The 72,089-nt window shown below is 40.1% G+C and overlaps 1 protein-coding gene and 2 pseudogenes across 7 annotated transcripts; all 3 read left to right on the top strand.

Annotated features, from left to right (window-relative positions):
• Positions 1 to 14,537: 14,537 nt before the first annotated feature.
• On the top strand, positions 14,538 to 50,746 carry LOC148012136 (uncharacterized). Of its 7 annotated transcripts, XM_087668790.1 has the most exons (6): positions 14,934 to 15,356; positions 41,763 to 41,847; positions 43,487 to 43,555; positions 43,630 to 43,722; positions 43,797 to 43,869; positions 44,341 to 48,404. In XM_087668790.1, the coding sequence occupies exons 1-5, from the start codon at positions 15,071 to 15,073 to the stop codon at positions 43,843 to 43,845; spliced, it is 582 nt and encodes a 193-aa protein (XP_087524916.1). In that variant the 5' UTR covers positions 14,934 to 15,070; the 3' UTR covers positions 43,846 to 43,869; positions 44,341 to 48,404. The 7 variants fall into 7 exon arrangements, 5 of the variants coding, with proteins under 5 accessions (XP_087524914.1, XP_087524913.1, XP_087524911.1 ...); XR_015689020.1 differs by lacking the exons at positions 41,763 to 41,847; positions 43,797 to 43,869 and adding an exon at positions 43,870 to 43,939 and having other exon boundaries at positions 14,538 to 15,356; positions 43,463 to 43,555; positions 43,630 to 43,749; XM_087668788.1 differs by lacking the exons at positions 41,763 to 41,847; positions 44,341 to 48,404 and adding an exon at positions 48,844 to 50,746 and having other exon boundaries at positions 14,544 to 15,356; positions 43,463 to 43,555.
• LOC148012138 (uncharacterized) lies at positions 24,141 to 34,810 on the top strand (annotated as a pseudogene).
• On the top strand, positions 39,460 to 40,133 carry LOC148012137 (uncharacterized; annotated as a pseudogene).
• Positions 50,747 to 72,089: the final 21,343 nt, after the last annotated feature.

Here is a 72,089-nt window from a genome sequence, read left to right as displayed (position 1 = left end):
ATGATGCCTTGTATTCAAAATCTATCAGAAGCCTCACAACTTTGAAGGTGCAAAGTGGCCCCTCTTAGCTATCCATAAAATTTGGAGCTCCCATTAGAACTAGGTGTGATAGTATGGTGAAATTGCCCTTGTAAGAGATTCATTGGAAGGGGCTCATAGTTTAGACGAGGTCGAATGACTTCTTATTTTGGTGACTATCTTGGTGTTCCTTGCTTGAACAAAAGAGTTTACTATATGTTTATATGCTCGTGGAAGTGGCATTGGGAGGTTTAATATTAAGATCATAGTTCTATAGCCTATGAAAGTAGAAATCTTTATGACACGAGATACAACTTCATGTATACAAGCTAAGCTTGCTATCTAACTTGCTGATAACATCATTAGTATAACATCCCCAAAAAAAAATCTTAGTGATTGTTATTGAAATACTTTCTTCTTTACCAAAATTTATCCTCAAAGTAAGTAGTTAACTACTCGACACAAGTCTATATAGCTAGAAAAGACGATGGAGTGCCCAATTAATTATCAAGAGTATAAGCATGTTCTACTTGAAACTTTTATACCAAGTACAACATTAGATCCATCATAAAAGCACTTCTTGAACACACCTACTCCTCTATAAACTAGGAGTATTCTTAAACCTTCATCCACCTCCTTGAAAATATACCACCCTATTAGTGACATTGAACAAAGAGGGAGCTTCACTAATGTAGCCACTAGGAATTCAATTTACACTAACCAATGCATTGTCAAATTCTATAGCCCTTTGAAAATGTCAAGTCAACACAATGACTACATGATGGTTTGGCTATTGTAAATAAAGATCCTTATAAGATATTAATAATCCCGCCTCCCCCTCTCCCAAATTCCTTGTTGCCCCCCATAATTACCTTGTGACATTTTCTAGGCCTAATAAACTTAGACAAATGCAAAGATTAACACCTTGAACAATGGCATTGACCATAAATACAATCACTAATCACATGATTGCCACCATCCCCCCACATCAAGTTCATAGCCAAAAGTGGCATCCTCCCCCAATAAATACAATCACTAATCACATGATTGCCACCATCCCCCCACATCAAATTCATAGCCAAAAGTAGCATCCTCCCCCACTTCACACAGCTCCCTCTCACCTACAAGCCATTAAATCTGCGTAAGGCGGACTTGAGAAACCCTAGGCGACAAACCCTGTAACATTCCATGGGAGTGCCGATGTGGCATCGCTTGGATTTGTCTCTCAATGGACCGCTTAAAATGTGCATGGACAACCAATAGGCGGGCACATTATAGTTGGTATCAAAGCAAAACTTTGTAATGATATAAGATTGATTAACGTATGGTTCATAGATATATCCTAAACATAATAACCTAAGTGGTATGACTTGATTGTCAAGTACCTTCTGCATCCACGAATACTGACATGCAAGAGAAGAAATTCCTTCTCAAGCAAATTAAGGCACCTGATTTTGGTGGAAAAGGAATAGATGTCACAGTGAAGGCGGAGATATGGATCGCAGTGAAGGCGGAGATATGGATTGAGTTGATGAATGATTATTTTTATGCTACAGGAGTTGCTTCTATCAATCAAGCAATGATAACCAAACTTAAGTTAGTTGGCTAGGCTCGGATATGGTGGAAGCAATGGTGCAAAGATCAAGGTATTTTTGAAGCTACTGTCACTTAGGCTCGGCTGAAAGATGCTGTACACAGATGATACCTTCCGCCAACCTACCAAACTTTGAGGATGAATGAATTCTTCAAGCTAAAGTAGTTGGAATTAACCTTGGAAGCCTACTACTCAAAGTTTGTAACCGTACTAAAATATGCACCACCTATGGATATTGCACAACAAGTATCTAAGTTTTGCATGCTGAACACTCCTCTAAACCATTGTCTTGAAGCAATGCGTCCAACAGACTTGCAAGATGCATTACTTCAAGCAAAGCCAATCATCCAAGAACTTAAATCGAGCAATTGTGACAAAGAGGATTCTTGCGATCAGGACAAGAGATGCCAAATGTGCGGAGAGATAGGGCACATCTGTAGGAGATGTCCCAGCCATCGATGCTTCCATTGCAATGAGCTAGGGCACGTTCAAGCAGACTACCCTCACTTAAGTCCAGAAGTTATTGAGCCTCCAAGAAAACAGAGCTACGCAAGTACAGTTTTTGGATATATAGAGGAATCTGATGAAGACAAAGACCTAAAACCTGCTACACCTCTTTAGGATGATTAGAGATCCTATAAATTTTATCAACATGTAATACAACTTGTATTGGAATAAACCTTACTTCTATAACTATAGTTAACCCAAAGAGTTGCATCGTTTTTGAGTTTAGAACTTACAAGTGATCAAAGATACTTTAACGAGGAAGGATAGTTATAACTTGTAATGAAATTCTCTTAAGATGTTTCTTCTCGACTAATATAGATTAGGTCTTGCCAGAATGTTGAAGCTTGGGAGTATTCTTTGGTATTACAAGCGAAGCCGATTGTCCAAGGATCACAGTCCAGATCTAAAAAGAGGACAATTTGGAAACAGAGTTTCCAAGATAAAGGACCACTTCAATCAGCTAAAAGGATCCTAGGGCAATTTGGTCTAAAGAAGAAAATCCAACCAAAGATAATCAGGAATCTTGTGACCCCAAGTGATAAAGCTCCACATTGTTGAGTTAGGCCATTTTAAACCCTAAACACCGATGCTCCTAGTGCCACAACATTGGACATATCCACAACAATTGTCCTAACAAGATTCAAAGAGGACTTGAACTTACAAGGAATGAAGTTGTACAAGCTTTAGTGATCTAGAATCTACCAGGAAATTATCAGATACTTAGGAACAACCTAGAAGATATTCATGAGATGTAACCACAATAAACTTTTCTCTTGTAATCTAGCCTCAGATATATCAAATACAATAAGTTGTTGTTCAAAAGACCGCATGCTTACGAGTGGTTATAGTGTCACAACGAATGCCTGATGGATCCTACCCTATAGGTTTCAGAATGAAATCCCCAACTCTTTCGAGATGAGGACATCTCAAGTTCTCTAAGGGGGAGAGGATGTAATATCCCTTCCCCCGCATAGAAACCCCCTTAGTAATTAAATTAATTGAATTTTGTCTTCCCTCCCCTCCCTGTCTTTGTCAAGAAGGTGGCGGGGGGAAGAAGAAGTGGATGATGATGTAGAAGAAGAAGTGGATAATGACATAGAAGAAGAAGGAGATGATGACGATAGGTGAAGTGGAGGAAGATGATAACGTTGAGGATGAGGGGGAGGCCATGTGGCCTACCACCCCCCCACCTTGGGATCAATGACTAGACCCTGTGGCCCAAATGGGTTCCCCACCTCCATGCAAAATGAACAGGTGGTGGAGACACCGCCACCACTCCACTTCCTCCCCACCACTCTCCCATTATACCCCCCCCCCCCCCCCCCCCAATTCACAATGTAGAAGGGCCTCGATGCTGAATGGCACTGCACAGAGAGAGAGAGAGAGAGAGAGAGAGAGAGAGAGAGAGAGAGAGAGAGAGAGAGAGAGCCTTCTAGAAGGTTCCTCCTTTTCCCTATTAAGATAAAGTTGTGGATAAGGATAAAAGCTTGGATAAGATAAGGACAAGTTAGTATATGGACAAAAGGATCTCATAGATATCCACTTTTTAAATATCTCACATATTTAGAGATATAGCTCACCTACCTTGTTTAACGTACCATGTATATATACAACTACTAGCAATGAAATGTTCAACTGCAGTTCACTCCTTTCCCTATATTGTCTCTATCTCTTTCTCTTATTGTGCACATTATCCTCTTATCTACAAGTTCCTAGTTTTCACTACATGGTACTAGAGCACCATGTCCTATCTTTCTAGATCATCATACTCTCCTCAAATTCACAAACTACTTGTTCTCCTTTACTCTTCTTCTTCCAATGGCTCTCGTCAATGCCACTACCTCCTACAACCGACACATCAAGATTGAAAAACTCAATGGCAGCAACTATCAAGTGTGGAAGCTAAGGATGGAACTTTACCTATCTTAAGCAAATCTATGGAATATTATCAATGGCAAGGAAGACTACCTTGAACAAGAAGGAACAGACAAGGAAGATTGGATGCAAAGAGATGCAGCTACGAGAATGGAAATACTTGTCCATTGTGGAGACCGACAAGTACAACTAGTAAGAACGATACCCATTGCAAAAGGTATTTGGGAATTCTTCAACAATGCATATGAACACACATATATTGTTTATTAAAATGACCATGTTTAGAAAACTATATACTGCCACTATGCATGAAGATCAGTCTGTCACTAAGTTCTTAGAATAGTGGAAATCTTTGCTAGATGAAACCATAATATTTGGTTTAGTCATCTCAGAAGAATTACAAGCCATGTTTCTACTCTCTTCCTTGCCTCTATCTTGGAGAACCTTTATTACTACTCAAACCTCCCTTCTTCAAATCAAGAATCCAAGGCTCTACCTGTAACTGCTTACAATCCAAAACATCTTCACAAAAGAGATCAACACTTTCAACAAAAGCCCGAGTTTTCTTCTCGATCTAACTTCAAAGGGATTCTTGGTAATCCTCAATATAAGCCCAACTCTTACCAATCTTTTCAATCCCTATCCTTAACAAGAAACCCTCATTATCATCTCATATGTCATGCTTGCAAATGACAAGGTCATATTGAAAAGGATTGTCGTCAAAAAAATAGATTCAACAAATATCAATCAAAAGGTCAGGCTCACTTTGTTAACATCGGCAATTATGACATAGAAGAGGAACTATAAACTATCATCAGCCTAGCCACAAGTGTTTTGGCACCTTCCTCAAACTCCAAAGAAGAATATACATGGTTTCTAGGTTCCAGAGCTACTCATCATATGACTTTTCACAAGGAATGGTTAGTTGACTTCAAAGAGATCTCCACTCCAATCAGTGTTGCCATGGGGGACAACAGCATTCAACAAGCTTAAGGCTATGGGACAATTCAAGTGGAGCTTCCCTCCAATCACATAATCAAGGTACGTAAAGTCTAGTATGCTCCCAATCTCAAGAAAAATCTATTAAGTATTAGTGAGCTCACTTCTCAATCCTCTCTCACTGCTCACTTCTACAAAGACCACTGCATCTTACAACTACACTCACCTTCTCTCAAACTTACCTGCCCCAAACTAGGTCGACTTTATACACTTGGGTATTCACTTCTACAACCTCCTTCAAATGCTTCAGCTAACTCCACTTCACTCACAAGTATACAACAAAACACACTCCTATGGCACTCTAGGCTTGGTCATGCCTCTCAAAAATGTTCTCCAACAACTTATTCACAAGAAACTTGTCCGCGGTGTTCCACCTTCCCTATCTCAACTTCCATTTTGTCAAGCTTGTGCTCTCAGTAAAGCTACAAATCTTCCTTATCCAAAATCTTATTCCATTACAAATAAGCTTCTTTAATTAGTACACTCCGACATTTGTGGTCCAATAAATCTTGAATGTATCACTGGAGCAAAATATTTTATGGTGCTTATTGATGATTATTCAAGATACACTGTTGTATATTTTCTCACGAGGAAGTCACAAATCTTCTCCAAGTTCCAAGAATATAAGGAAGCAATTGAAAATAAGCACGAGTTATGACTCAAAGCTCTTCATACTGACAATGAAGGAGAATATACTTCAAATGAGTTCGAAGATTATTGCAAGGCTTTTGGCATTCAACATGAGCTTACCATACCACATCATCCACATCAAAATGGAGTTGCTGAACACAAAAATCGTACACTACTCAATGTCACAAGAGTCGTGCTATCACTAGCTTGTCTCGGAAAAGAATATTGGGAAGAAGCAATTACTACAGCAACATATCTTCAAAATAGGTTGTACTCAAACTCTCTACACAATAATACTCCTTACGAATTGTGGTTTGATCACTCCCTGACTTATCACATCTTAAAGCCTTTGGATGCATTGCATTTCTTATCAATCAAGATCACAAATCCAAGTTTTCTCCCAGAGCCACACAACTAGTTTTTACAGGATATGGTGAGCCACATGGTCACAAGGCCTATCGATTCTATCATCCAACTAACAAGGTCTTTATTTATGGCCGAAGTGCCATCTTTCATGAAGTTAATCTTCTTCCATCCAACACAACACAATGTCCATCTCTCACACTTTATCCTGTCTATGGCTCTTCGACATTAGACATGCCTAATACAAGGCCCACCATATCTTTGATAGAATCCACTCGTTCTAGTTCTATCCACACAGCCTCTTCACCATTATCATCATACTTATCTCATTTTAAAGGTCCAAAGTTGGTTGGTTCATGTGAACAACCCTCACCTCCAAAATCTTCAAACCTTAATATATCATATCCAACCTTAACCAATGTTTCAGAAGCTATTAATCAACATATTCCAAAAAAACTCACGCCACCTTACGTCCACACACCAGTCCAAACGGCACCGAATAATCATGCCAATTAGCAACATTTTGTGCCTCCAAATGCCACGTAGGACCAAGTGTCACTAAATGACACACACCAAAATCCTTCTTCGATCACTTTCAGGCCGCCACTTGCTCCACTTCACGAGAAGCAAATATAGGTGACTTCAATGACTCTAAAATGACAGCAATCGCACACAATGATAGCTCTATCCAGAACACCAACCTGCCACCATTTACAATGAACAAATTCACACTTTAACTCCACCAAATACTCTCTTATCTCCACAGCTTCAAAGCTCCCAATATGGTACAGAAAATCTGTATAATCAGCAACTCTCCTATCTCCCACAAGCTCCATTTCATCAAGAGAATGTAAATCCTCTCCATGCATCTACTCCACAAATAGTGCCATCCTCTTCCGCTAAAGGGCACAAACCTCAAAGATCTCCTTGCATAGCAGCAATGTCTTCAACATCAAGCAATACTTCCCCTATGACTCTTATTGTTACGACTCTACGGCTTCTATCTCCAGCTTCTCCATCAATGCCCATTACTCTATTCAGTACTTCCGGCTCCGACACTAAAGAGGTACAATCACAATCAACTCCTTGCTTCAAAAACTTACATGACCTTCATCTTCAAGTGAGCATTGCCCTTGGCCAAGCTCAAGATTTGCCTCCAATCACTATTCCCGAACCCCCAATCTGCCCTTCTGTTACTCGAGCACTTCAAAGTCCTGAAGCCTCTCAATGGCGAGCTGCAATGCTCGATAAATACAAGTCTCTTCTTCAAAATAACACATGGGATTTGGTACTACTTCCTCCTAGAGAATCTACAATAAGCTGCAAATGGGTGCTTCACAAAAAGCTCAAACCAGATGGCTCCATCGACAAGTACAAAGCTCGACTTGTAGCTCATCGTTTCAAAGAAATTGAAGGCCTCCATTACGGAAGTACATTCTCTCCTATACTTTCTTTATCCTCCTTATGATTATTACTCTCCATGGCAGCTCATTTTAAATTGATTATTCACCATATCGATGTCAAAACTGTTTTCTTGCATGGTCACTTAGAAGAAAAAATCTATATGTCTCAACCACCAAACTTTGTTGATCCAAATTTTCCTACACATGTTTGTCTACTGTATAAAGCTCTGTATGGCCTGAAACAGGCACCAAGGTAGTGGTACACTCATATTCATTCTCACTTACTACACCATGGCTTTCGGAGACTAGAAATAGATCACAACATTTATACTCTTCTTCAGGGCAACACTGTCATTATCTTACGTCTCTATGTTGATGACATTCCTATTCTTGTCAACTCCCCTCACGCAATGTCCAAAGCCAAATCTATCATATCTTCACAATTTGCTATAATAGACTATGGTCCTATGCATTATTGTCTTGGCATTGAAATTGAACAGTCACCCACATCCATCAAAATGCATCAACATACCTACATTATGTCTATTCTCTCTCGTTATTCCATCCTAAAATGTAATCCCATGGTCATTCCACTTGCCCAAAATCTCCAATTGAATCCATCCTCATCCCATTCTATTTCAACTGACCAGGCTCGTGAAATGGAGACTACAAGTTCCTGGTTTTCACTACATGGTACTAGAACACCATGTCCTATCTTTCTAGCTCATCATACTCTCCTCAAATTCACAAACTACTTGTTCTCCTTTACTTTTCTTCTTCCAATGGCTCTCGTCAATGCCACTACCTCCTACATTCGACACATCAAGATTGAAAAACTCGATGGCAGCAACTATCAAGTGTGGAAGCTAAGGATGGAACTTTACCTATCTTAAGGAAATCTATGGAATATTATTAATGTGGCAAGGAAGACTACCTTGAACACGAAGGAACAGACAAGGAAGATTGGATGCAAAGAGATGCAGCTGCGAGAATGGAAATACTTATCCATTGTGGAGATCGACAAGTACAACTAGTAAGAACAATACCCATTGCAAAAGGTATTTGGGAATTCTTCAAGAATGCATATGAACACACAAATATTGTTTATCAAATGACCATGTTTAGAAAACAATATACTGCCACTATGCATGAAGATCAGTCTGCCACTAAGTTCTTAGAATAGTGGAAATCTTTGCTAGATGAAACCATAATATCGATGTCAAAACTGTTTTCTTGCATGGTCACTTAGAAGAAAAAATCTATATGTCTCAACCACCAAACTTTGTTGATCCAAATTTTCCTACACATGTTTGTCTACTGTATAAAGCTCTGTATGCCCTAAAACAGGCACCAAGGTAGTGGTACACTCATATTCATTCTCAACTTACTACACCATGGCTTTCGGAGGCTAGAAATAGATCACAACATTTATACTCTTCTTCAGGGCAACACTGTCATTATCTTACGTCTCTATGTTGATGACATTTCTATTCTTGTCAAATCCCCTCACGCAATGTCCAAAGCCAAATCTATCATATCTTCACAATTTGCTATAATAGACTATGGTCCTATGCATTATTGTCTTGGCATTGAAATTGAACAGTCACCCACATCCATCAAAATGCATCAACATACCTACATTATGTCTATTCTCTCTCGTTATTCCATCCTAAAATGTAATCCCATGGTCACTCCACTTGCCCAAAATCTCCAATTGAATCCATCCTCATCCCATTCTATTTCAATTGACCAGGCTCGTGAAATGGAGACTATTCCTTATATGGAAGCAGTTGGATATCTTCGATATCTAATTACTTGTACCCGTCCAAATTTATCTTATGCAAGGCACATCCTCTCCAAAGCCATGCATCAACCTACTTATAAACATTGGAACAACTCAAAAGGGTCTCACGATATCTTAAGGCAACATCAAATGTGGGAATTTGTTTTACAAAAGATAGCAATGATTTTCTTTTACGAGCCTATTCCGATGTAGATTGGGGTGGTGACCTTGTTACCCGAAGATCTCTCATTGGTTTTATCATTACTCTAGCAGGAGGTCCTAGCACTAAACAACAACACTCCGTAGCACTCTGTACTACTGAAGCCAAATATGTGGCATGCAGCATGGCTGTCAGGAAATAATTTACCTGAAGAAACTCTTGGAAGACATCAATTTTGGGTATCAACCTCAACAAAATCCAATCTTCATTGGCAATAAAGCATCAATATCTGTAATTCAAGGCCCAAAATTAAGTATCAAACTCCGCCATATTGATATGAGATATCATTTTGTATGTGAATTAGTTGAAAATTTCCATATCATCCTTCAATATGTACCATCATGTGATAATGTTGTTGATTTCCTCACCAAATTAGTTTCTCGCTTGAAGCACAAAATTGCCATGCAAATCCTTTGCATGATTTGATAGGGAGGGGAAAACATTATAGTCAAATTGATGAATTGAATGTAATCTTTTGTTTCTCTACAAATACATATGGAATCCTTTTGAGGGGGGATGTTAAGATAAAGTTGTGGATAAGGATAAAAGCTTGGATAAGATAAGGACAAGTTAGTATATGGATAAAAGGATCTCATAGATATCCACTTTGTAAATATCTCACATATTTAGAGATATAGCTCACCTACCTCGTTTTATGTACCATGTATATATACAACTACTAGAGCAATGAAATGTTCAACTGCAGTTCACTCCTTTCCCTATATTTTCTCTATCTCTTTCTCTTATTGTGCACATTATACTCTTATCTACAAGTTCCTGGTTTTCACTACATGGTACTAGAGCACCAGGTCCTATCTTTCTAGCTCATCATACTCTCCTCAAATTCACAAACTACTTGTTCTCCTTTACTCTTCTTCTTCCAATGGATCTCGTCAATGCCACTACCTCCTACAACCGACACATCAAGATTGAAAAACTCAATGACAGCAACTATCAAGTGTGGAAGCTAAGGATGGAACTTTACCTATCTTAAGCAAATCTATGGAATATTATCAATGGCAAGGAAGACTACCTTGAACAAGAAGGAACAGACAAGGAAGATTGGATGCAAAGAGATGCAGCTGCGAGAATGGAAATACTTGTCCATTCTCTCTCGTTATTCCATCCTAAAATGTAATCCCATGGTCACTCCACTTGCCCAAAATCTCCAATTGAATCCATCCTCATCCCATTCTATTTCAACTGACCAAGCTCGTGAAATGGAGACTATTCCTTATATGGAAGCAGTTGGATATCTTCGATATCTAATTACTTGTACCCGTCCAAATTTATCTTATGCAAGGCACATCCTCTCCAAAGCCATGCATCAACCTACTTATGAACATTGGAACAACTCAAAAGGGTCTCACGATATCTTAAGGCAACATCAAATGTGGGAATTTGTTTTACAAAAGATAGCAATGATTTTCTCCTAGCACCAAACAGCAACACTCCGTAGCACTCTGTACTACTGAAGCCAAATATGTGGCATGTAGCATGGCTGCTCAGGAAATAATTTACCTAAAGAAACTCTTGGGAGACATCAATTTTGGGTATCAACCTCAACAAAATCCAATCTTCATCGGCAATAAAGCATCAATATCTGTAATTCAAGGTTTAAAATTAAGTATTAAACTCCGCCATATTGATATGAGTTATCATTTTGTATGTGAATTAGTTGAAAATTTCCATATCATCCTTCAATATGTACCATCATGTGATAATGCTGTTGATTTCCTCACCAAATTAGTTCCTCGCTTGAAGCACAAAATTGCCATGCAAATCCTTTGCATGATTTGATAGGGAGGGGAAAACATTATAGTCAAATTGATGAATTGAATGTTATCTTTTATTTCTCTACAAATACACATGGAATCCTTTTGAGGGGGGATGTTAAGATAAAGTTGTGGATAAGGATAAAAGCTTGGATAAGATAAGGACAAGTTAGTATATGGACAAAAGGATCTCATAGATATCCACTTTGTAAATATCTCAGATATTTAGAGATATAGCTCACCTACCTCGTTTAATGTACCATGTATATATACAACTACTAGCAATGAAATGTTCAACTGCAGTTCACTCCTTTCCCTATATTGTCTCTATCTCTTTCTCTTATTATGCACATTATCCTCTTATCTACAAGTTCCTAGTTTTCACTACATTCCCCTCCTTAGAGGGTGGCCACATGCGTCTACCCTTCCCCTCTTATTCGTGAGCTTAACCCCCCTTCGCAATAGAAGAGAGTCACTCGAGCTTGCTATCTCTCCGACAAGAGAGAGAGAGATTTATAAGTTGAAAGCATGGCCCCCAAACGGAGGGAGACGCACACCAATGGTAATCCTACATCCCACAGTGGAGCCACCAGTCATGGCATTACCGTTAATGCGAATACAATGTTGGGTACGAATAATTCATCTCCGAATACCCAGGTACTAATTGCCATCTTCTTTATTCATTGAGACATAGGCTATATCACTTCGTCATGCGCATGAATTCATGTAAGGAGTAGCTTGAATTTATTTTCTTCTATTGTTATGATTTGGCATTTGATTGTTCCTTTTAACACAACTTAGTTGCATATGGCTTATTTGCCGATAGAGCAATTATAAGGAAGAATTAGTCAAGGGTTATGAATGGTATAGTCGTTAAAGGATTGTGCATACAAGTGCTGGGTTAAAGCATAGTCAAGGGTTACAAATAGCATAATTGCTAAAAGAATATGGCATCAAGAATCATGAATAGAAAGTCATAGTTTAAAGTTTAGATACTTCAAAAGTACTTAGCCTAAGAGCCCAAAAATTAAGAAAAACTAGATTTTAGTTGAATGCAAGGCTTGTTGGAGTCTAGTTACTTGAGATCATCTCACACTTATCTTATCAAGTATTTACACATTATGACTATAACATGTTTGATATATGAGAATAATTTCATGTTTGCTTCATGGCTTTGACTAGGAGCTAGTGCAAGAAAATTAATCATAAGGATTAAAACTAAGATGTCTTGAGATCCATCTAATAACTACGACTTTCACTAATCCAATTTAGGGTTGGGTTATCGATCAATGTAAGTGATCTATTGAACTTATGTCTTGTACAATGTTTGAAGCCTTAGCATATTCCCTAGCCAAAGGAAGGGAGTGTTAAGAAATTTTTTGCATAGTATCGCTCTTTGATCCCAAGGGGGAGAGCAAATATGCGATGAAAAGGTTATCATGACTATTCTTGAGATGTTTGGAAAAGAATACCATTGTTTTTGTTGGTTGATCGAACAACACCTTAAATGCTTTTACATTTAACTGATTGTTGGATTGTGGTTTGGATGATTATTCCAAGTGCTTGTGATTGATGGCAAATTCATGGCGGGGGTGTGTGATGACAAATTGCCATGGGGATAAAGGAATGTTTTCTTGGAAGATGATATTAGGCTGACTGCCTTGTTTGTGCTTGATTCCTAAATGATTTAATTAAGGAAATGATATTTTGCATGGGTGGATCACCTCCAAGATTGCAGCGCGGATTAACCCAAGAAGGGCATCGCTCGATTCATGGGCCAAAGGTCGAGTGGTGAAAAGGCCAACCAACAAAATGGTGTTTCACTCCTAGGCAGCTTGTGGGTCTGGACACCTCTTGCCAAGTCTGGAATGGTGTTGAGGACCTCTGTGGCCCCAATGTTTGTGGTGTTGGAAGATCCCATTCTAGATAAAGGATGGAAATTGTGGTGCCATGTGATTTGAACCAGGTACTTCTGCAGGGCAGAAGGGATATATAATTTCTCCTGTATAGGCAGGAGACAAAGATTAACTTGAAGATAAGTTAAGGAGCTTGTTTGAACTTGTTTGTCAAAAGGACTGCTTGTTCTGTTTTCATGTCAGTGCTATAAGCTACGCGAATGAACCTTGTTCCCTAAAAGACTTAATTAAGGAAGTTGACTCTAAATGTCACACATAAATGTGATATGACCTAATTAGATAACTAAAGAATGCCTATTGAGGGAAGCAGGTGGCCGGAACCCTTGACGGGTCTATCCTACGATAGGGTGGTCCCAGAGAACTGGGAGGTTTCTCACAAGGTTTTACCGATGATGCTTAGTAATTGTTAGGTCAGAACCATGATTCATGTTGTTTTAGGGGACTGGAATGGGACTGTGCCCTACGGGTAGAGAGGTTGAGTGGCGCATCCCTCTCGTTTCCCATTCTCTTTGAACAAAGTGCGGCATGGATCTGCTTCGGCTTGGGCATCTCTGCGTAAGTAGGATGTCCAGGACTTGACGCTAGAATGCTATCAGGAGACCTTGATCACCAAAAACCCAAATTTCAGGTCAATCCTAGTGGGTTTCGCCGCGAACATTCCGTTGTTGCGAGGTGGACTAGAGAAACCCTAGGCGACAAACCCGTAACATTCCATGGGAGTGCTGTGTGGCATCGCTTAGATTTGTCTCTCGATGGACTGCTAAAAACGTGCCTGAACAACCGATAGGCGGGCATGTTACATATTTGTCGTGACCATTATCATGTCCCGCAGTTATGACTCCCTCATGGGGTTGGTTAAACTTTAGTACTTCTAGTGAGATTTTATTGATGTGCAATTAACCATATGTTGCCTCATGATGCTAGATGTCACTTAAACAAATTGTAAGTGATATTTTGGAGGGGGATCCCATAGCGTGTTTTAGAACTACTATGAGAAAATTGAGAAGGTTGTGCTATGTCAGTTGTTAACTTCTCATGCAAATTTGTCGGATGGTTGGTGGCAAGATTATTGCAAAATAGTTAGCCACAGTAGGTTAATCGAGTCACAAGTTTATGTTATTCATTAACACAAGATACTTGCTTCCAAAAAATTCGTGAAACTTTCGTGATTTTTTCTAGCTTGCTAAGGTTTTTCAAAGGCTTGCCACCCCCTATAATTCTATGGCTCGTTTTGGGAACATCATGTGGGAAGGCCCAAGATGTCCTTAGGTCTAGGTTTTTCCCTTTTTGAAAACCTCTCGTGGGAAGGTACCCTTGGTGGCACAAACAACCATAGTGTTACCTTACGATGTGAAAGGTCACTCAAGTATTTTTAGGTCACGAGTCATGACGAGTCTGACTTTGGAGATACGATAGCTCGTGGGAGTTGGGGGGGGCCGTCCTGGAGGGCACACACGCACTTAGACACGAGAAGGGAGACAGCACATGGTTGCAGCAAGGTGTGCATGTGAACAAGGCATATGGGGCGGTCAAATCGCACAGAAAGATATACGTTGTGTCGATGTTGTCTCTGCTAATACCGATGGACTGCGCTCTCTGACGAGGGAGGAGACCCGAGAGTACTCGGTAATAGGCCGGTGAACCATTCTGTTCTAGGCTGTGTGTGTGTCTCCCCGTGTCTCTGTATAGGCTGTGTGTGTCTGTCTCCCTGTGTCTCTGTGCGAGTGTGTCTCTGTACAGGCTACGTGTGTCTGTGTGTCTTCGTTTAGGCTGTGTCTGTCCGTCTGTGCGTGCGTGCGTGTGCGTTTGTGCGTTTTTCTGAATCTGGCCCCTTGCTGCACCCCCATGGCGTCTCCCGCGCCTTCGGAGTTGAACGTTGGCAGGGTCCAGGAGCTCCGCGACGCCCTCGCCAGCAAAGGATTGGTGCTCAAGGACTCCATTCTTACCCGCTTCGCCAAGCTTAAGTCGCCATTGATCGTCGCCGGCAATGTTTCGCCCCCTTCTGACTCCCCCCAAGCAAACGCACAGCAGCCCTTGCTTGGTTCAGAAGCCAATCAATCTGCCGAAGTTGCCACCGCCGCAACCCAAGTGTCTGGCACGGCTAAGAACGATGCCAAGCTGCAGGATACATCTTCCTCCACTGAGGAGGGCAGAGTCTTGGCCATCAATCCTGTCACCCTGCACAAAGAAGATGAAAATGAGAGGAAAAGGCGCAGAGCAGAGCGGTTTGGGACTGTTTGTGAGGATGAAAAAAAGAAGCTCAGGGCCGCCAGGTATTCAGACCCTGGGAAGCTCTCGTGCCATGTTCTAGCTTTGTTTTCCTTTTGTTTGAGCTTTTAAAATTTGTACCGGCCACATTGTTCCTTGTTTGAATCCGTCTGCTTACCTTGTTTGTTAATAGCCATGCTGTTTCTGTAAGCCCATTTTGCATTTGCAACCATCTACATATGACCGACAGCAGACCTTGGTCTACAACTGAGCTGAAGCTGAGACAGTTTTCCCTCTGATTGTCTAGCCACATGGTAGGATGATTGGTGTAGGGTGCATCACCACCCTGGAGCTTCATTCTAGAGTACCACTTGTTATATGCCTGTAAAGTGTTCTTATATTTAGCCGAATCGAATAAACTGTATCAATGCCTGTAACATTAGGGGTCATCTCATCCACTTGCTTCTGAAGCTGATATTTGGGATGTCCCTTGTGGCAAGGTTGGATGCCTGCTTCACTAACTGTGATGATGAAGAGAGCAAATGATGTTGTTTCATGAAACAATCATTTAGGTGAGTGAACTGTCAATTTATCTGAAAGGTGCTGGATATCCAATAGTGCTTTTGGAAGCATCTTCAGATCATACTTTTCTGATGTGGAAGATGGACTCCCTCGACTGTAGGCAGTGGTCAGTGTAACGAGAGAGACTAGCTCTAGTGACCTGCCATCTGGCTGCTATCTGATCATCGATTAGGACCTGCAACATTCAACAATTGCCTGTGTCTGAGGATAGCAAATCCCCATCACTGGTAATGTGATCCTGAGGTGATAATTTGCTGATTTCGGGTTTTTCTCTGCTGATTGTTGTTTTCAGCAGTGAAGAAAACGTGTGCACCTCATGATGACCACAAGCTCCCATCCTTTGAGAAGATGGCGATGTCTCAGTGATGGAACCATGAAACTGGCCTGTAGAATTAACAGTAGACAATAAACATTACTTTAGTGTCCACATGTGAACAAATCAGCAAATTAATATAATAAGACATAGATTGGCAAATTAAATCAGCAAATTAATACTTTTCTGATGTGGAAGATGGACTCCCTCGACTGTAGGCAGTGGTCAGTGTAACGAGAGAGACTAGCTCTAGTGACCTGCCATCTGGCTGCTATCTGATCATCGATTAGGACCTGTAACATTCAACAATTGCCTGTGTCTGAGGATAACAAATCCCCATCACTGGTAATGTGATCCTGAGGTGATAATTTGCTGATTTCGGGTTTTTCTCTGCTGATTGTTGTTTTCAGCAGTGAACAAAACGTGTGCACCTCATGATGACCACAAGCTCCCATCCTTTGAGAAGACAGTAAATTAATAACACAGTCGAGGGAGTCCATCTTCCACATGTGTACACAAGTCATAATGTCCAGCAATGGTTTTTGGATTACAAGGTGGATTATTGGTGACTAGTCCTTTGCAAGACTCTGAGCAATCCTCACTACTCTATTGGCCCCAAAGTTTGTTGCCTTTTGATATTTTCTTATGTGTTTTAAGCATAATCACCAGAAATATTTCATCTTGTTTCATGTTTTGGGGTTTCATTTTGTGTTTCATTTCGTTAGCTACCGTTTGGTTTCGAGGTTTCCTCCACCTAGATTCGAGAGTCAAAAGCTAAACGACTAAAACCAAAACATCCATTTGACCTACTAATTTAGAAATTAGCATTCATGATCACAAATCAAGATATACAGGCTACTATATGTATATAATACATAATGCAAGTGAAAGGAGAAATTTATGTTCATGAGTGAGAACCTTGTGGGGAGGCATTTACGCTTCTGGTAAAAGGCCCAAGGTAGAGGGGAAGGTGGAGCAGTGTGTGGAAGAGGTGGAGAATGAAGAGGAAGAGATGTGGTGGAGATGATGGGGTGTGTAAGGAGAACGTAGAAAAAATGTGTATTGTAATAGGAAAGCAGTTTACATGTTCTTTTAGCAAAAGAAACTCTTTGAAAAACTTTTTCATTTTGCAAAATTACAAACTATGAAAAGGTGGATGAGGTGATTGGACACATAATTAGTGTGGAAAAAATGCTAATTGTAAAACGATGATTTTTTTGGTTACTATGGTTTTAAGAGCAGTACATAGGTCATAATATCCAACAATGGCCAAATTGGTGGTTTTTTGTATGAAGCCTAACAATTCACTAGAGTTGGAAGCCTTTAAGATATACATGGATGTGATCTATGAATAATTGTTGAAGTGGTCTTATGATGTACAATCGGGTTGAGTAATTGAATTTCGGGGATATGTATCAAAACTCACATGGTTACTTGCTACAATATACATGAAATTGATTACAAGGGTGTATTGATACATCTCTTGACAATATACTTTAGTAGGTCTTTGTGTTGAGGGAAATGTGTAGCGATGGCTCAATATTAGCTTGTGTGTATATCACCTTGCGGTATAAAATAGGTGGATGTTGTGTGGAGAGAATTGAAGAAACATGACAATTAGTGTGTAAGAAATAATTGGAGAAATGAAAGAAATAACATCAAAGAGAGAGATGAAGAAATACAAAAATATTATTTCACTACATACCATGTATAATGGGTAATAGGTTTCTTAAATGAGCTTAGATAGTCTTAATCTTTACGTGACAGCTCAAAATGTATACATCTACTTCAAGATTCTTAGATTTATGTGTAATTGTTCCTTTTAACCTTTAAGATTATTAAAACATTCAAATAGATTGGATACTTTTTGGATTGATGTATGTAGGCACAATAACTAGCCAAATCGTATTTTAACTAGGGTGGAAACAATTTTGTGGTTTACTAAGAATCTTTTAATTAGTGGCACAATATGATGAGACTTAGGGTTAATATTGCAAATGTGGTTGTGTTTTTCACGCTAAGAAATATGTATATGAAGGCGCCATTAGTTTTTTATATCACAATTTTGATGTTCATTAAAACATGTTTAAGACAACATGTATTGTTTAGATTACCAATTATTGTTGTGTAGGCATTTAGTTTCCTCAAAGAAGGATGTCAATACCAAATATGTATTATATGGTATTACCTCCTTGTCAATGGGAAACTATGACGATGCTTAGTATTGTGTTGATGCTTAATCCAAGTGAAGCAAACAATGTTGTGTATCTCTATATTAATTTCTATTACATTTAGAGTAAGTAGGTCCATTTGCCAAATATAACTTGATTCTCTTTCATAAATAGTAAACTATTATTAGTTATATAAAAAGTATAAGTTTCATATGTTAAATTTATACATTGATTTTATGGTCTAGCTAGTATTAATCTTGTGCAAAATGCGAGAATGTTATATTGGGGTAAAGGGGCTAATAAAGCGATGTCTCCTAGAATGAAAACACATGCCATCCGAGTTGAGTAACAATTTTGTAAAGAAGATGCGGTGTTTTTAGCTACTTAACATTATGATATAAAATTTTAAAATTAGAGTGAGCTTAATATGAAACAATTGAGTCATATGAATTTTTTAAATTTTGGATTTTGTAAAACCTTAAAGCTATGCATCTTTGAGTGTTACTCTATAAGCACTATATCTAGATCATCTTGACTTATGTAGACATCCCATGAGATGGGATTATATATCTTGTATCCCTGTGAATGAGAGCTATAGCAAAAAAACTTATGTTTCTTAGAAGTTGCTTGAACTTATTCCTCTATTTCTTTGGAATGTGAACATAGGCATCACATTCAAACATCTTAAAATAGGAAACATTTTTCTTTAGGTTAAAATATGCCTCAAAAGGAGTTATACATGTAATGGTATATGTAGATGATCGATTTAGAACATGAATTGTAGTTGCCATTGCCTTAGCCCAAGGACTTTAAGGTGTTTACTGATGCTCCATCATAGCTAGAGCCATCTCGATCATAGTCATATTGTTTCGCTCTAAAATCCCATTTTCTTGAGGAGTATTCATGTTGGCATTCATGTTTGGAATGTGAACATAGAGATCACATCCAAACTATTGGGAATAAAGGCTCATCGTGTCTTTTACAGTGTTTGGGTGTGAATGCACCCTTACACTTTTGTACTTTATATATTATCTAAACCTAAAAAGTGGAACACTGGTCATTGTACCAAATACTAATTGTGTCGTGCTCACACTCTTGCTGCTCACTCTTTTCATACTTCTCTCTACAATCAATTTGCAGTCTCGATCCTAGCTCACTCAATCTCGATCCTAGCAGTACCATCAAATTGGTATTAGAACAGGTGACTCGCGTGAGAAGATAGGCGAGTAGCTAACACTTTGACAAGTGGCATACAGAGCCTCTACAAGCAGACCCTTAGGACAGTGGATGCCTAGAAATGCGGCCTTGTGGTGAGCAAGTTGCCAAGGTGCTTGCCATATCTACAGGTAGGCTCCACGTTGTCACAGCTTCCCCTTGCCTGCAGCACTCAGGGTGACAAGTCGCAGGCTAGGCAACAGGTTTGACGGGTGGATCGATAAGTTGCAGGCTTGTCGGCAGGCAACAATATAGTCCGGGTGACAGTTTGCAGGCTAGGCAGTAGATTCGACGGGCCTTGGTCATCGCCACGACAAGTTCGTCCTTTTTTCTTCTCTCAATTCTCCTTAATTTCTACCATTTTTGTTTTCCCTTTGTTGGGCATTCACATGCACTAGCACAATGTGCAAATTTGCCCAAGAAAATTGGGGCTTTTCTGGGTCCTTAAACATAGGACAAGATAATTCGACTCAGAAATTGCGCATTTGGTGCCCATTTGCTCGAGAAATTTTGGGGCTTTTTACATTTTGGTGGAATATTTTCAATTTCATTGAAATTTGTGGAGTTTGAACCCAAGAAAATTGGGGCTTTTGCAAAATCCCTCCAATTTGTGCAACAAATGTTTGGTATATGCACTGGGTACATGTATTGATGCAATTTGGATGGATTACCCTCTAAAAATTTGCGGCTTGTAGAAATTGCAGTGAAATTTTGGGGATTTCACATGTAATTGGTGCCTTGGTCTCTAAATGTGTCAGTAATTGCTTGAGGGGTGCAGCAACAAATACCTTTTATAGATTTGAAATTTCTGCAATCTTGGGATTTTCATTGCTGGTTGGTACTTGTAGTGTATCTGGTTACTTGTGTGACATTTGGGCTTACGTTTGGTGACTGCTTAGTTAATTTGGTACTGCAAATTATGGCTCCCTCACCCACGGTGTTGGCGTCGTGTCGTAGTGCGTTGATAGCTCCACCCACCCACCGTGACAAAGTCCCTTGCTAAGCCCCGAAGATCTTGTAAATGCTTTCTACCTATGAATATGATGTGATGCCCTCAAGATGGGCCCTTGGGTAAATCTTGTGCCGTGTTATGTTTCGTGTTGCGTTCCGTAACGTGCTGGGGTGTCCCGTGACGCGTTGAGGGGTCGAGATGGCAAAGTTGGGGGATGGGTCTAGAGCTGCTCCGGGGCCTAGACGGGCTCCCGAGGGGGTCCCACGCGGGTCTTTGGGGGCCGGACCTTCATAGCAGCAATCTTGGGCACATCAAGAAGCTTAAGGGTGCACATAATTTTGAAATATGGGAAAAACAGTGCTACAATTTCTTGGTGCAGAAGAAACATGTGAAGTCCATTAAAACAAAGGGAATAAAACTAGTAGACATGGAACAAGACGAGTGGGATGACTTGGATGAGCTTGCCGGCTCTACCATTGAGCTCTCAGTGTCAAACAACTTGCTCTTTAACATTGAGAAGGTGAATTCAGTATATGCAATGTGGCAAAGGCTTGAAGAATTGTATGCTCAGAAAAGTGCAGCCATCAATGTTTATTGGCTGAAAAAATTAATAGACTTTCGCATGAAAGGAGGTAAAGCCATGTCTGTACATTTGAACGAGTTCAACTCAATTTTTAGTTAGCTGATTGCTTTGGATTTTCATATTGATGATGAGTTCAAGGCTACTTTCTTGCTATGCACTTTACTTGAAAGTTGGGATACTTTCAGGACAACTTTGAGTAACTCGAACACTCAGTTGTTATATTCTGATGTGGAGAGTTTTTTGCTGGAAGAACTCAATTGACAAATAACTGAGCAAACATATCTTCTAATGCATTGCACACTAGAGGTAGATTTCAGCAAAAGGGTAGTTCTAAAAATAAAGCATGCAGCAAGTCTCGTGGCAAAAATGTGGAGTGCCATTATTGTGGCAAAGAAGGGCACTACAAACGTGACCGTTTTGAATTGAAGAAAGAGAAAGGCAAAAACAAAAACATTGAAGATAACAAGGCTGAGAAAAAGGACAGCCAGCTTGTAAAAAAGAGCAATGTGAAAATAGAAGAGATTAATGTAGTCACTCATGAGAATGACAGTGATGGTGATGTACTTCTTACTTCTTCTTTGAGTGCACATACATTGATTGCAGATTTTGTGGATGATATGCACACTTGGATACTTGATTCAGGTGCGTCTTTTCATGTCACACCACATCATGAGTGGTTTTTTGACTACAATGGTGGTGTACATGGTGTTGTCCACTTGGGGGATAACTATGTATGTAAAATTGCAGACATTGATAGTGTGAAATTGGAATTTCAGTATGGCTTCGTGTTTGTTTTGCATAAAGTGAGATATGTACCTCAGCTTAAGAAGAGCTTGATAAGCATAGGGTAGCTAGATGATGAAGGCTATCACATTACCTTTGGGGATAGCAAATGGAAAATTTGTAAGGGCTCTCACATTGTTGCCAAGGGGTCTAAAAGTAATACTTTGTATCCTTTGCATGAATCTAGTGTGCGTGACCATGTAGTCGCCATAACCGAGCAGCCAAGTGTTTCTTTGTTGACACATGAGTCAAACTGGAATGAAAGTGCTTTCTTGCTTGGGTTATTTGCCATCTTTGAGGTATGCTGATTTTGAACAGTATGATCACTGTATTTATGGTAAACATACTCAAATGTCATATAAAAAATCTCTCTCTAAAGTCTTTACTCTTAGAGTTGGTTCATTGGGATGTATATCTAATGCTAGGATTATCTCTAGGAGGAAAGAAGTATTTCATTACCTTTGTTGATGATGCCACACGCAAAGTATGGGTTTATCCAATCCGTTGCAAAGACAAGGCCTTGGATAAATTTAAAAAATTCTTGGCACTTGCTGAAAATCAAACCAGCAAGACATTAAAGTGCTTTCACTTTAACAATGCTGGGGAATATGTGTCCAAAGGCTTTTAGGACTTTTGTAACAGTAAAGGGATTAAAAGGGAAATCATCGCTCATCATAATACACCCCAAAATGGTGTTGTAGAGTGTATGAATAGGAAAAAGCCCCAAATTTTCAGGCATAAATTTGCACAGATCTGGTCTATGTGTTTGTGCATGTGAACCTCCGTCAGTGAACAAGGGGTCTGCTTGTTGGAATGAATTTGAAATTGTCATAAATATCAGAAAATTGAGAAATCAGCCCAGCCGTTGACTTGTGATGTGTTGGTTGTTGCCCGTCACCTTGCTAATTGTGAGTTCGTCACTTGCAGGCTTGTTCATCGCTTGCGCTTGCTGCAAAACGTTGTTGCAACTGTCGCCTGCTTCGTCTGACAGTTGACTCCTGCAAAAAAACTACCGCAATTGCTAGCTTTGGGCCTGGTGGTCATGACTGCCACACTTGCCTGTTGCCTATGCTTGCTGGTCATGATTGCTAGTTAGATTGACAATGATTGCTTGTTCCAGTCCTTGAGCACACAGACGTGTTTTCCAATGCTTTGATACTAGTTTGAAGAGTGCGAGATAAAGCATCAAGAAATGTGCGTGTCAATTGAGGTGTATAGCTGTTGAGTGCAGTAAGAGTGAAGAGTTGAGGGATGAGTGTACCAGTGTGCTACACACAAAGAATAAAAGAATATATTTGTGCTTAGGGTATGGTACACTTACATCCAAAAGGATGTGTTCACATGTGTAAAGTAATATATACACGGGAGTAGCGTAAGGGCCTTTACACCCAACAATAATAAGTACGTTGAGAGCATGGACGTGGCTTAACAGAAGGTCAAGCAAGCACTTCAAAGGTCTCAAGAGAAGCAAAAGATAATAGCTGATCACTAGAGATGTGCTTAGGGTGTGTAGAGGGTAATTAGATATTGCTGTATTTTGAAAAGGTAAGGCTCAAAAAGATGAAGGCAAAGAGTCGAATGTGTTAACCTATGAGCCTTTCAAGGTAATGGAAAAGTTAAGTGATGTGGCATATAGGTTGACATTGCCTCCATATTGGAAGATACATAATGCTTTTCATGTTAGCCTATTAAGACCTTCTCATGTGGATGTGCCACATAGCAACAAAGAAACGTGCTTCTTTGCTTTTGAAACTTACAAAACGTTTTGTAGAGTACAAAATGTTTCTTTGCATAAAAAACGTGGGGAGGAGGGACCCCAAAAGAAAACGTAAGTTAGTCTGCAAAAAAACAAAGGTTAATGTTAGTCTATGATTGGTGAAAAAAAAAGCAAAAAAAATCAAAAGAAACGTATCTTTTGTGACTCATCGTGTGCGTAGCCTCTCACACCTCTCATCTTGCTTGTTTGTCGCGCTCCATTTGCCTTGTTGACTGTCCACTTCTGCCTCATCGACCGCCGACATTCCCACACCAAGTCCTCTGCATGTTCGCTTTTGCGCCTGCCCACTTTTGTTCCATCAACAGTCCTACACCAAGTCTTGCGCCTGGTGTCTGGCTTGTGCCGTCACGTTTTTGCAACTCCCGCCTCTTGCTATCCAATTCACATGTGCCTACTCATCTGCCATCTTCCCTCTCTTCTTTCTCCTCGCCTCTTCTCTCTCCTCTTCCATCCTCTTCTTCTCGTGAACCACAATGGGACATCCAAAATTTGTAGGATGGGCAGAGGTGGAGGTTATCACAGATGAAAGCAAAGATCGGGCATCCAGTGGAACAAAGGTATGGAGGTGCAAGCATTGCAGCAATGTTTACAAAGCAAGTGCTCCACAGTTGAAGGCCCATCTCTTGAATATTCGTGGGTAAGGGATTGCTGCTTGTAATGGTGACATCCTACACAATATGATTGTTGCGGTGGGCGGAGATCTACAGGCATTCCTTTGAGCAAAGAGATCTCGGTTGAAAATTGAAAGAGGAGGAAAATGTTCACATGAGGCAGCCCCTTTTTACTACATATTCATCTCCGAATGTTGGGTCATCTAGAGCTACAACAACTCAACTACAACCTATCACATTTCCCTCTCCAAATGCCAATCTAAGTGCAAATGTATCTCAGCTCTCTAATTCTCCAAGCATGCTTACCAAACAGAAGGGGAAGAAAGGGATATTGCAAAAAAGTTGGCTGAAATTGACGCATGAAAAGGCTAGAAGGGCTGTTAGGCAATACTTTTTTGAATGCAATGTGCCATTTGAACACGCATGAAAGCTTGCCTCCATCAATATGTTGAGTGCAGTGGCAAAGGTAGGTGAGATATCATGACGATATGTATTTTTGAAAACCTCACTTAACATGTGGATTAATTTTTAATCATATGGTTTAGTAAATGTTGCACATGTGAGATGGAATTGGGGTTAAAGTAAATTTACGAGCCCGGGGCTCGAGGAAATCACGGGATGTCAAAGGCAAAAGTTGCTATAAGTTATGTCGCACAGGTACTTGGTGGTATCTGGTGCCAATTGTTGGCCTAGGTCATTCATTTTCCATAAGTGTCAGTTGGTGACACTTATAATCGTTAGGTACGAAAGATACGATACGGTATGACACGGTAGAATACGGTACTAAATGATACCTTAAAATTTTTTAAGATACGGTACGATTAGTTTTTGGCCCAAGTCATTCATTTGGCTATAAGTGTTAGTTGGTGACACTCATAGTTGTTAGGTACGAAAGGTACAATACGGTACGATATGATAAAATACGGTACTAAATGGTACCTTAAGATTTTTAAAGGTACAGTACGATATTAGTACGGAAAAAAACTCGATTATTTTGGACTAAAGATAATAGAATATATATTTCGAGTCTAAATAGCAATGCTATTAGAGTATATAATATGAGTACTTGAGGGTAACATGTCAAAACCTAATATTACATTCGAACTGCTATCTACAACCTATAACTACATAGATGGGAGTGGATACATCATACATGCATGTTCATACAAGTAAGAGAACTGTGGGCTTGAGAGAAAGTTGAGAGAAATTGTTTGAATCTCAAATAACCTAATCTCATAGGGAAATCATATTAATATAAGGAGCATTTAGCTCGTCCCAAAGTGCAGTTCAAATGGGAAAGATGTATCCAATTAAGTTGGTACCTTATGGTACTAATGTTGGGAATAAAGGCCCTTGTGCCTTTTAATGTGCTTGGGTGTGAACACACCCTTAGCACTTGTACTTACACATAGCCTTTTAATGTGCTTGGGTGTGAACACACCCTTAGCACTTGTACTTACACATATATATCTATCTAAAAGCCTAAAGTGGTACACTCATCATTGTACACACAAATCATGCGCTCCCTCTACTCTGCTCTCTTTCACTCTCTATCTCGTTGCTGCTAACGAACATTGACTATCTCGATCTTCATGCCTCTTGGTCACTACAAATTGGTATGAGAGCGGGCACAGAGTGCACGCTTCTCGATGTAAAATGCAGCTCGCGTACAGCTGCTGGGTGTTTGTCCGTCGGCAGAGAGGAGAGTGGAAACAATCACTTTTAACTGGCCAGCAAGCGACAGGTCCAGCCAGAATCACGACAGGATCATAGCAGGTCCAGCAGACAACAGGTCCAGCGTGGACCAGTGGGCAGGGACGGGCAGCTGCAGGTGTGGCAGGGCCAGCTGATGAGACAGTGGGCACTGATGAACGACCAGGCAGCGACTACGCAACTGTCAACATGCGACGGGACAACAGGCGACGAGGCGGCGACCTGTACGGCGAGCCAACGGACCCATCATTCAAAACCTTTTTTTTCTCCTCAAAATCCTTTTTTGGAAATTCCCCGACCAAGGGTTCACGCGTGGAGGCACACCTTCAAATATTCGTGCAATCTGAGCTTGGAAATTTGGGGCTTCTTTAGACCGAGTGCTGTTCATGCAAAATTGAGGTATCTGCATCAGAAATTGCAGACATTGTGCGCATTTCTATTGGGGATTTCGCCAAAATTATTGAAATTTTGCTCTTCTGAGTGAAATTTCTCAACATTGGACCCATAAAATTTGGGGCTTTTACTGTATTGGTGAAATTCTGTTAAGCTGAGTCAAATTGACTGACATTGGTGCACATTTGGACCCGAGAAATTTGGGGCTTTTGCAAAATTTTGTAAAATTTTGCTAATTTTGCCCATTTTATGCATTTTGGAACATGTATTAATGCAATTGGGACAGATTGGTCAGTAAAAATTTGGGGGTTTTGTTGAAATTACTCTATTTTGGCAAAATTGGCCTGTTCTATACATATTAGAGACAATGTAGATGTGTGGTTGATGCTTTGAGCACAAAAATTTTGGGGCTTTTGACCGTGCGTGTCAAATTTTATGCCCGTGGATATATGTACAACAGAAATTGCAGCTAAATTTTGGGATTTCTCATGTAATGTGATGCATTTGCCCTTGGAACAGCTGTAATCAGTTGTGGAATGCTGTAGCACATGGTTGGTGTTTCTGAAAATTTACTTACAGATCTGAAATTTCTGCTTCTACGTGGTCATTTATTGCTGGTTGGTGCTTCTTTGTACCTTGGTCACTTGTGTGATAGTTTGGGCTTGCATTTGCTGAAATTTTTGGTCACATTTGGGCTGAAAATCATGGCTGGCAGCAGTGACAGCAGCAATCTCATGCACATAAAGAAGCTTGAAGGAGCACATAACTTTGCAATTTGGCAAAAACAATGCTACAATATCCTGTTGCAAAAGAAGCAAGCAAAGCCGATTAAGACAAAAGGGGCAAAACCCGGAGATATGGAATAGGACGATTGGGATGAGTTAAATGAGCTTGCATGCTCAACCATTGAGCTATCGATTTTTGATGCCTTGTTATTTAACATTGAAGGCTTGGATTTTGCATATGCTATTTGGACTCGATTGGAAGAATTGTATGTAAGAAGAGTGCTGCAAGCAAAGTGTATTGGCTGAAAAAGCTTATGGATTTGTGTATGAAAGAGGGTATAACAATTTCTACTCACTTGAGTGAGTTTAACTCCATTTTCAGCCAGCTGGTTGCCTTGAAGTTCTTGATTGATGAAGAATTTACGGCTACCTTTTTCCTTTGCACTCTTCCAGAGAGTTGGGATACATTCAGGACTGTTATGAGTAGTTCTAATGCGACTCTTTTGTATGCTGATGTAGAGAGTGCTCTACTCATGGAAGAAATGAATCGACAAAACAATGTATCTAGTAAGTGTTCCAGTGCTTTGCATACTGGGGACAGATCACAACAGAAAAGCAAATTTGATAGCAAGGGACGCAGTAAATCGCGTGGTAAGGATATTGAATGCCATCATTGTGGCAAGAAGTGTAACTTTAAACGTGACTGCTACAAATGAAAGAAAGAGAAAGGAAAGGGCAAGAAGATAGGTGATAGCAAGGAAGAAAAGAAAGAGGATCAACTTAAGAAGAGTAGTGTCAAAATTGAAGAGGTGAATGTAGTCACTCATGACAGTGAGAGTGGGAATGACGTACTCTTGGTCTCTTCACACTTTGGTGCACATTGATTCAGGTGCTTCCTTTCATGTCACCCCTCATCGTGAGTGATTCTGTGCCTATACAGGGGATTGATATGGTGTTGTCTATTTTGGGGACAATTATGCATATGACATTGCAGGTATTGGCAGTGTACAGTTGCAGCTTCAGCATGGTTCTGTCTTCACACTTCAGCATGTACGGCATGTACCTCAGCTCAAGAAGAGCTTGATTAGCACAGGGAAGCTAGATGATGATGGATTTCATACCACCTTTGGTGATGGGAAATGGAAGATTTGTAAGGGATCTAGAGTGATTGCTAGAGGTTGTAAAAGTGATACCTTGTATCCTCTCCATGTATCTAGTGTGAGTGTTCATGTTGTTGCCATTACCAAGCAGCCAAGTGTTTCTTTGTGGCATGGCCGATTGGGACACATGAGTCAAATTGGAATGAAAGTACTCTCTCGTTTGGGTTACTTGCCTTGTCTTCGTTATGCTGATTTTGAGCATTGTGATCATTGCGTTTATGGTAAACATGCATAGACGTCTCATAAAAGGTCTCCTTCGCTGAAATCTTCTTCTCTAGAGTCAGTACATTCAGATGTAAGGTAGATGCCAGGATTATCTTTAGGGGGAAAGAAATATTTTGTCACCTTTGGTTGATGATGCTATACGAAAGGTATGGGTTTATCCTATATGTAGCAAGGATGAAGTGCTTGACAAATTTAAAAAATTCTTTGTATTGGTTGAAAATCAGACTGATAAGACACTTAAGTGTCTTGGCTCTGACAATGGTGGAGAATATGTGTCCAAGGCCTTTCGGGCATTTTGTGACAGTAAAGGGATTAAGAGGGAGCTCATTGCCCCTCATAATCCACCCCTTAATGGAGTTGCAGAGCGTATGAATCAAACCATATAGGATAAGGTTCGTACGATGCTGTCTCATGTTGCATTACCCCATGATTTTTGGGCAGAGGTTGTTATGATAGTCGTACACTTAATTAATCGGTCACCAAACAGGTGTTTGGAGGGGGGAGTTTCCCAAGAAGCGTGGTCGGGCAAGCCACCTTCATACGCTCACCTGAAAGTGTTTGGTTGCGAGGCTTTTGTGCACATTCGTAAATAAAAATGCAGCAAACTTGAGCCAAAGTCCTATAAATGCATTTTTCTAGGATATGGTGATAAGGGTGAAATGGGATATAGATTATGGGATCTCGAGAAAAGGAAAGTAGTACGCAGCAATGATGTTATCTTCCGGGAAGATCGCATGCATAAACAGTCCGAAAAGATTGAGGAAGTCCATAGGGTTGTATTCCGGGAAGAAATACATTTTGGATAGCAAAATGTGCCCGTTGTACAACAGAAAATACCTGCTGTAAATGAATCTGTAAATGCAAAAAATAATGCTGAAAATGATCAGCCAACTATTGCCCATGATAATGAGCCACTACATGTGTAGGAACGGTTAGGACAACAAGCTATTAATGCTGATTTGTAGGCTGAAATGCCAGGAAAGCAAGCTGAAAATGCTCAACAGCTAGCAAACAATGATCATTGGGTTAAGAGATCTTCCAGGGCTACTAGACAACCTGATAGATTCATTCCTAGTGCAAACAATGTGGCTGATTATGTCATGTTGACAGATTATAGTGAACTGTCTTGCTTCAAGGAAGCAATGGATAGACAGAATAGCAAAAAATGGTATAAAGCCATGCTGTCAGAAATGGAATCTCTTGAGAAAAATGACACTTGGAACTTGGTGCAGTTGCCTAAAGGGCAAAAGACACTTTCATGCAAATGGGCTTACAAGATGGTCACTTCTGGTTTCTCACCAAAATACAAAGCAAGATTGGTTGCGAATGGGTATAACCAGGAACATGGAATGGATTTTGATGAAATCTTCTCTCCCGTAGTCAAAATGACTACATTGAGAATCATTTTGGGCTTGGTTGCAACTGAAGATATGGAGCTCGTATAGATGGATGTAAAGACTGCATTCTTACATGGTGATCTGCATGAAGACATATATGCAGTAACTTGAAGGGTTTGTGGTAAAAGGGAAAGAGAAGATGGTATGTAAACTCAAAAGGAGTTTGTATGGGTTGAAACAAGTACCAAGAGAATAGTATTATAATTTTAATACATTTATGCAGTCTCAAGGTTTCCATAGAAGTCAAGTGGATCACTGCTTGTATACTAAGAAGGCAGTAGATGGCAGCTTGATTATCTTGGTTCTGTATGTTGATGACATGCTGATTGCTGGCAGGGATACTCATGCCTTGAACTCACTGAAGCAAAGTCTTTATGGCAGCTTTGACATGAAGGGTCTAGGTGATGCAAATCACATTCTTGGCATGCGAATACTCAGAGATAGGTCAAAAGGAGCGCTCTATCTATCTCAACAGGAGTATATCTCCAAGGTTTTGCAACATTTCAATATGGAGGGGGGGGGGGAACAATTGGCGTTCCATTGCCTCCATATGTGAAACTCAGTGCAGAGGACAATCCTACATCTAATGATGAGAAGGTTGAAATGGCTAAGATACCATATGCTTCAGCTGTTGGCAGTTTGATGTATGCTATGGTCGCTACACATCTTGACATTGCCTTTGTAGTGGGAGTGGTTAGTAGATACATGACAAACCCTGGCAAAAAGCATTGGATAGGAGTGAAAAGTATTATGAGATACCTCAATGGCACAAAGGAGTTGTGCATCTACAGAGGACAATCCTACATCTGATGATGAGAAGGTTGAAATGGCTAAGATACCATATGCTTCAGCTGTTGGCAGTTTGATGTATGCTATGGTCGCTACACATCTTGACATTGCCTTTGTAGTGGGAGTGGTTAGTAGATACATGGCAAACCTTGGCAAAAAGCATTGGATAGGAGTGAAAAGTATTATGAGATACCTCAATGGCACAAAGGAGTTGTGCATCTGCTTTGGAAAGCAGAAGGCATTTGTCGTTGGCTTTATGGATGTAAACTATGCTGGTCATGCGGATTGCAGAAAGTTCACTTTTGGATATGTGTTTACTTTCATATGAGGAGCAGTCTCTTGGATCTCTAGGCTACATAAGTGTGTTGCATTGTCTACTAAAGAGGCAAAGTATGTGGCTGCCATTGAGGCATGCAAGGAGGCTTTATGGCTCCCACGTTTGGTGGGGGAGCTTGGCATTACAGAGTTATTTGTTCTCCATGGTGATAGTTAGAGTGCTATCATGCTAGCATGGAATCCCATCTTTGATGCGAAGATGAAGCACATATATGTGAAGTACCACTTCATTAGAGATATACTTGATAGCGAGAGCATTGAGCTTATTAAAGTACATACAGATGATAAACTTGCAAACCTTCTCACAAAGGGTCTTCCAGCAGAGCGGTTTGCTCATTGCCGACATATGATGGGAGTTAGATAGCTATATGTTTTTAAGCTTTGTATATACCTAGACTTAGCCGATTCTTTTCTCCTCTTAAGGCACATTGCCTTTAGGTGAGAGGTTGTTGGGAATAAAGGCCCTTGTGCCTTTTAATGTGCTCGAGTGTGAACACACCCTTAGCATTTGTACTTACACATATATATCTATCTAAAAACCTAAAGTGGTACACTCGTCATTGTACCCATAAATTGTGTACACTCTCTACTCTGCTCTCTTTCACTCTCTGTCTGATTGCTGATAACGAACACTGATTGTCTCGATCTTCGTGCCTCTTGGTCACTACAACTAATACGTAAGGTACAGTATCTAAAGTATGGTATAGTATGAAACCTTTCGTACATGGTACTGGTGCAACTATGGTGACTCTAGAGAAGTGGCGTTTAATGATATCTAATAACAATTTGATGGTCAAAGATGACGCAAAGACACTAGGGAGTGGAAGATGCCTAGCCAATTAAATTATTGGTTAGTGAGATTATTTTTCAGGGCATCGAAATAATTAGTAGATTAATTTTTAGTATTTAAAGATTGAAAATTAATATTTAATTATGGATAATGCTAGAAAAACCATTTGGAAAGGTTGCCCTAGTTTGATTTGCAGCCATTGGAGGACCTTTTGAGGTAGCCAGGGGTTAGAGAAGACCAATCAACAGCTGGTGATAGCATCTATAGGTTGTTGAGACATGGCAACAATGGTAAATGACTGATTTTCTTCAGTTCTTTGCATCTACAAGCTATTGTGGCAGGGAAGCAATTGCATTTGATTGATTTTCAGTCATTCTTTGTGACAAAACTCTGAATTTTCTCTCTATAGCTTTCTCTCTCATCTCCGAGCCATTTCATAGGCTTGCTTCAAAGATCTCAGTATTTGGACCCTTGGAGGTTGAGAAATTGCAAATTTCTCTGATGTAAACCCTAATTTACAGCAAAAATTGGGGTTTAGCAGTAGCCTCAGGAAGTGTGCTAGAAATTGGAAGCTCTAGGACTTGGATTTTTCAGGGCTGAAGGTGAATTTCAGCTAAGTTCAGGTGGAGGACTAGCCCGCCATTGAATTTGGGGCATTTCCATCGTCTATGAATTGAGTGAAGGCCTCATTCTTTGTGACAAAACTCTAAATTTTCTCTCTCTATAGTTTTCTCTCTCATCTCCTAGTCATTTCACAGACTAGCTTCGAAGATCTCAGCATTTGGACCCTTGGAGGTTGAGAAATTGCAAATTTCTCTGATGTAAACCCTAATTTACAGCAAAAATTGGGGTTTAGCAGCAGCCTCAGGAAGTGTGCCAAAAATTGGAAGCTCCAGGACTTGGACTTTTCAGGGCTGAAGGTGAATTTCAGCTAAGTTTAGGTGGAGGACTAGCCAGCCATTGAATTTGGGGCATTTCCATCGTCTATGAAGTGAGTGAAGGCCAATTAAGTGCTCGAATCAAGGGGTGAAGACTTGCTGGTCACGTTGGATAGCAAGGGGAGTTTGGATTTCGAAGGGGATTGGGAGAATCCTATTGTAAATCAACTTTTTCTTCAATAAAGCTAAAGAAATACCGAAAGGGGCGACAATTTGGGGCCAATCGGGTGTGCATTGTCCAAGATCGGTAGGTAAATTTGTATTTTCAGATTTGCATTAATTGTTTGCTGTTGTAATTAAGTTGTAATCAGGGATTTACCACCGATCCATGGAAGGAAGGTTGGTTACCTGAGACCTTCAAGTCCCCCATCTTATGATACGCTTCGCACAAAGGAGTTGAAGGCCGAAGTGTTAGACATTGAGAGGGAGTTGGAGCGTTTCAAGATTGCATAGGTGAAGTATAGATGTACCATACTATGTGATGGATGGTCTGATACCAAACGACGCCTTCTTATTAATATCTTGGTTTCTTGTTGTCTTGGCACTAGTTTCTTGACGAGCATAGATGGCTCAACGGAGGCTGACATCGCACAATGTATCTATGAGCAATTGAGAGCTGTGATTATGGAGGTTGGCCCTGTAAATGTGGTATCAATGATAACATATAATGCAACCAATTGCAAACTAGCAGGGTTTTATGTAGAGAGGGACTTTCCATACATTTGTTGGGTACCATGTGCATCACACTCTCTTGATCTTCTTACTGAGGACATGGGGAAGCTTGAATGGGTGGGAAATGTGAAAGAAGATTGAATTTTTTGTGAATTTTGTATGCCGCAAGCAATGTGCCCTTGGTATTTTTAGGGCTAATTGTGATATAGAGTTGGCAAAGCCTTGTAGTAGAAGATTTGTCTATCTTTTCATTGTTCTACAGAAGCTGGTCAAATGTCGGATTGGATTCAAATGCATGATTGTTGATTCTAGGTGGCTTGCATGGCCTAAAAGGGAGATTCCCAAGGGAGTCTTGTTTGAGGATCTCATCCATGAGGCCAACTTTTGGCACAATGCAGAGCCAATTGTGTTAGAGATCATAGCCTGCACAGTCAGTCGGACTGTGCAGTCGGACTGCCACGTGGCAGTCCGACTATCTGCAGCCCAGTCGGCTGCATTTAATGCAGCCGACTTGTTTCCAGGCTGCGCCCTATTTCTGGCGCCCTAGTTCGTGGCAGATTTCGACTATTTAATAGTCGACACTTTCAGCAGTCTATACACTTCTTCTCTGACGCAGATTACAGACCGGTGACGCGCAATCTGTCTCTGTTCACAGATTTCAGACAGCAGACAGTGCAGACTGCAGCAGACTTCGAGGTGGACAGCAGGTCGCATCGTCGAGGTGGAGACACGCAGTCCAGCGCACTGCGCCCGTGTATATCTTTGTATTCAGCATTCTTTATACAGTAGATGTTCATCGTCCACTGTCTCTTTCTCTCCCTTCTCTCTCTCCGTTCTCTCTCTCTCTCAGTCCTACGCTTCCGCACCGCTGCACTCTGACATGGTATCAGAGCAGTGTTTGAGGGCTGACTGAGCGCAGAATCTACTTGAAGAGGAGTTTCCATCGCGACACAAATTTGCGTTTTTTGCGTTTAAGGGCAGACAGGAGGGCTGCGCCTTGGAACAAGGCTGAAACGAGTGTGGGCGCACAGGAAAGGAGTACAGGTGGTGGATTTGCTGCTGTTTACTGCTGTTTGACGCGGAGGAAGTTTGAGTTTTCAGCCTACAAGTGCAGGTTTTCCTTTTTCATCGCCTCCGGCGGGTGAAGAAGCTTCAGGACGCGGAAGAGCCTTAGCAGGCTGAGTTTATCCAGTCAGAGGGGGCTGCTTTTGCGTTTGTGAAGGCATTGCAGGTGAAGATGTCTACAGAGATGGACTTGGAGTTCCAGGCGATTATGGACCGGAAGGTGCCTGTCGTACCAGCTCTTCCTACGGATCAGAATCTCGATGGCGACAACTACCGCATTTGGCGCGTCATGATGTTGGCCATTCTTGAGTCCTATGATTTGGCGGAGTTGGTACAGGAGGAGATTGACCGGCCCTCGGTAAGAGATGAGTCCAAACTCTCTTCCGATGCTCGTGCGGAGTTGGCCAAGGCCCAGTCTCATTGGGACAAACTGAATGCGAGGATTCGATCCTTTCTCTTTCTATCATGCACTACAGCTGTGATCGCTCACATTGAGCACTTGACGGTGGCTCGTGAGATATGGCTGGAGCTTGATCAAATGTACAATCGGATGACCCTAATGAAGAGGGTTTCTTTGGAGGTACAGATGCGGACTTTGTCCGTAAATAAGTCTTCTTCGCTACGGGAGCACATTAACAAGCTGCCACGATTCGGTACATTTTACTCTGCCCTCATTGCTTCTGGGCGAGAGTCTACTCTTCGGTGGGAAGAGTTGGTTCCTATGGTCTTGGACCAAGAGGAACAGTTAAAGGGACAGAATGCTTCCAAGTCGGAGGCGCTGACAGGTCAAGCCTCTCAGAAGAAGGGGAAGGACCAAAAGAAGAAGAAGGGGGATAACAAGTCCAAGAAGGAGAAGAACAAAGACTCCACATGCCATATTTGTGGAAAGACTGGCCATTGGAAGAAGGATTGCTCTGACAAAGACACGAAGGACACCAAGAAGAAGGAAACCAAGGATTCTGGAGCAGTGGCTGCACCCTCATCAGCTGCATTTCTTCATCTAGCTGTCATTGAGGACGCTTCACCGAATGCTTCTGATGCTGCGATGACGGCCCCCCAGGCTCGAGAGTGGATTGTTGTAGTGGTGCCTCACGGCACATGACTCCTTCATCAGATGGTGTTGCCCAGTTGCGACCCTCGCGTGGGCAGATTTTCATTGGCGACAGCTCTTCAGTTTCTGTTGCAGGTCGGGGTAAGATGCAGCTTATTCCGGATGGACGAGGTGGTACCCATACCTTAGAGGTTTTGCATGTACTAGGACTAGGGTACCATCTCCTTTCAGTTCATAAGATTTGCTCCCTTGGTCTTCTGGTGGAGTTTGACAGTACTACAGTGCGAGTCCTTGATCGTGAATCGAGGAAGGTTCTATCATCTGGATATGAGAACGGCATTTACAAATTGAAGTCTTCCACCGCCCTCTCTACTCTTCTTCTTACCTCACAGTCACAGTCAGAATTATGGCATGCTAGGTTTGGTCACCTGAACTATGACTATCTTCGGAAGGCGTCACGTGGACAGCTTATTCGAGGGTTGCCGGATATAGTGGTGAGCCAGCAGCCATGTGTCTCCTACATACGGGGGAAGCAGCATAGGGATGCCATTCCCCACACAGCTTCGCGGCGGTCTACTTCCCCGATGGAGCTCGTATCTACGGATCTATGTGGCTCTATGAGGAATGAGTCCCTGCGTGGGAGCTCGTACTTCATGCTGATCGTGGATGACTACAGCAGGATGACATGGGCCTACTTTTTGGCACTAAAGTCAGAAGCTTTCTCGCACTTCAAGGATTGGCTTCTCTTTGAGGAGAACCGATCAGGCCGGAAGTTGAAGACCTTGCGATCCGACAAGGGAGGTGAATTTGTGTCTAATGAGTTTGCTCGGTTTTGTGCAGATAGAGGAATTCACCAGGAGTTTGCCAATACCAATACTCCTCAAGAAAATGGTATTCTTGAACGGAAGAACCGCAGTGTGATCGAGATTGCGCGCACCATGATGGAGCACCGACAGACCCCTCAGGTTCTGTGGGCCGAGGCTGTGGCTACTGCAGTCCATATCCTTAATCGATCCCCTACTTCGGCCGTGGAAGGGATGACTCCATTTGAGGCTTATTTTGGGACGAAGCCAGATGTTTCTTACTTTCGGGTCTTTGGGTGTGATGCCTATGTTCACATTCCCAAGGCTCACCGTGATAAATTTGAAGCGGCTTCTCGAAAACAGGTATTTGTTGGCTACAGCTCCGAGTCCCAAGGCTACCGATTGTATGATCCCGTCAAGCGGGATGTATATACTAGCCGTGATGTGCGGTTTGTGGAGGTTCCGGCTACTTCAACGGGTGAGGAGCATCCCGTTCTTGGAGATCCAAGGGAGAGTTGGGCTCCTTCTACAGTTCCACTGGAGCCCGTGCCTTTTGATTATGATTTTGTTTTTGATACAGAGTCTACTGTTCCACCGGACCCCTCTGAGGAGTTACCACCGGTGGATATTCCAGAGTCTTCTGCTGATGGAGAACGACGAGGGGAGGTTCGGCCTCCTTGCTGGGCCCGTGACACACTCCGTGATTCAGGGATCGAGGGGGTTCCTGAGGAGTGGGACCGCAGGATGGTCCGCGGCGGTCACGGAGGCACCAGGCGCATTCTTCGGAGCTTGTTTGCTCCAACTATTGTTTGATGTCCCGTCTTATGCAGGATCGAGAGCCCACCTCCGTGAAGGAGGCTTTACAGTCCGCCCCATGGAAGAAAGCTATGGAAGCTGAGTTGGAGGCTATTGAGAGGAATGGCACTTGGTCACTTGTGCCACGCCCCCTGAAGAAGAAGGTGATTGGAGTCAAGTGGGTCTTCAAGACCAAATATCTCAGTGATGGTACTTTGGATAAGCACAAGGCTCGCCTTGTTGCTAAGGGTTTTGCACAGCGCCCAGGGATTGACTGTCATGACACCTTCGCCCCCACAGCTCGTATGGCAACCATTAGAGCTGTTCTTGCTTTGGCTGGCCATAGGAGATGGCCTGTTTATCAGTTGGATGTGAAGTCGGCCTTCCTGAATGGTGATTTGAAGGAGGAGATCTACGTTGAGCAGCCTCCAGGCTTTGGTTCTTCCGATGGGAAAGTCTACAGGTTGAAGAAGGCCCTGTATGGCCTCAAGCAGGCCCCGCGAGCTTGGAACGAGAAGATTGATTCGTTCCTCCAGTCTCAGTTGGGATATCGGTGGTCCAAGGCCGATCCGCAGCTGTATGTTCACACTTCCGAGGATGGTTGTGTGTTGTTTGTATTATATGTTGATGATTTGATTGTCACAGGTGATGATGCACAGCAGGTCCAGGAGACAATGTCAGCTTTACATTGGACGTTCGAGATGACGGATTTGGGGCTACTCCATTTCTTTTTGGGCCATGAGATTTATCAGTCTCAGAGGGGGATCTTTATCTCTCAACAGAGATATGTACATGAGCTCTTGGTGTCTTTTGAGATGGAAGACTGTCGGGCCCTCTCTACTCCTATGGATCCGAACTGGAAGGCCACTTCCCATTCAGCTTCTCCTTTGGCGGATGCGTCCCGCTATCGACAGTTGATTGGGTCTTTTGATTTGGCTTCTCAACACGAGGGTTGATCTATGTTTTGCTGTTGGGCTCTTGGCAGGGTTCATGAGTGAACCTAAGACGGTGCATTGGCAGGCTGCTCAGAGGATACTTCGGTATCTGAGGGGGACGTCTGATTTAGGGATTCATTACCCCGCAGGGACAGATGGGTCAGATCTTGTACTTGCAGGTTGGAGCGACTTGGATTGGGCCGGTGACGTGGACCACAGGCGGTCTACTACAGGTTACTGCTTTACTTTGGGTGCAGGTGTTATTTCATGGAGTAGCAAGAAGCAGCTCACGGTAGCCCTTTCGTCTACTGAGGCGGAGTATCGGGCCGCGTCTTCCACCACATGCGAGGTTGTGTGGCTTCGGAGATTGTTGGAGGAGCTTGGGTGCCCCCATACTCGTCCTACATTGCTGCGATGTGACAATGAAAGTTGCATTGCCTTGGCAAGGAACCCTGTTTTTCATGCCCGGACGAAGCACATTGAGATTCAGTACCACTTCATCCGAGAAAAGCTTCTGGATGAGACCATCACTGTGGAGTATTGCAAGACGGAGGACAATCTTGCGGATTTGTTTACGAAGGCGCTTCCTCAGGCTCTACTTCGGCAACATTCCAGATCCCTCAGGCTTCTGCCCTGTCTAGGCTCTGAGAGGGGGTGTTAGAGATCATAGCCTGCACAATCAGTCGGACTGTGCAGTCGGACTGCCACGTGGCAGTCTGACTGTCTGCAGCCCAGTCGGCTGCATTTAATGCAGCCGACTTGTTTCCAGGCTGCGCCCTGTTTCTGGCGCCCCAGTTCGTGGCAGATTTCGACTATTTAATAGTCGACACTTTCAGCAGTCTATACACTTCTTCTCTGATGCAGATTACAGACCGGTGACGCGCAGTCTCTGTCTCTGTTCACAGATTTCAGACAGCAGACAGTGCAGACTGCAGCAGACTTCGAGGTGGACAGCAGGTCGCATCGTCGAGGTGGAGACACGCAGTCCAGCGCACTGCGCCCGTGTATATCTTTGTATTCAGCATTCTTTATACAGCAGATGTTCATCGTGCACTGTCTCTTTCTCCCCCTTCTCTCTCTCTGTTCTCTCTCTCTCAGTCCTACGCTTCCGCACCGCTGCACTCTGACAAATTGTTGGGTTCATGGAGCGTCTCATTGTTGCCTTGCGGCTTTCTGACTTGACGGGTTCACTATGGGTCTCATCTATGAGTTCATGGACAAAGTTGGTGGTGCCTTTGATACATGTACACTTATCTCACACCCTAGGTAGAAATCTTTATTCTCAAGCTCTTGGTCCATTTTGTATTTTGATTTTTAAGTATCCATAATTCAAATTTCAATGGACTTTGTTGACAACTTATTACTTGGAACTAATCTTTCTATCCACTTGCAGAATGGATAAAATTAAGGACATATGGCAGGATAGATGGGATTGGTTTCATTTCCCAATCCATGCCGTTGCTCACATCTTGCATCCTTATTGGAGGAACGAAGGGTAGAAGTATGATGCCGAGCTCAACTTAGGATGGACTTCTTATCTTTGCAAAGTGGAGCAAAATCCTGTGTTGTAGGACATAATTGAGGGGCACCTTGTGGCATATAGAGATCCTCTTGACCCTCACTTTGGGAGTGACGGGCTAGCATTCAAGATTCACAACTCAAGCCCGTTACTTGGTGGGAGAAGTATGGTAACTCATGTCCCCAACTTCAACATTTTGCCTTGAGGGTTCTCTCACAAGATTGTTCATTAGGAGCTTGTGAGAGAAATGGGAGTTTATTTGCAGCCATACACACAAAGAAAAGAAATTGTTTATCTCTTGAGCAACTCAAGCGTCTAGTTTGTGTGAATTTAAATTTAAGGCATCTCTGCAAAAGACATAATTGCAGGGAACCAAATATCAACCCCAACTCCTTCAAGGTGGAAATTTGCTTAGAAGAATTGGTGCATGCTACACAGAAGGATGATGAGGTGTGGGCTTTGCTTGCAGTAGAGAGAGCACAACTTCGGCATCAAGGGCCAGGGGTGTTGATGCATCAATTCCAGCAGAAGGTTCTAGGAGGATGGTAGTTGTTAGTGCTCGAGCTAGTGTCATAGATGACACACACGATGATTGGAGTGTGAGTGAGGAGGATGAGCATGGGGATGATGATGGTGACAATGGTGATGATGATGATTTGGAGCAGTGACTCATGAGGGTTCATGATTTTGGATTAGACTCTAGAGTCTTACTTTTTTGTGATTTTATCACTTAGTCAGTGTAGTGTCCATGGACCATTATTGTTTGGACAATTCATTATATGACTCTAGTTTCATTTATGAGTTATCTATGATGTATCATGATTCATTTTGGATTTTGACATTTTGTCATTTTGTAACTTAATGAGAATCACGATATAGCTGCTTTACCCATTTTACATTACTATTTGCACAAGGGCTATGTAAAATGTCTATTCTAATTTTCTTTATGTGATATGTATGAATCAATGATCATGATGTTTAAGGTTTGATTATAGTATAGCTTATTCAAAGATTAATCTTTGACAATAGTCAACAATGGATTATGGATCATGGATGTGTAACGTGTTATTCTAGATTGACTGTATTGTATCATGTTTTATCACTTTTGCTCAATTCACTTGTTTTTGTTTAAGAGAAAGTTCCATAGAGGTTTAAAACCTCTTTCCTTAGTTTAAAACTATTAAAAAACCTTTTATAAAAAATCTCGCGTTTCTTATTTTACCGCCTCTTGAAAGAAACTTAGGAAACACGTTTCTAACGTTTCGTTTCTAAATGTTTCAAACATTTGTGGCTGCTATGACGTGCCACAAGATGTATTTCGGCACATAAGGGAAGAAAGGTGAGATGTAACAACACTATTGATGGACCCATCATCATCATCATCATTTTCCCCTTCTCACTTCTATCATTGTCTTCATAATCCTTATCCTCTTTCTCATTGTCCTACTCTTCTTCAATAGTCCCTTCCATGGTGATTGGCCCCTTTCAAGGTTGGCGGGGCCTTATCTATTAAGATTGTTTTAGAACTATTTGATGGCTATAGTTGTTGAAGTTACACATTTGTATGTTACTTTGACGATGCACATTCTATATTTCAAAGTTAAGGCAAAAAAAATTGTTAACCTGTTAAATATATTTTGACTTTTAAAAATGCCTTCTTGGTCTCCCATACCTTGTTCCCTATTTTGGGCCGTCCTCATTACATCTTTGTTCCTCCTCGTCACTTATGACTATGACTTGGCAGATCATCCTTAGTTATTGTAGCTTTTACCTTGATGCATTTTAGCTTGAGTCAAGATCTTTATCTTGATGCACTTTAACTTGAGTCAACATTAGATTGGGCTGCTTCAAGTTCAACAAAACGAGAGATTCAAAGTACCACTTGATGCTCAAGGGGAAGGTAGCACGTGATGGACAGCTCATGTATGTAGTGGATCTTGGATATACCTGTTTGCATCTAAGGTAGTGTTTATTGCGAGTATGTTTGCCACAAGGTTACTGTTTAGTGTACTAGTCATTGTGCCTTGTATTCAGATGGGTATAATTTTTACCGTAGCTTCAAGGCATTTTGAAAACAAGAAGAAAGGAAGTTTTGCCATTTGAAATTTTTGTGGAGACGGAGTCTTGGGACATATTAATAAATTATAATATGATAGATAATATATATGGCTTTCCTAGGCAAGAGGCTACAACAATTTGAGGCTCACAACAGCATTCTGGAGCTGCCCAATGGCAGGCGACCTGAACTTCTGCTCCTTGATCAGTAGGTAACTATTGTTTGGGCAATCTTTTGGTGATAGATTAGTGATAGATTGATTTTTTTTTTTGTCAGCTTATTCTCTCTCTCTCTCTCTCTCTCTCTCATGTCAAGTTCTCACCCATTCTCAGCAGATTGGAGCTGGACAGCAGTGCATTTGCTGTCAAAACCCTAATTTTCTTCAAAAATTAAGGTTTTTCAGCCACCTCAGGAAACACGCCCATTAAGCCCAAAGATCAAAGTAGCTATTGGAATTGAAGCAATTACATGAGATTTGATCGAGTTTGCACATACACATCGAAGTTGGCATGCATGCAGTTGTTCTCGATTCAAATCAAGGGGCAAATTGGATCTTGATGCTGCTGGTCAGTTTGATTGCCCAAAGTGTTGGAATTTGTTGAGAGATCGGTGTACAACTCAGTATACTATAGATTCTCTCTAGTCTACATCTTAGTTTACTATAGATTCAATCAATTCAATTAAAGACATATCACAAGGGGTGTCAATTTTGGGATCAATTGGGTATCGGTTGTTGTCGAAAATTAAAATGGTTACGTGCTTATTTAATGCTTGTTGTTTATTGAGTAACTTCACGCTCCATCCTCTTGATCCTCTCTATTCTCTATCCTTAAGCTCTCACCATCTCTCTCCATATACACAATGGCATTTGCCCTTCGTGAAGCCTTCCACTTGCATTGTGCCCACTTCGAGTGAGTGAAGGAGAAATTGAACTCTTGCAAGTGGCTTGCATTGCTTGAAGATACAAGTGTTCTCCATGACCTCTCCCCTCATGTACTAATGCAAACTTGGAGGGGAGGCAGCACCATGCAAAGGTATTCTTGAAGACAATGTCAAGAGTGTTATCAGGGAATACTTGCCATTCAATGGTGTGAGGGCATCACAAGGGCAAGTGAGAAGATGGTGCCTCTTGATTGCGATGCCTCAAATGCAGAGGAAGAGCCTTGAGATGGGTTTGGATGAAATGACCCATCCATGGGCTTGTTACACTTTTGCACCCTGAATTAAGTGTCCTATTTTTGGTGGGATTAGCTTCTCAGAGCTCACTCAGGAGGATCAGATTTGTAATTATTAGGGAAATAAAAGTGTAGAGGGTGCTAGAAGGATGTTTTGATGAGTGCATGGCCCTGGCCCTCACTAGATTAGCTTCTTGTAGAGGGAGGGGGGCGAGATGAAGGGCAGTCCTATTATCAATCTGTTGAAAATACTGAAATGTCCCTAAAAGCTTGCTGATTGAATTGTTTTTGACAGAGGCACTTGCCTAATGTGTAAATGTCAGTTCCACATTCGAGGATATAAATCCTGTTAGCAATCTTATCTTATATTGAGACAATAAAGCCTAGGGGTTTTGTTGGTAAGGGGTCTGTTCCCTTTTTTGATGATGCTGATGACTGTGAATATTCAGTAGTTCTCTTATTAGTTCAGTCTGCAGTAGGAAGGTGTTTCTTAGATTGAATTCTGATCTCTCTGATTAGGTATCATGTTCTACTGTTGAGGAATCCTTTTTCTTTCAGTATATAGTGAAGGTCCAACTGCATTTCATAGCAACAGAGGGGTTGTCATTTATGGGAACAGGTAACCTCCTGGACATAAGAGTGCAAAGGCTGTTCTGTGTTTATTTCCGCAGGTTTGGTACTTCTATAGCAATGGATACTATTAAGGAGGATCCAGAAAAACTAAGAGCTCGTGCTGCCAGGTGATTTAAGTTTTGTCAAAATGATTTTAGTAGCCATGGCATAATTCTATCTGATCATGGTTTGCTATGCACAGGTTTGGGATTGTTGATGAGGAGGCAAAGAAAAAAGCTCGCTTTGAGAGGTTTAATCCACTGGAAAATGAAAAAATGATGGCACGAGCAGCAAGGTATTTATCAAAGATACTCTGCTGAAGGTAAGTGCAGTTGTGGACTCCTTAATTTCACCGAGTCTTTGTTCCAGGTTCGCTTTAGCAGATGGAAAAGCCTTGGATGTGACAGATGAAGGCTAACTTCTGCCAATAAAATTGGTCCAGGTTCTGTTTCTGCAATCCTCCTTTCGCTAAATCAAAAGATGTTGAGGCAATTTTCTTGACTAAAATCATGGTAACACCATTTGACTGATTGTAGCAATTGAGCTCCTTAAGTCACTATAGATTTCTGTCTTTATGTCTGCAGGTCTGGAATGGTTGAGTTGTAAGACATGATTTATGCTCTTATTCACATAAAGACTTTGTTAGACTTCGTTAATTGACTGCTTTTGGTACAGTTTGATGTTCAGTTTTATTCACTGTCCGGGCATGATTGATCTTCCTCTTATGCTTTTAAGGAAGTTTGCCAAATCTCCAGCATTTTGGAGTTATAATATTTGAACTAGTGTTTGCTTATGCTGCAGTAAATGATAACATACAGATTTCACATTTAACTACTATTCTACACCAAATATGTGCAAGATTACTTGAAAACCTCTCTGGTGAAGTTCTGAATCAAGGTATTGATCGTTGCAGAGGGCTGCAGATTGTTTTGCATGTGCAGGTTATAAATCATTACAGGTGAACACTGGCCCACTTATGTGGATGAGAGCAGAGCACCTTCAGTGATATGCACCCTTTGTGATGCAGGATTTGGTGGGACAATTGATGACGATGATATGTTGTAGATGGTCAGGGCATTGATATCCTTATTCAACCTAGAAGAAAATGTCTTGTACAAGAGATATTATAGGTGTTCAGCATAAGCTGATAGTTTACCTTTTCCAGTGTAGAGGAGTTCTAGTCCAAGTATCAAGCAACTGCTTTTCAGATTTTACCTGTTGGGTTCTTGTGAAAAAGCTGAGGAGAATATAAATGTATGGATGTTCCTTAAGGGTCAGCAGTTTTGATCACAACAAAATTGTTCAATCATGAACTGTGTGAAAGATTATTAAAACTGTCCGACTAACTGGACAGGGGTTTGTTAACAGTAAGGAATGTTCTATTTTTTTGATAGGCTGGATGAGATTTTGAGTTAGGATTTTCTTCACCAATAACTCCTGAGCAATAGGTAATCTAAAGGAGAGGATTGATATTTGAAGCACCCTCCTTGTTGGCAATTGGAGCATGACCCTCATGGAAAGTGATAGGTTACATGCTTCTGGAAAGAGATCTGCACGTGACAATCTTACTCATGCCCACTCTGTGCATGATGTAGCTGTCACCGAAAAGGATGGTACCGATGTTTTTTTAACACATTGCACAACAGGCATTTGGGTGATAGATGGAAGTGGTCAGACTTGACAGATTCTATATGAACTGCAGTTCTTGGTTGCTGAGTGGTGGATCTAAGATCAGAGCCATGCAGGAGATGACCACTTCGGATCATATTCAGATCCTATGTACCTTCAGGTCCTGATGAATGGGAGTTTGTACAATTTGTCTCCAATATTCTGCTTCAATGGTTCGTTCATAAATTACCAGGGCTTCATGGCTGGTTTCAAGAAAACGTGGAATAAAGCTAGAGACTCAGATTCTTAAATCATCAGGTAGCTTGCTCAAGGATGATACTGAAAACTTGGATGCCTGTAATGACTATCATCTATAATTAAATCTGAACCCCGTAATATATTTGTTATGAGAATAGGCTCAAAGTTTTTTGAGGATGCAGCTTTACTTTGCTGGTTGATGTGGTGCTCTCCTTAAGAGAGGCCATTCACAGAGGCAGCGGCTAAATTTGCCATGGTGCACATTAAAGAAGGGAAATCACCAGGCTTGGAGCAGCAGCTAAATTTGCGATGGTGCACATGAAAGAGGGGAAATCACCAGGCTTGTATGGTATTCTAGTGGAAGTCTTTGATAAAATTTGGGATGTGTGGCAGTGATCTCGTAGAGACTCTTAACTACAATAGGAAGACTGTTTTTGCTGGAGGAGTTTAACAGAGGGCTTATCAAGCTGGTGCTGAAGTTCTTTGAAAGGAAGATATCATTTCATTGGAGATTCCAACAGTGCTGAAGTTTTCTGACAAAATCATGGCACTGAGAGTGAAGTATGTCTTTGCCAAGTTAATCCACCCTCAACAATTTGGCTTCATCAATTGGTGCTGCATACAAGATGCTATCATGAACTGATTATCTTGATGGACTATGCTTGGAGCCAGCAAGCTGATTTTTTGCTGCAAAGTATGGATTTTGAAAGACCTATGGTAGGTAAGTTGGGCATTTGTCATGGCTACACTTCAAAGCTCTTCGATTTGGCCCTATTTTCAGCAAAATGGTTGCTGCCCTCTTCAGCAATGCTTCTGTGGGTGGTTTGGAGTCCCTTTGAACTAATGAACTCTGTATGGCAGGGATGTCGTTAAGGGGCTTAAATCGATTGATAATTAGCCATTTGTGGCACAAGTTTTTGCTGATGGTTACCCTACCCTAGTATGGTTGTATCTGAGAACAGTCCACTAGTGTATGAGAGGTTTGCAGAGTTTTCAGATTCAGTCTTATAAACTGAACTTGTTTTGATTAGGTACAATGATCTTGAACAATGGATGTCCCAATATGATTGTAAAGTCTCGAGGCACCATGATACATTTTGATATCTGAGATGCCCCCTTTGGAGTTGGTCTGATTGCCTCAAGAGCTGGAATACTTTGATACGTTTGCCTCCATGGAAAAGCTTGACAAGTACCCTTTGCCTTGGTTGGTAGGCTAGTGGTCGGAGAGTATATTCTTATGTCAATGGTTATTTTTGTGGGCCTGATTTTGTGCTTGAGCTGAGTTGGATGGGCTCATTGTTGAGGAATCAGCGAAGGGTTCTATCCTCCAATTTTTTAATTCTGGTGCCTTGATTGCAGGTGGGAGATAGAATGGCTTGAGATGAGAAGATGTGATTGGAAATGACCACGCCCATGTCAAGTTCTACTTGAAGGTGGCTTGAGTATGGGTTAGCTTACGGGTCACTGTCTTTGCCTTTATTCTGCCCTTTGCTGTGATAAGGGTTAATAGTAGACTAAGTCCATTTAAAATAAAGGTTTGAGGACTTGGGAGGATGTTTGGAACTTTGATGCAGTGGGCTTTAAGAGACTTGATATCATCACATCTTTATATGGGTTCAATTAGGAAGAAACAACTAGTGTAAGGAGGTGATGCAAGAAGTCAAAATTTGGTTTGTCTATGTCCTTGAGTGCGGTAAGTATGCACCTTGCTAAGTATTTAAATGCACCTACAAGCAAGCCCCTATGGTCATGCAAGAAAAGGAAGGACTTTGCTTTGCTCTTAAGTAGACATTTCTTGTGTGTGGACCTTGTAGAAAAAGACGTTCCCTCTCTCCAAGATGAGGTTTTGGAAGGGAAGGGTGAAGGGATTTTGGAAAATGATGCCCTTCATCAAAATGAATTTGTTGCTCTATTATTAGCCTTATGAGAAAATAATCTACTAAGATTTGTGAGAGTGCACAATGCAAGGAAACACAAGCATAGAGAGAAGGGAAGAGAGCTTAATACGAATACAAAAAATGGAAGAAAACATTGCATTGATCTAAAAATGGAATGTTACTTAGTACAATGTGGATTGACTAGCTTCTACATGTAGTTAGAAGTCCTATCAAGGATACATGACCAGGCCAATGACAGAAGGCATTGGATGACGGAGTGTTGAATCTATAGTTTGAGTGAATGTTGCAAAGTTTTTTTTTTGTGGGTCTTAAATAGGGGAGGGAGTTTGAAACTAGGCAACTTGTAAAGATTGGTGTTAGCAAGAGCAATGATGGAATTGACTTCACATCAATTACCTTTCCCTTGCTCGGATGTGGAATTGACTTCTAGGTTGCATTATGGTTGATGGATTGGAGCTCCTTGGTTGGCTTGTCGCATGGTTGATCATCATGAAATTGGTGTCTTGAGAAAACAAACGATGTCTTGAGAAAACAAACGACTCTTTAATCTTGCATAAGTTGCTTAAACCATTGTGGAATAGCAAAGGATTGATCTTATTGCGAAGGAGTAGGAGGAGTCTCGATAATATGTAAAGTGCTTGCCCGAGCCAAAGGAATGGTATCCACAATGCATTCCACTTTACAAGTATTAGAAGTGGTCATATCACAAGGTCATGCATATCCACAACCTAATTTATGGGTGCTCTCTTTATTCTTTATTTGGTAATTGGCCAACTTATTTTATGATAGGATCGCTCCTTTATTTTTGTTTATAATAGGCAAGAGAGTGATCATTGTCCATTATCACACTTATAGATGCTCCGTATGGAGAGGGAGCTTGTGGCGTGTGAGTTGGCCCTCAACCATTGTCCTCTTATGGCAATGGACACGTGTTCCTAGTTACGTCTTGTACATTGTCTCTTTCTTTGATCTTGTGTCTCATTATTCCATTGCATGTTTTGCTCGTCTAACATGGTATCATATATTTAGGTTGTATGAAGGATGTTTCATAGATTGAATAAGATAGCTTATACTTGTTGCTTTTGTGGATAGGTGATCTATTATATTGAATTGTGTTTGCTATTGTGACCAATTGGAATTTCGCTTGTTGCTCGTGATTGGACAACAATTGATGTGCTCTTTAGGTTTGTCAACTAGCGTGCTTGACAATGAGGTGACTTGCATACTTGCTTATATTTTGTTACTACCTTTGTTGGTTTACTTGTTGCTTGCATGGATTGGAATAAGTGGTGAATTTTTAAACAAATGCGCTTGCATTGTTGCTAGTTGTAGTTGCATTGCTTGTTTAAATCTACATTCCAGTTGCCTTGATGTTCCAGTTGCCTTGACGTTTCAATTGTAGTTGCATTGCTTGTTAAAATCTATGTTCTAGTTGACTTGACATTTCAATTTGCCATTTGAATAATGTGTACTTTGACCTTGCTTGTATGGTGGTGTGTGAATATTATTGTTTGCAATAGTCGAGTATCCTTGCCTTGCGTTTTGACATTTTCAAGCTACAATTGTTGTGTCTTGTGTTGCGTGCTGTCCTATGTGGACCCTAGCGAATTTGACCTTGCGTAATGACCTTGTTGTATTGGCTTGTGTTGTAGAGTTGAATTGGCTTGCATTGACATTGGTGAATCCATCATATTATTTGATCTATATCCTTGATCTTGAGCCTTGCTAGTGTTGGCATGATCTAACATTTTGCCTTGTGGAGTTGGCATTATTCTATTCTTGGCAATGGCCACAAAGAGTAGATGGTGAGTCAGACTATGTGTTAATGGTGGCAGTGGGTGGGGGGCTTGCTATTGGTGTCCTTTGAGGATCGTGAGACATGCTTTTCGTTTATGATTGCAATGGGTGGGGAGCTTGCCATTTGTGTCCTCCTTCGGGCTTGATGAGGTCATTGTCCCTTCACAAGGATGCTAAAGGTGTCCGAATTGGAATGCTTTATTCATGTGAGTGCCTTTATGGTTGTTTCTCTTTGTGCTCTAGTTTGTAAGTTGTTTCATTTGTTTGGACTAGTGTATGTAGGCTATTTACACTCCCTTTGCCTCTCTCTTGACTAAGGAAATATGCAAGGATTTTTTCTTTCTCATTTCATTTCATCATGATCCTACCCATGCCGTTGTGATTGAGAGATTGAATATCCTAACATATCTCATGGAGTTGCGGTTGAGTGTTCCTATACTTAACTAATACTTTTTAGAGATGGTGTTGGATTGCTCTAGCCTTTGGAGGACTCTCTACTTCCATCACGATACGGCAACACAATGGTTACGCAAAGGTGAAGAGAAGTAAGGTATGAAAGCCATTTTCCCCCTTTGTGTAGTGGATGTCCTAACTGTGCAAGGTGGAGCACAAGACTGTGTATATATCAACATCATTTTGGTTTGCTCAAGGCCTAACTAGTGGCTCAAGTGGATAGTTCTTCTTGGCTCTAATGATGCATGCCCTCACATGCTCCTAGTTGGGTGGAGAGGATATGTTGATGCTCTTTTGTTATTGGTGGATTTAATGTGTGTTATTGAGTTCACATTTTTCGATGATCCAAACGTTGCATTAGTGTGTCCAACACCAAGTTCATGTCAGGACGAGTGACACGACATGTTTGTGTGATCTCACATGAGGGGACTCGAAGAGCATGCATATTCTCTTGTGGAGGAATCTTGGCATGGCAAGTTATCTATGGAGCTTGTGTAGCTACAAGAGATGCAAGGTGGCTAGCTCAACTACTTTGTTTTTAGAGAGGCCTTATAACATTTGTTGTTCAAAATGCTTGCTAATGGAGGCACATCTAGTCGAGTGCATGCCATTGGAGGATTCACGGTGTATCCTAGGTTTTCTTGTTCATTGCTTGTGCACATGTGCTCTAAGAGAGGGTGTTACATGTAGTTATATCACAGGTTCACGGGTACCCATGACCTAATTTATGGACACTCTCTTTACTCTTTATTTGGTAATTGGCCAACTTATTTTATGGTAGGATAAGTCCTTTTTTTGTGTCTATAAAAGGAGAGTGGCCATAGCCAATTATCACATTTGTAGATGCTCAATGGGAAGGAGGGAGCTTGTGGAGTGTGTGAGTTGGCGGCCAACCATTGTAATCTTGTCATAGTGGGTTCCTATTCCCGGTTACATCTTGTGCATTGTCTCTTTCTTTGATCTTATGTCTTTCATTATTTCATTGTGTTTTGCTCTTCTAACAACAAGATTGAAGGGAGTAGTTTGTGGCGTTTAAATGATCCTTCTCAAGTAGTATGGAAAGAATAGAAACTTGCGTAGATGGTGCCATAATGGCCATGTGGGGTCCTTCAGTAGGAGCCTTGTTAGAAACATAGAGAGAAGCCATGGGTGAATGGGACCATCTAATATTCTAAACCTATCAAAATGTTGATCTCTAGTGGACCTGTTAGAGTGTCAATCTCTATTGAACCTATTAGAGTTCCAATATCTATTGGGTTAGGGCTTTGATCTTCGATCTTCTTTGCCTTGATCTTGGCAATGTTGATGATTGTGATGGTCTTCACGATGATGTAATTGTCAAAAATATTGGCCTTTGGAGTATTGGTTGGTATACTCATCAATGTTATCAAATTTATTGAACCAGAAATCCATTGTCTTTAAAATATTTGCAAAATACACAAAAGAAACTATTGCATTTTAATGTTGGGTTTGAACATGGGAGAAATTCGCTACATTGTTGTAACACAATGTGTAGATGCTCTATATATGTCTATGAACGCACGAACAATGCAAGAAAAGTTGCATTTGATGAAGCCAATGTTGTAGGATGCTGTTTCAACAAGAATAGTCATTCCTTGTTATATGGTTGATCTTCTTGATAAATCTACATGTAACAACAAAGTATGTGCGGTCTCCTTTTTTTGGAACCTTTGGGTTCTCTCTTTTGTCTTCGATACTAAGTGAGAGTGCACAATGGAAACATATAAGTATAGAGAGAAGGGAAGAGAGAGCCTAAGATGGACACAAAAAATAGAAGGAAAGAATTGCATTGACATGAAAATTGAATGTTGGATACAATCCTTGCACATGTAGCCCAAAGCATTTATGAGAGTACCAGATTAGGTTGATGGTACAAATTGCTTTGGGTGTAGCCTGAAATATTAGGGAGGGCATTGAATCGAATTGATGATCAAGAATGCATTGGATCAGATTGATGATTGAGAATGCATCCTATGATAGAGAGAATGTTGAATTTGTAAGTAAATGAATGATGCTAGTATTTGGGGAAGGGGGTGGGGGATTGGCTTTGGGTGTAGCCTGAAATATTAGGGAGGGCATTGAGTCGAATTGATGATCAAGAATGCATTGGATCAGATTGATGATCGAGAATGCATCCTATGATAGAGAGAATGTTGAATTTGTAAGTAAATGAATGATGCTAGTATTTGGGGAAGGGGGTGGGGGATTGGCTTAAATGGGGGATGCAACCCCACACTAGTTGAGTTGCAAAACTATGGTTGATTGCAATCCCAAAATGGGTCGATAGAACAAAAAGAGGATATATTTAATGTAACCATGAGGGTCGTAACAAATGCCCATAAATCAAAGGTATTTGGAATGCACTCTAGTTTACAAGATTGAATGGAGTAGTTTATGTTGTCCAAATGATCCTTCTTGAGAGAAGTATGGAAAGAATAAATACTTGCATAGACGGTGCCATAATGGCCATGTAGGGTTCTTTAGTAGGAGCCTTGTTAGAAACATAGAGAGAAGTTAGGGGTGAATGAGGCCGCTCCAATATTCTAAAAGCTATCAAAGTTTGATCTCTAGTGCACTTATTAGAGTGCCAATCTCTATTGAACCTATTAGAGCCTCAATTTCTTTTGGGTTGGGGCTTTGATCTTCACTCTTCTTTGTCGTGAACTTGGCAATGTTGACAATCGTGATGGTCTTTGTGATGATCTTATTGTTGAAAATATTGGTCTTTAGAGTGTTTGTTGGCATTCTCATCAATGACATAAAATCTATTGAATTAGATATCCATTTAGCCTTCAAAGTTTCTGCAAAACCCAAAAAAACTATTGCATTTTAATTTTGGGTTGCTCGAGTAGGGTACAAGTTTGCAACATTGTTGTAACACAAGGTGCAGATGCTCGATACACATTGAAGAAGGCATGAGCAATGCAAGAAAAGTTGCATTTGACGAAGCCAAGGTTGCAAGTTGCTATCACCAACACAAACAATTGGTGTTTCCTTTGAAATGGTTGATCTTTGAGAAAAATTTGCACAAAACAACAATTTGTGTGGTTTCCTCTTTTTAGAACCTCTTAAGCTTTCTTTTTTGACTTTGATACCATGTGAGAGTGCATAGCGTAATAACAAAAACACAAAGAGAAGGGAAGAGAGTCTAATATAAACACATAAAATAGAAGGAAATAAATACATTGATATGAAAATGGAATGCCGGATACAGTCCCTACACATGTAGCCCAAAGCGTTTGTGAGTGTAGTGGATTAGGTTAATGATGGAGAATGCCCTATATGTAGCCTACATAGGGGAAGCAACCTTCAACTAGTTGACTTGTAAAATTGTGGTCGATTGCTACCTTAAAATGGGTAGATTGCATGAAAAATGATATATCTTATGTAATCACTAGGTCCAAACTTAAAACGCTAGCATGCCACAAACATGAACACTAGGTAGCATAAAACCGAAATATAGGGTCTAAAATAAGAGGCAGCTAGTGTGAACACATTGACAAACATTCTAAAATTGAAGTGCACACTAATGAAAGGGTTGGAAATAGCTAGAGCTCATTTGTCTTTGTTATACTCATGGTAGTGGAGCTCACGCTAGGAGATGATGAATACAAAATAAAATAGGCTAATAGGTACTTCAAGTAATTGTATCTCACTATTCTACATATGTGCAAAAGGCACGAGGAAGCTATGAATGTGAATGATGGAAGTAAATCATGAACACAGATAGAGAAGGGAGAGACAAAGTGAATATAGAGAAAGAAGTAACAAAACTTCGCATATTTGAATAATGAAAAAAAAGATTGCAATAGTTGATCCTTGCATGCTCCTAGAGTGAGGGGGTGGGAATGTCGTAGAAGAAGGTTGATAAAGCACTCTAGGGGGTGGGAATGTCGTAGAAGAAGGTTGATAAAGCAACAAGTGATGAATGAAAGAATGGAGGGGAACAATTTTCATGAATTAGCAATTGCCAAATTGGCTATTGTAAAAATAGATAGGCATAAACCATGTTGTGTGAAGTGTTGCAAATCTAGCTGTCCTAGATTGCCACATGCATAATTGAAATGCATGTGTAAATAGGTTAGAAGACCATCAAGATGAGGTTAGAAATGTGCAAGTGCTTTTGGTTGGATAGATGCTAGTGCAGATGGATCTTTCTATTATTTTTATTCTTTGGACTTATGGTCACATGACATCCACCCCCTCTAGACTTGCACATCCTCTTATGTGCCATACTATGTAACCCTCTTGGATTGATAGGCCAAAAACTAGGCACAAAGTATCACACACACATTTGCGTTTCCATTTGACTTTGAGGGTGCTCATAGCCAAGAGATGACATGCATGAAAGTATTGAATGCTAATGCATCTAAGATCTTGGGTGTGGCTTAAGGTGAAGGAGGTGCATGCGGTGAATCATCAAGATTGTGGGAGAATGTTTTTCATTGCATTGTTCATAGGATTGTGGACCATCTTCATGTTGGAATCTAAGATACATTGCCAAACACAACTATATTAAACCTTTGTGAGCTTTGTGCGAGCATGAAACAAGAGATGCACTTTGATTGATGACTCAAAGTTACGTTAGACTTGTTTGAGAGAATCCAATTTTTGCAAGCATGTGCCAGAGTTGTACTATTGTGTGAGCGGTAGAACAGAAGCTCGATAGTCTACTTGCATTGGTCAAAGAACAATGGTAGGCTACTTCTTACTGCTTCGAGAAACTACATTAGATTTAAGGGAGAAAGCATATGCATCCATTGAATGATGAGTGTCGATATCTCTAACCCAAATTTGAGTCACTCCATCCTGTAAGAGTGGCCCTCTCTCAATATAAAATCTTGGAAGAATGGGTCTCTTGAAGATATTGCAATATGTAAAAGTGACTTGTCAAATTGCTAATGAATCAAGTGCAATATAAAGTTTGGATTCTAGATCCATGGGGCTTGAAATGGGATGATAAAAAGTGACTAATTTTGGGAAATGAAGATGCCTTGAGGTAGTCGATAGACCTCAAGGCACACTCTTGACCCTCTAATCGAAAGTAAAGATTGGGGTCATGGTTTGATCACTTGAAACTATGCTCGAGGAAAAAGTGATCGACTTGTTGATACCAAGCCTTGGGAGCTTGTGTTACATGATAGAGAGTCTTACACAAGAATATACATGCTCCTCCTTGCTAGGAATAGGAACAAAGATGCCATGAAGTAGGCCAAGATTGGTCATATCAAGCTTTTGGCTTGGAATCTCCGTTGTACACTCGACTTGCTCTATATGGCTACCCATCAAGATCATATCATCTACATAAAGGATGATAAGGACACACCATTGGCCCTCCAATTAAAAGTAGAGGTTGGGATCATGATTCAATCTTGTAAAACCATGCTCAAGGAAGAAGCAATCGATTTGTTGATATCAACCCTAGGAGCTTACTTTAGGCCATTGAGAGCCTTATCCAAGCAATGTACGTGCTCATCCTTAGATTGGTGCATTGAAACCTAGAGACTAATCAACGTAAATCTCCTTGCATGTGGCACCATTAAGGAATGTTGACTTCATGTGTATCTAATACATGAACCAATGGTGATGGTTTGCAAGTGCCAACACAGTTCAATGCTAGACATTTGGGTAGCTGGAACAAAGGTCTTTGAATACTCCAATTTTGGCTTTTGCACGAACCCTTGGCAGCAAGCCTTGCCTTATGCTTGTCCAAGGTGCCATCTACCAAGTATTTGATTTTTGTAGACCCACTTCATGCTTACGATCTTTTGTCTTGGGGGAAGTGGGACCAGTTGCCATGTGCCATTTCACTTGATGCAAGCAAGCTCCTCCTACATAGCATGGCACTAGGTCTTTTATGCAAGAGCCTCATGAAAATTGTAGCATGACAATCCATCAAAATCCTAATCATCGAGGCATAGTTTACATATAGTAAGGCCCAGAGTATGAGTAATCTCTAAGGACCCCTAGTGTTTTTAGGAAGAAGAAACACTAGACTCTTACATTGACCATTGGAACCACGAGGAATGATGCAAATCTATAGATCTTGTGAGGGAGGCTTAGAGCCCTTCAATAGATGTGGTACACTTATATTAAATGATGGCTCCCGCCTATTGATGGAAGGAATGTCTCCCTCTATATCTAGAGAAGACAAAGGGATGGCAAAAGGGGGGGAGGGAGGGGGAAGTAAAGGACAGGGACGGCATGATGTCAAAGGAGGGGTACGAAAAGGTAACTTGAAAGGAAGGGACGATGTTGAGGGTGGGGGTGGAAGGGTAATAGTTTAGGATCCACCTATTGGTACATCATGGGGGGTAGAATCCAAAGAAGAGGTGATGGCCTTATCAAAGAAAACATTTGAGCTCACCATTACTTTGTCGAAATTCAAAATTTAGAGATTGTATTTAGCTGCAACCAACCAATATATGTTGCTCACATCAAGCATCCCCTCTTTCTTTTTGATATAGATATTGCATCCTTAGATGCGAAAATGGGCAATAAGAAATGTCTTTCATTGAAGGAAAGACTTGTATGGGATCATATCTTGCAAGGCAACATTTAGGGACCTTTTGCATATGTGAATTGTTGTAGAGTTTGATTCAATCTAAAGGGTATGAGACAACTTCAGTGCTGGGCCATCTCCAACATAGTAGTTGTCTCGCTCCAAGACACCATTCTTGGGTGGCGTTTTTGTGTTGGCAAACACCATGTGCATGCCAAGTTACCTACAAAACCTATCAAACTTGCTAAAACAAGTTCCCTTGCAAGATCTACTTGAGCTTCTTGAACATTGAATGCAAGTTGCTTTTTAATAAATATGAAAATGAAGATTAATCCTCTAATTCTAATTCTAGCAAAATACCTAATGTATCTAAAATTATAATCACATAATGGTATAAGGTACTTTACTTTCCCCAAAGAAGAAGTGCACATGGGCTACATAAGTTTATATGAATAAGCTCCAACAGAGTAGATGCTCTTCAAGTGGATGCCTTAGACAAATAGGCAACCAATGTGTTTTCCTCTCAAACATCTAGGGTATAATGATGGTAGTTTAAAAGGGAAATTTAGCAAACCTTGTTTGATGGAGCCTAAGTTTAAGTTCCCATAATTGGCATGATATAAGAACTTGAGTGCCAAAGAAGAAAGGGCATCAAGGGTCGTGGGCTTGTATAGCCCACCCTCTGATGTATTAGGGCATAAAACAACACATGTAGCAATATCTTCCATCGTAATTGCCTTTTAAGTGACCATGCAAGTAAGATTTGTGAAACACCATTAACCAATGGAAGATTGAAGTGCAAATTAGGAACATATAATATTATAGTTTAAGAACCCTATTCCTTAGGAAGAAGTGGTATTGTGTCACATACTTAGAATGGATATGGAAGAATTATCACCATGGTGACTTGATCACCTATCATGGAGATCTTTCATCCAATCGCAACATTAGGTCATGTGGCTAAGTGCTTTCCTGTCCACTAGCAAAGGCTTCTCTAGGCATGTTGCCCCAAAATCATTACACACACTTCCTCCATGAAGATAATGGTATCCCAAACATAGAATGAGAAGATTGGTGTAGATGATGCATTATTTGGGGGATGGTAGATGTGATGAAGAGTCAATAGCCACATCCTTTAATGAAACCTCTTTCCAAGGAATGGAAGCTTATCTTCTCTCTGTTGAAGATATGGTACTTCATTGTCGGTGACTCAGCCATTGAAAGCAAATGAAGTTGCATCTCAAGGATCATACATAATACGTATGTGAAGGTTCAAACCTAGTAAAGAGAAACAAGTCGAATTTAGACATTGGATCTTGTGAACATGGACAAGTGCATAGTCAGGCTAGCTTTGAAGAGAAGTATTTACGTTCTAGAGTTGAGGCGATCTCAAATAGGTGCCAAGATCTGATGCGAGGATCCATTGTGGGGTAAAGGATGGGTAATGGCAACAAAATCCCATAAGTTGAAGGTGTCAATGGCGCACTACAGCTTGTATGATCGGGTGTAGTTGGAGTCATCCAACTTCTCCTAAGGGAGGAAAGGGAGAACATGCACGTGTATAGAAGGTGCCAAAATATCAAGAGGGTGGTTCTCTATGCCATTGAGGGTAGAAACTTGAAGGGATAGTGGATAAGGAGCCCAATCATGGTTTGAACCTCAATTCTTGTCATGATCTCTATGGTCTCCACAACAATCCTCTCGATAATCATGATCTTCTTTGTGTCAATCCTCTTGATTTGGATAGTTGTGATACTAGATTGCACAATTCTTGTCTCTCATCACTTGTTCATTGTGCTTTCCTTCATCTTGAGATTCCACCTACTCTTTTCAAATAGTACTAATCAGTGGTGGATGTCCTTGAGTGAGCTACATAGAACACAAAGAAAAGCTGCATTTTGTTGTCAAGGAGCTTTGAGAGGTTGAGAGTCCTGCCAAAATAACTAGGAAAATAGGGAAACTAGATTTAAGGGAGCCAAAGGAAAGGCCCATGTTTAAGAAGCCATGTATAGAAAGCTCAGCTCATGGTTGTTATGCCTTGTTGCACTTTGGAAGTGTTGTAACCACTTTACCTTAATGTAATATGAGTGGCACTATAAAGAAGTCACATTGTTATGGCTCATAAAAAAAGCACAACAAAGAACAATGGTACTTCAAGCATCGGTTTATATAAGCTTATTATGGACCAATCTTTTAGTCAATAAAGGCGCCACCTCTAGAGAAAATGAGTTGAAATGTTCAAACAAGAAATTACCGGCCATTGTTGCCAACGGCAAGTTTTGCAAATGCATACACAATGACCACTAACGTGCCTATTTATTCTTGTGAAGATTGCCATTCTTAATATGCATTCTCTCTTATAATTGGGTCATATGACTAGATAAATTTTCCATCAATGATTGTTAATGGATGACAATGCAATAGACATGGATAATGGCACTATAGTATTAGCATGGCATGAACAATTTAGTTAGCGTAAGGAAAATGAAATGGTACTTAATGTGTCAGTAGTATTAATGATTTCTAGTCTAGAATTACGAAGTAGGTAAATGTGATGGTTTTAATGACATTGTTTTGTATAATGTGTTGTCGAGTCAAAAGAAAGTTTACATGCGGAACATATGGTTTTAATGACATTGTTTTGTATAATGTGTTGTTGAGTCAAAAGAAAGTTTACATATGGAACATAGATAAGGTGGTGTTTTTTAATGACTAATTATGTTATAATGCGTGTATTTTGATGACCAATTATTTTTATTAAGGCACTTTTTAAACAAAATAAAGTAAATTGTAAAAAATATTGGGTAGCTAAATTAGATGGGCTTCAATGAGTAGGTTATGTAGGTTAATATGTGATCGATGATTATTAGTAAGCTGATATGTGGTAGGATTCATTGACATACAATGTTTAGCATAAACCAATCTCTTACAAACCGGTTAAGCAAATTGTGATGGCGTATGACTTCTAGTCTAAAATCACTAAGTAGGTAAGCACAACAATGTTCATGACTAATTATTAGTATTGGCCATTTATGGTAGGATTATTTGACATACAATGGTCAGGATAAACCAATTTTGTGCAATAGTTTGAATACATTGGGACAATATATATGTTATGTGAAGTGATCTTGTTGCTTGTAGTCAATGCCTTATCAATGCCATGAGTTGAGTTTTCTTTTAGTGTTGTTTCAATCTACTACAATTAGCTATTTATGGTAGCTCAATTCTTAATTCTTTTGATAGTTCTAACTCAATATCAATTTTAACTATATAGTTGTTAAAGTAGTTTGCTTGATAGTACTTAGATTGACCCTCTTATGTCAAACTTTTTGGGGTTTGCAGTATCTTCTAAGTTGTACATGATCTCTAATGTCGAGAAATTTTTGTCATATCTTGGAACTATTTTAATATGGTTTTTGAAGTATTGAATTTGTCCCAAATTTAGTGAATATGCCATTTTAAAGCCAAATCTAATTATTCGTAGTGAGACTATCAAATGTTTGAATTAAATATTGTCCAAGTTTTGTATGATGAAAAATGAGGCATCTGTGCAACTTTAAGTGAAAATGGTGTATTAAGAGAGAAGGGCAGCCATGTAGACTAGAAAGGGTCTAGAAATCATTGCTAGTCAAAAGGCCAATGAGGGGAGAGAACTTTTGCAACATATTGACTTATGGTGTGATGGGAGCATTCTATCCCAAATGTCCTATCACAAACTCTATTGCCAATCCAACATGCATATCAACATCCTTCCAATGAAGCAAATGAAATGTCCGCTTTCAAGAATCATTGTCTATATGTGGATTTATTTGAAGTACAAAGATTGAGAGGCCTATTTAATCATGAAGTGGCCAACTATGTCAAGCAATATTTTGATATTTTAGAATTATATGAGAGATACAAGACAAATACTCTATAATGATGTTTTTGTTGGTCTCAAACAAGTACAAAGAAGAATGCTTCGATTTTATAATATCACTTTTGAGAGTGCCAAGGATAGCAAAAGTTTGTTGTAAAACTAGAGGATTATGCATGGTGAAAGGGAGCATGTAATAGTCATAGTTATTGGCAACACATTGGACATGTGCATTACTAAATCTAGTACAATAGGTATTAGTGGTCAATATGAAACATACAATTGGTAGTTAGGCCCATTTGAGATTAGTGAAATCTATAACTGATTTAGTTTTATTCATATACTTTGTAGGATGTATTATTGGCTATCTTATTGAAACTAGAATTTATTAATTTCAGGTCAAGATAAAGGATCATCAAGCTCGGTTGGTTATCTCCCCATAAAATATATATACCACATATAGTAAAGACTCAAGTGGAGTGAGCACATCGTCTTATTGAGGGAAGAGGGGATTCGAAAACCCATAAGTGCATGTATACCATAACAAAAGGAGAAAAAGCAATCTCCAAGCTATTTGGGATCTTAGTCTCCAATTTCTCTTAAGAATCTACATATTTTTAGTTTTCATGCAGATATCATAATAATTGACAGGCTCTTAGGTTGCATCTTGATAATCTATATGCAATTAAGCCAATATCTTTGCCAAATTAGTGCATTGACAAATGCAACACATTTCTATCAAAGATGGATTTCCATAGAGGTATGTTTCATCTAAGGAAAGATTCAACAATTTCAAATAAAAACAAGAGATGTCACGGTGGATGTTTTTATGAAAGATCTAAAAGTAAAAGTATTTTTCAAAAAACCATAGTCAAAATGGATGAATGCGATGTGGGTTCTGGAAAATATTATGAAAGATTGCGATAGATATGGCTAGTACATCGTAAGTTGCAACTAGTAAAAGGGGTGTTTGAAGGCACCTCATTATCTTTGTAACAATGCTTATAATACAGAAGACATCATATAGGTATGTAAAAGAGTACAAGTGTTCCACTACAAATCTTATTCAAGCAAAAATGATTGATTGGACATCTTGTTCGTGCTATGCAAATAGGGTAAGTAATGAGAGAGAGATAAAGAGGAGACAATGTTGGTTGTTAGGACTAGCTTGCATAGCCTATCGAGGACAAAAACACATAGAGCTATTTGCTAGGAAGGGTTGCAAATCAATTGCGCTTGAGAGCGATCAACAAAAAAGAGAGGAAAGAGAGAGTGTGTGAGAGGATGGAGAGTTGGTTGTTGCAACTAGCTTGCATAGCTTATTGAGGACTTAAGCAAATTAATCTATTTGCTGGCAAGGGTTGCAACAACTACCATTGCTAGGAGCAAAACACTAGAAACATATGACAGTTGTTGATGTAATTGTGAATAGTGGGGGCAATGACATCAGTGCCTCCCCATTCACCATCTCACCACATTTAAGCAGCATACTAAATAAACCCAAAATGTCATCACTCTTTATTTGGTACGATAGATACATAAAAAGAATTAATATACACTAAATTTGTGTTTTTGTTTTTCTTTAAAAAATTGTGTGCTTTTCTTATGCAATACATCTTTTATATTTATGGGCCTTATTTTGAGAAAGTGTAAGATCCCTTAGTACATGTAGTAGCAAGGCATTAAGAAATTGTATTATTAAGCATTTACATCATTCTTTTAGAGCATAAGATATGGTGGAGAAGTTATATTTAAAAAAAATATTTGGTGGAGTTATTCATTTGGTTTTTTAGACAATAACTTTAGAGATTGAATACAGTTAACATGATACATCAATAGAGATTCCTAAAAAGCCATCGTAATTCATATAACATACTTGTTGGGATAAAGGACAATGGCCAATAGTTGGGTAAGTAAGAATATAATTTGTGTCTCTTGTGCGCTTCTCTCTCTCTCAACCATTTTCCACTCTTTCTACCTCACTTTCCACCCACCTATGCCTTTCTCAACTGGTATCAGAGCAATGTTTGTTGCTTGGAGCAAAAAGCACGAGAATTGAAGCTTTGTTGTGAATATTAAGAATTCAAGCTTCTTCTATGATATTGTGCTTGCTATACATAGTTTGGTAAAGGTACTATTCTCATCACTAAGCTCTACATCTAAGGCAAATAGGTCCTTGAGCCACTAAGGTTTGATTTAGGGACTGTAATAGCCCATTTTGGTACTGTTTAGGCATTCATTAGTGGTTCGAATTGATGCAAAAAAGCTTGTCGTTGGATGCTCAAAAAGAGATTTTGGTACATGGTTTTGATTTATGTAAGAACATGGTCGACTTAAGTAGGGGGAGCTTATCATTTGTAAGTAGGGGCCTACTTCTTGTAAGTTGGGGATTTAAGTACAAGATGTTGAGATGTCGGCTCTACATGAGCTGATATCCACTACGTGCCTCAGTGATGTGGCATGTTATTATTCATTGGTGTGTTAGGTGACCGACATGAGGATATACCAGTGATTCTACAGCTTGACTATACCCACATAGTCCATCCTTGATTATGACACATTTATTGTGCCATCTCTTCTTTCCTAGCGGGTTCATACTTAGTGTCTGCGTGTATATGTATTGTGGTACTTTCATATTAGTCTTTTATGAGGTTGTAGACTTAGTTCTTTTGTGTGGAAGAAGAAAAAAGAAAAGAATAAGATTTTAGCCCTATCTCTCTATGTGCTCAAGTCTCCATTGCTTTTGTGTGTGTCTGCTATTGGGTGTTTGACCTCTCTCTCCTCATATATTTTCATAGTATTAGAGCTATCCCACATCTCGAGAGCTTGATTGAAGGTTGAGGTGAAGGCATTGGAGCATGAAAGTAAGCAATCAAGAAATGGGTAAGCTATAGGTTATAGCCACAGGAGGCTCTTGAGGCTAGTAGGGTTGCAGTCTTTGATTATAGTGAAATTTGGTGAGTAGGAAGAATAGTATATGCACGACAGATATGAATCTTCAAGGGCTTTTCTGCTGTGATTTTTGCCATTTGAGGTCATTTCGGCCTCCGTTTTAGACATGCAACTAGTCTTGATAATATTTTTTGGGTATACTCTGTAGTTTTAGCTATGTTTGCCGTTTACAGATGTATAGGTTACAAATTTCAAATCTATAAGGTTTCAAGTGTTTGCTAGGTTGTAGACACAAAAGGTATTTGCATGAAGATTGCAGATTGCAGTTATTGTTATGCAGTTAGTGAAAAAGGCTATGTGTTTAGTGGTGGTGCACCTGGTATTAGCTTGTAGATTATAGGTTTTTGGAAGGTTTTCTATTTTGTCAAAATGTCTGACAACTTTAACCAAGTTGTTAGCAAGAAGCTTGATAAGAACGATTATCCTACATAAAAGTTCGAGATGACAAGTTTCTTGAAAAGCAAAGGTGTTTGGATTACATTGAAGGAGACATGACAACAGCATGTGAAGTTCCTGTATGAAATGCTACTTCAGAATAGTTAAAGGCTAGGAAAGAATGGGAGCAAACACAGAGTAAAGTCATGTATTAGGAGTTTGTCAGTGTCATAGATAGCACAATGGACTATTTCCAGGAATTTGAAACCTCTGCTATTGCATGTAAAAATTTGGCAAGGCTGTTTGAAGTAAATACAAAGGCCAGAAAGTTGTAGCTCAAGTCAGAGGAGCTGAATGAAGTGAAAAGAGGAAACTTGTCCATTAATGATCATGCCTTGAAGATCAAGAGTATTATGGAAGCTCTTGGATCTATTAGTGTGGTAGTTGATGATAATGATGTTGTGCGTGCATGCTTAGATGGACTTGGAGATGAATACAAGAGCTTCACGTTATCTATGAATACGAGGGATGATATCCCTAATTTTGTATACTTGATTTCTATGTTGATACTTGAGGAGAAGAACCTTATCTTGGATTTTGCTTCTTCTCAAAGTAAGAATAAGTGTGAACAAGTATTTTAGTCTACTATAGCAAAGGTAGAGGTTGTGTCATATGCCAAGGTGGTAGTCGTAAGGTTATGATACACAGTAAAATAGAGGACAACAATCTTGAGGAAGGGGGAGACAAAGAGGACAAGTCATAGATCCTAACAGTCTATAAAATTCTTGTGATAATTTAGAATGCTGGCATTGTGGTTAAAAATGCCATATTTCTAAAAACTACTTAAAAAAGAAGGTTGAAATTAGAAATGGAAAAAATCAGCAAGGTAACTATGCATCCAATAGCAGAAATAATGATGGCAGAAGCGAATAGTTGTTTGTTATGTAGAACTTTATGAATATATGAAAAGTTGTTTGTTATGTATAACTATACATCAAAGAATGATGTATGATATGTAGATTTAGGTGCCTCTAAGCACGTGACTTCTGATAGAGAGTGGCTTTGAGAGATATGTAGTCGAGCTTCAAGATGGAAAGAACCACTAAAAAGTGGTGAAGGTGCTTGGCCCATGCAGATCCTTCACATAGAGCATGCATTGTTCCCATGGAAAATGCACTAGGGACAACATCTTTGGAGCTCATAGAGTATGACTCCAATGTCTACATCATCTTTGGAGCTAATATATGGAGAGTGTTGAGTCATAATAAGGGACATGGATTTAAGGTAAAAGTTTACTCTCTTTTAATAGATTACATTCTCATTTTGGAATTTCTTAGCTAACTTTCTTTTCCAATTGCAGGTAATTTATTGTATGATAGACTTTATAGCTAGTGTGCAAGAATCACAAATGGAGGATATTTAAGGGTGAATGGTTGTACCTTGATCAAGATAGATATGATAGTATATCTACGGATGTTATTGTCAATTGTGAGGGTTGCAACCTCTAAGTCTTCAGATGGAGAATGCTTGCCCCTTGAGTATAAATGCATCAAGAAAGCACAATATTAATGGGGAATCCACATGCTAACTTTTATTTCAAATTAGATGGTAGAAAGATTCGAAGTTAAGCTGAGAATATTGTTACTGGTGGAAAGGGTGTGGCTCCATATATTTTAGAAATGATGGATTCTCCTTAATTATCCCACCTCCACAAGTTGTAATATCAAACACTTGTAATTTTTGTATTTTTTGGCTAATAGGATGGAACTACTTTGTAATATCTTACATACATAATATTCTAATGATTTATAAATGCATTTTTATTTAAATCTTGAGATAAGATGCATACACCTAAATGTATGTCGAGGGAGAGAAACATCTCTCCTAATTTTGATTTTATTGAACATGTATAACTATTTATTCATTGGGATAAGAGATATACACCCAAATTTCCATTGGCGGAAGGAGGGTAAGGGGGAGCCTCCCCTCCAATATCAACCAATAGATTGTGTGTATATTCTTACACTTCACAGTGAGTTTTTTGAATACATACACAATTTCTCTTTTTGAGATACCATGCTTGCTTACACACACACACACACACACACACACACACACACACACACACACACACACACACACACACACACACACACACACACACACACACACACACACACACACACACACACACACACACACACACACACACACACACACACACACACACACACACACACACACACACACACACACACACACACACACACATACACACACTCCCATGTGTCAGAGAGAGAGAGAGAGAGAGAGAGAGAGAGAGAGAGAGAGAGAGAGAGAGAGAGAGAGAGAGAGAGAGAGAGAGAGAGAGAGAGAGAGAGAGAGAGAGAGACTCCAGACATTAACGAATACAGTGAGAAAGTGACATACTGATGTATTTATACATGCATGTCAATTTACAAGAGGATTAGTTAAAAAATAAGTAAATATCATGTGTGAATAGTTCTCTAACCGTTAAAAGTTAAGGGTTTTAGATAAAAGTGGTTTAGTTTTTGTGGAAAATTAGAGTTGGAAGCACAAGAGTGTGCACAAGAGGGAGAGAGAGAGCTCAAGTACAAGAAGAAGATCTTGCTTAGTAAGTCGTTTAAAGGTACAACTAGTACACTCTCCTCAATTGTGAGGGTGTACTTTAGGCAATTTATATAGCCTCTGGAGAAGTTAGGGTTAGGGTTTCCCCTTGCTCCCATGTCCTCCAGTTCATTTACACCTAGCTCTCTTTGGTATAAGGAGAGTTTACATGCTTACTTCTCAACACCCCCCCTCAATGCCAGGTGGCATTGGATAAAGCATGATAGGATGCCCCCCCTTTATCCACAATGAAATGCCTTTATAAATCAGGCTACAAAAGATGGTTATAGGTAGAGAGTGTTACAAGACTCAAAAAAGTCGATCATCTATGGATTGGGAGGCAAAATTGGCCTCCAATTTCTTAGGTACTTTTGGAATACTAGGACATTTACTAGTGATATGCCTAGTCTTTTTGCATTTATTGCACTTCATTTTGTTAGAATATTTCTTCTAGTAATTACTTACAATATGTCATTTTTTATGATAGAAGGAGAACTTTGTAGAAGCTGTATGGACTAACACTTACTCACAAGAAGTAAATGCTGAAATCCCTTCATTATGGTTCCTCTTGTCTTCATCCAGGCATGACTAGATGGTACTTGCCAAGGTTGGGTTCGAGATATTAGTAAGGGTAGTAACAAGGGCTGGAAAGACATTCTTCACCACAGATGCTAGAAGGATGGCAATGGCATCTTTATCATGAATTGGTGCTGAACGAAGGCCAGCTGTGCCATGAGCCCCTTCATATGTGAAATACACTTGCTTAGATCTTCTCCCTATTTATACTCCAAGCTAAAAAACTCAATCTTTGGAAAGATATTGGCATTTTGTTGAGCAAGGTCGATTAATGACCTCGACACTTGGTGAAGAGTCCGAGCAGATTACAGTCACATAAATATTCATAGGGTAGTAGTACTGATGCTACTAAATGCCTTTTTAGTTCTTAGAAGCACTCATCTCAAGATCGAGATATTTAGGTATTACCTTGTAAAGCTTGGTGAGACACTTGACTTATTATCGGTATTGAAGTTATGCTTCTCGGTGAACTTACGATGTCCCCCAAGTGTTTGAGCTACTCACAGACCATGAACACACTCCAAAGCTTATGCTTCGGTGATTAGAATCACTGTTAATGATTATAAATTGAAAAAGAAATGAGAATGACAAAGCTTGAAGGTTTCGGGCTATGGTTGCCATAAACCCACAGTTAGGGTTTTTCTTATAGCAAGCAGAGGAGAAATTTCTCCAAATGCTCCTAGAGGGAGATGGCCACTAGATGGACTAAACAAACCCCATGATAGCTGCCCCAATTGTTCCCTCTACTGGTTATGGTCCAGCTCGAAATAGGTCACCTGCAGATCTGCGCCGATCTTTGCATTTTCTTCAATGTTGCTCTCTACATCACCCAATGTCAGCGTTTTTTGTGCCATGCTACTGCGCCTTGTGCTAGGGATGAAATCTTCAGAAGGAACCTAGCTGAAATGCTCTCCTTTGCTCTCCCTAGGTCCTCCATAATAGAGGTGGGTCAAGCTATGGCTATGGTGGTCAAGAGAGACAAGAGGTAGAAGTTGAAAGCTCATGTGAGCTTAATGATGTAGGGAAGCTAAGGGATCATAGATGGCTCTGATACCATGTGGAAAATTAGAGTTGGAAGCACAAGAGTGTGCACAAGAGGGAGAGAGAAAGCTCAAGTACAAAAATAAGATCTTGCTTAGTAAGTTGTTCAAAGATACAACTAGTACACTCTCCTCAACCGTGAGGGTGTACTTTAGGTAGTTTATATAGCCTCTGGAGAAGTTAGGGTTAGGGTTTCCTCTCGTTTCCCTGTCCTCCAATTCATTTACACCTAGCTACCCTTATCCTCTCCAGCATAAGGAGAGTTCACATGCTTACTTCTCAACAGTTTTTGTCTCATTGTTCCATTTCACACACTCTATATTTGTCTCTTCACATCCACCTCTATTCTAGCTATTGCAACGAATGCTTAAGCATACTTTGATGAGTGGATCCATGATACGTGCTTTACCAACTAGGGTCATGAGATCTTTGAGGTTTTCTCAAAGGTCTTCAACCTAGAATGTGTATTCTCTCGCCCCTTGATCCCCCTCTCTAGATCTTGGAAGACTTTATGAACAACTTTGCCTCTTGCATATTGAGGGATCCAACATGACTTGGGTACCTTTGGAATAGCTCGTGGTTGCATATTAAATTCCTAAGATCAGACGGAGGGGGAGAATATCTCTCCAATGAGTTTTTTGATCTTTTATAGAAAAATGGTATACAGAGGTGGTATACATGTAGATACACTCTGTAGCAAAATGGAGTTGGTGAGTGGAAAAAAAGGCATGTTGCAGAGGTGGCTCATGCATTGATGTCAGAAAGCATCTTGCCTCATTACTATTGGAATGAAGTAGTTTCTATTATTGTATACATTATGAATGGGATACCCATTGCTACTATATATGGTATGACACTTGAAGAGACGCTTATGGGTAGAAAGCCAAATCTATTTCATCTAAAAGTATTTGGATGTATTGCTTATGTACATATTCTTGACGAGTTGTGCAGTAAATTGGATCCCAAAGTAAAAAAATGTATATTTGTTGGATATTCTCTTGATGAGAAGAAGGGATCTAGATATTATAACCCTATTACATGTGAGCTGAGAGTTAGTAAGAGATGTTATTTTTGATGAAATGAATAGCTAGTACAATAATGTGCATAATGCAATTGGGATTGCTAAGCGTGAGTGTGGATGTGTAGAAAACAGGTCAGTAATCACATATATTGAGTGGACCACAAGAGTCTCTTAGTCATGGTTTCTATTTATAGACCTTAGTGGTAGATTGAGATTATAGGTTACACTACCAAGTATATCACAGATGTCAAGAAAAGGTAAAGAGAACGTTTGGTTACCTATTGTGATAGATGTATCATTAGGTTTCTCTCATGTTAATGCTAATTCTTTAGATGGCTATGAGCAACGCTTGGATAAGGAGTTTGGGATTCCATCTATTAAGATACCTTGTGTACGGAAGGCACACAAGAGGATACTAAAGTACTTGGTAGTGATCTAGGTCAATGCACATTTAGTAGAGTGAGAAAGCCAATGCGATGGTTGATATATGATAGCTATGTAGTGCTCATCACTATGCATCTATGACTAAGGTTGTGCAGGATGTGGAATCCACTTGTTTTGAGGATGTAGTGGTTGGGTAATGAGTATTGGGATCATGCTATGGATGAAGAAATGGCTACACTTATGGATAATGACACATGGGAGTTAGTGCCCTTAAGCACAAATTAGATGGATCTATTGAGCACTATAAGGCATGGCTGGTTTCCAAAGGGTATAATGTGCAGAATCATGGTATTGATTATGAGGAGACCTTTGCTTGATGGCTAAAATGGCACTATAAGGGCTATCATAGCAATGGGATACATCAAAAGGTTGGATCATGCATCAAATGGATATTAATAATGCCTTCTTACAAGGGGAGTTGCAAAAAGAAGTTTATGTAGATCAGCCAGCTAGTTATGTGAATGAGAATCATCTAGATTATGTATGCAAGCTTTGTAAGGCCTTGTATAGGCTGAAGCAAAGACCTAGGGCATGGCATGACATGATTGCAGAATACCTTTGTTAGCATTGGATTTTGTAGGACACATGTTGAGATCACTCACTCTATGTATGTGAGAGTGATGCAGGTATTTTGTCCATTACTATATTTACGGATGATTTGATCATTGTGGGTGATATTGAGAAAGAGATTGACAATGTGAAGGGTGTTCTCAAGGATGAAATTGAGATGGAGGAATCGGGAGAGTTGTGGTATTTTCTTGGCATAGAGATAATCACTCTAGAGGGTGTATGGTTGTCATAGAGACAGTATGCGTTGGATATGAAGAAGTATGGTATAGCTGATTTCAAGCCTATGTCTATACCTTTGGATATTAATGCTAAGCTTAGTAGTACAGAATGAGTTTCATTCTTTTTTCAACCACTTGTCCTTGTAGAAAACTTAATTTAAGGACAATATTTCTCCATTGTTCTTTGTTGATTACATTGCTTGAGTCATAGGACACATGACTATGTGGGCAAATATGCCTGATGGGCTAAAATTATAGGATGTGGAGGGTGGACTCTTGAATGAAGGGGTCAATAGAAAGAATATCAATGCTTCATGTACCTCTCATGCTTTGATAGAGGCAATAATGGTAGGAGCGGTGATGACCACCATGGAAGAGACTCTTAGAAGTCTCATTCTTAGTCATGTGAATGGTCTCGTAGTAAGTCTTGTGACCGTAAGTCTGCATTAACTACTATGAAAAGTAGGGTCATATTCAACCACAGTGCCATAAAATACGTGATGGCAAGCACAAAGAAAAGGAAAAGGATAAAGTGCAAGAAAAGAATTGTCCCAACAAGTCTAGTGCCAAGATTGAAGAGATTTATGTCATGTAGACTGATTTTGATGATGACTACATACTCATAATTTTTTCTATTGATGCTTCGAATAGTTTACTAATTCCTTGTCTACTTATGCTTAGTGTTGATTGCTTGATTTAGGGGCTTCATTTCATATTATCCCTCATCGAGAGTGGTAATGACTTGGCCTTGGATATTGTTGGTATTGGATATTTCCAATTGCAAATTTTTCAGGTAGCAATATGTTTACTTTGCATGATATACGCCATGTTTTGGCTTTGATCAAAAGCCTGATTTTGGTTGGAGAGTTGGATGATGCAAGTAATATTGTCTCTTTTGGTGATTCCTCATGGAAGCTTACCTATGGGAATCTTGTCTTGGCATGAGGTGCTAAGTTTGGCACTCTTTACCCCTTGTATTTGGGACTATTGATTATATTTTGGTAGTGTGGCTTCCATACCACATGTATCATTATGGCATTAGCGCTATATGCACATGTCATTAAAGGAAATGAAAATGCTTACCTATGTCCAATATCTTCTGTCCCTTGACTATAATGCTTTGATTCTTGTGATCATTGTATTTATGGGGCTGGTAGACTCGTAACTCAAATAAGAAGTCTAGTATTATATGAATGGGTAAGCTGCCTTGTTCATTCTAATGCTTGGGGACCTGTGCCCTATAGGTCATCAGGTGGTGTGAAGTATTTCATTACTTTCATTTATGATTACTCACATAAGGTTAGGGCATACCCCATAAAGTAGAAATTCAAAGTCTTGACTACCTCTTTTAGCATTGGCTTCCTTTTGTTGGGAACCAGTCTTGGTATAGGCTAAAATGCCTACAATGTAATAATGGAGTCAAGTATGCACCTAAAGCCTTTGAGCAGTTTTGTGATGATAGGGGTACTAAGCATCAGTTGATTGCTCAGTATGCCCCATCTCAGAATGGTATGGTTGAGCATATGAATAGGACAATTCAAGAGTGAGTTTGTAGTATGCTTAGCTAGGTAATATTATCGCAATAAATTTGGATTGAGGCAATTGCTACTATCATATATTTGATTAATTGATTCCCATGTACTACTTTTGACTATCAGGCTCTAAAGAAGGTATGGTTAAAAAAACCTCTATTATATGCTCATTAGTGTATCTTTGGTTATGAGGCTTTCTGCCATGTTCCCAAGGACAAGTATAATAAGTTGGATGCTAAGTTCATGAAATGTATCTTTCTTAGTTATGGAGATGCAAGTGAGATGGTCTATCTCCTATGGGATCCATAGGCTTGGAAGATCATCCATAGCCATGATGTTGTCATCCATAGGCTTGGAAGGTCATCCACCATAGGCTCAGAGAAAATGCAAAAGTAGCTTTAGATGCATAAGTAGCTTGAGCAAATTGTTGAGGTACACACGGTGATATTCCAAGAGGAGCCTCTTGTTATTGTACAACTAGCTAGACAGCTTGTAGTAGTTGATGCTCCAGTGGCCTAGGACCATGATGTTAGATAGGAGGTATAGGTCCTATAGCCTATTTTGCTACAGTCTACTAGAGATAGAAGTTAGCTTGATTGGTTTGCACCCTCTATGAATTATGCTAGGTGATAATCATTATTGGGAGAGGGCTATATAGTCAAAGTAAGAAAAATCATATGTAGGATTTGACTCCTTTGCGTAGTGAAAAATGTGCTTTGCCATGCAAGTGGGTGTACAAGTTGAAGAGTGTCCTTGGATGCCCCAAGCTAGCCTACAAGGCTAGATTAATTTCTAAGGGTTTTAAGCAAGAGCATGGTGTTAACTCTAATGAAGTATTCTCTGTTGTTATTAAGATGACTATCCTATACTTGGTTTTGACTTTGGTTGCAAAAGTCAATCAAGATCTCTATT

This window comes from Lygodium microphyllum, chromosome 27, assembly GCF_053477565.2.
Source record: "Lygodium microphyllum isolate KBCC chromosome 27, Lygodium_microphyllum_v1.1.10, whole genome shotgun sequence".
Lineage (NCBI taxonomy): Eukaryota > Viridiplantae > Streptophyta > Polypodiopsida > Schizaeales > Lygodiaceae > Lygodium > Lygodium microphyllum.
The sequence above is the reverse complement of the archived record's forward strand: the minus strand, read 5'-3'. Positions and strand labels throughout refer to the sequence as shown.

What these genes read in the sequence shown, in the direction of transcription:
- LOC148012136 (XM_087668788.1), top strand. Translation starts at nt 14,929, where the DNA reads ATGGCGTCTCCCGCGCCTTCGGAGTTGAACGTTGGCAGGGTCCAGGAG. An exon ending in AAGAAGCTCAGGGCCGCCAG is followed by an intron (nt 15,357 to 43,462) that starts GTATTCAGACCC and finishes AAGAGTGCAAAG; the next exon opens with GCTGTTCTGTGTTTATTTCC. An exon ending in ATGATGGCACGAGCAGCAAG is followed by an intron (nt 43,723 to 43,796) that starts GTATTTATCAAA and finishes TCTTTGTTCCAG; the next exon opens with GTTCGCTTTAGCAGATGGAA.